This window comes from Bos javanicus, chromosome 5 (assembly GCF_032452875.1).
Source record: "Bos javanicus breed banteng chromosome 5, ARS-OSU_banteng_1.0, whole genome shotgun sequence".
Lineage (NCBI taxonomy): Eukaryota > Metazoa > Chordata > Mammalia > Artiodactyla > Bovidae > Bos > Bos javanicus.
Window position 1 is genome coordinate 73,436,185 of NC_083872.1, and position 72,089 is coordinate 73,508,273.

A 72,089-nucleotide genomic window follows, 5' to 3' on the forward strand; every position below is an offset into this window, starting at 1 on the left:
AAAGTGAATGTATATATATATATATATATATATGTCAACCCAATTTTCCAATTCATCCCACCCTCCTCCTTCCGCCACTTGATGTCCATACATTTGTTCTCTATGTTTGTGTCTCTACTTCTGCTTTGTAAATATGTTCATCTGTACTATTTTTTTCTAGATTTCTACGTAGGTATGTTAATATATGATACTTATTTTTCTCTTTCTGACTTACTTCACTGCATATGACAGTCTCTAGGTCCATCCACATCTCTGCAAGTGGTCAAAATCATAGAGTCAGAAAGTACCTTGTTTGGTGCCAGGAGCCAGGCAGTGTGGGGTGGGGTGGGAGTCGAGAGGGGAAATGGGGAATTAGCGTTTAGTGGGGACACAGTTTCAGTTTAGGGAGGTGAAAAATTCAGGAGATGGATGATGGTGAGAGTTGCACAACACTGTGAATGTACTTAGTGCCACAGAACTGTACAGTTAAATAAAGTTAAACTGTTATTGTTGTTCATTTGCTAAGTCATGTCTGACTTTGTGACCCCATGCACTACAGCATGCCAGACTTCCCTGTCCTTTACTATCTCCCAGAGTTTGCTCATGTCCATTGAGTCAGTGATGCTATCTAACCATCTCATCCTCCGCCACCCCCTTCTCCTTTTGCTTTCAATCTTTCCCAGCATCAGGGTCTTTTCCAGTGGGCTGGCTCTTGGCATCAGGTGGCCAAAGTATTGGAGCTTTGACTTCAGCATCAGTCATTCTAATGAACATTCAGGGTTGATTTCCTTTAGGATTGAGTGATTTGATTTCTTAGCATTCCGAGGAACTCTCAAGAGTCTTCTCCAGCACCACAGTTTGAAAGCACCAGTTCTTCGGCACTCAGCCTTCTTTATGGTCCGCCTCTCACATTGTGCATGACTTTTGGAAAAACCATGCTTTGACTATATGGACCTTTGACAACAAAGTGATGTCTCTGCTTTTTAATACACTGTCTAAGTTTTTCATAGCTTTTCTTCCAAAGAGCAAGCATCTTTTAAACATTAAAAAAGCTAAGGTCATGGCATCCAGTCCCATCACTTCATGGTAAATTTCAGAAGGGTAAAAAGTGGAAGCAGCAACAGATCTTATTTTCTTGGGCTCCAAAATCACTGTGGACAGTGACTGCACCATGAAAGCTTAAAGTGGTATGTTTTATACTGTGACTTTTATCACAATAAAAAACTTTATAAGGAATGAAAAGAAAATATATAGTTATAATATTTAAAATGTAAATGAAAAATAAAATGTATATTATTCTGGGTGATAATATACATATGGAGAGAAATAAAGAATGGTAGAAGGAGAAGGAGTGCTTGAAGATAAACTGTGGACATAGAAAACTGTGCAGACCAGAAGGAAGTGAGGGAGGAGCCATGGGATATCTGAGGGAAGAGCAACTAGGCAGTGGGAACAGCAAGCACAAAGGCTAAGAGGCCTGGTGGTGTTTAGCATCTCTGAGGAACAGCAGGGAGGTTAGGTGATTGAAGTCCAGAGAGTAGAAGAGAGGAGTAGTTTATGAGATCTGAAAGATAGTGGTATTGAATACAGAGTGACATAAATGGCCCTGCAAGGTCGCATAAGGCTTTGGAAACAAGTGCACAAGGCTGTCATACTTTATTTTAAGAAGAAAAGGAGTTGGAAGGTTTTAAGTGGAAGGGTGACATGGTTCAGTGTGTTTTTAAAGGATCTGTCTAGCTGCTGTGTTGAGAATAAACCGTAAGAGGACAAAGAAGAAACAGGGAATTATTGCAAGCTCGCTTCTGAAGATGAGGAGACTTGGATTACTATGGTCATAGTAGAGATGACCAAAGTGACTTGTGACCATCAGAATAGGCTGTATAATGCTGTGATAACAAAAGTTATCTGATATCTCAGTGGCATAGAACAACAAAGATTTATTTCTTGTTGAAGAATTTGTGCTTCGTGGAATGTCTGTGGTTCTGATTCATGTCATTTTCACTTCCAAACCCAGGATGGCAAGTTGGTTTCCATCTGGAACAGTGGCAGGTGTAAAAGAGACATTCACCAAATGAAGTCACAGAATTCCTCCTGAGTTCAGCAATGCAAAGATGAAAAATCCTTCTGCCCACAGGTAGGAGCATCACAAGGAAAGAAGTCAGGATAGTTGGAAAATAATTCCATCATCTACCACATGGTCTAATCCAGCTTCCACTCTGAAGACAGAGGCAACAGATATGCTATGGATTGGACCTGAGCTGCAGATGAAAAGAAATGAGTGAAGAATGTCCTCAAGGATTTGACCTGATCAAGTGGAGAGACAGTTAGTCTTTTCCAAGATGAATATGACTGTGGGAGGAGCAGGTTGGGGCCATGGTAAGTTTAATAAGTTACTCATTAAACATCCAAGTACAAATGTCAAGGATGCAGTTGGATACTGAGTCTGAAGTTCAAAAAAGTAGTTTAGATGATAAAGAAATTTTGGAGTCATATCCAGTGTAGAAAAATGGAAAATACAGGAAAACATTTTTTAAAAAAGGAAACATACAGAACATATTTATAATTGAAATGCAAGGAACTGCACATGTTTAATGTCTGTAGTCTGATAGGTTAGACATATGCAAACACCTGTGATACCATCACCACAGTCAAGGAAACAGACACACTCAACAGTTTGAGATGGAAATCCTACGGGATGTATAGGTGAGGCTTTTCCTACAACCTAGCAGTAGGAGGATTTTTCTCTTGGAGGTACAGACTGGCCCAATCAATCATAAAGTATTCATTTTGCTTCTCATTTTTCCACTGCTCCTTGTAAGTACAGTTTCCTTAAGAACCGCACAGGAAAGAGGTCACTGGGATGAGGTAGGATTTAGGTATTCCCAACTTTCTTGGCAATAATGATATCAGAACTTTGTCCCATTTGTAAGAGAAAGAATTCCTAATGTTACAACCACTTATCTGTTACTTGAATGTTATCTTCAACATCTTCAAAAAACACTGATGCAAGCTGTACATATACACCTCCTGTGACAAGGATCTCTTTATCTCACAAAGCCCCTCTTTCCATCTTTCCACACTTATGAATAAAATGTTCCTTAGTGTATCAAACCAAGTCTGACTTCCAGTAACCTCCATCTCATAGTCCTATTTCTACCCCTCGGGGCTAAAATGGAATGAATTTAACAAACGTATTCCTTTTTTTTTTTTTTTTTTTTTTAGTGTAACAGCTCTTCAACTGGCCTACAATTCCCTCTAGTTATGTCAAGGTCTGATAACCCACAAAAAGGAGATATTCCCAAGTGTCGGCTTCTTCTGTGTAATTGACTTTTCTGCTCAGTGCTCAGTTCAGGCAAGCCACTGTTGATCTGCTGCTCTTAAGTCCCCTCTGTGTACACAGCCAAATGGAGTGCAACAGCTAGGGTACAGGTAATGGCAATGGATGGATGTCAAGGGTCCTGATACATCTCCATTTCATTTGTTAATGAAATTGCCCATTCTTAGGGCCCTAAAGGAGACCTGACTTTGGTGCCCAATGATCCTAACAAATGTGGAATTTACATGCAAATGGCACCCTTGTTTTGGTGCCAGATGGTCAAGTGGCCTTTGGTATATCCAGGGCATCACTGGATACACACAATGACAGCATTTGTACATCAAAAGCATGAAGTCTTTATACTAATTTAAGAGTGAGAGAGAGTGGTAAACAAACGAAAGCAGGAGCTGTGAACCAGACAGACCTGGTTCAAAGCCAGCCTCTACCACTGACTATCTTGTGCCCTTGGATTTGCTAGGCTATCTCCCTGGACCTCATTTTCCTCTTATATTTGCAAGTCAGAGAAGTAATATACTCCCCACGGTGTCGTTGTCATTGAGATCAAACAAGCAAAGGGTCTAATATAGTGCTCAACACATAAAAGATGCCCCAGATATAAGTTATCTTCTTCCATTTTTTTCTGTTTACAATGTGTTTTTTTTAATATATTGTGTAATGGCAACAGGGAATTATTTGATCAAAATTTTAGCTTTCAGACAGGGCCATTGCATGTGTAAATACACTCTATTCTAGGAAGAAAAAACTATAGAGGAGATTGTATACCCTCATCCTTGAAACATTCTCTGTTCTACCCAGCTTTCATTACTCATGGTTCTGTCTCTCCATCTACAAAATGCTTAGACTGAACTAGACAATCTCTAAGGTCTTACACTCTATTCTTACACCGATCTGTTATTCACATAGCACTCTATAGCTGTTTTATTCTGTTTTTGAAAGAGAGTTGAGAGAAGCACTAACATTTCTTGGGAACCTCCTCCCTTCCAGAGACTCTGTTGGATACTCTGCTTAGCAACATTTTATATTCTCTACCACTCTATGAGGGAGTTATAATTACTCCTTTCTCACAGGTAGATGGAGAATGTCATCAGTTCAGTTGCTCAGTCGTGTCCAGCTCTTTGTGACCCCATGGACTGCCACACACCAGGCCTCCCTGTCCATCACCAACTCCCAGAGTTTACTTAAACTCATGTCCGTTGAGTCAGTGATGCCATCCAACCATCTCATCCTTTGTCATCTCCTCCTCCCACCTTCAATCTTTCCCAGCATCAGGGTCTTTTTAAATGAATCAATTTTTCACATCAGGTGGTCAAAGTATTGGAGTTTCAACTTCGATATCAGTCCTTCCAATAAATATTCAGGACTGATTTCCTTTAGGATGGACTGGTTGGATTTCCTTGCATCTGAAGGGACTCTCAAGAGTCTTCTCCAACACCACAGTTCAAAAGCATCAATTCTTTGGCGTTCAGCTTTCTTTATAGTCCTACTCTCACATCCATACATGACTACCTGAACAACCATAACTTTGGATTAAAGATTTACAGAGAAGCCCCAGCAAAATGGTAGGTGCTGGAGCGGTGGCTGGGGTGGTGCTGTAGTGACTTTGAGGAGATATCCACATCCAAGGGCAAAGGAGAAGCCCCAGCAAAATGATAGGATGGGGGAAATCGCATTTAGAATCAAACCTCATACCCGCCAGAGACGCTCAGAGGGCTCAAACATACCTTGTGCATGCCAGGACCCAGAGACCCCACAGAGACTGAGACAGAACTGTGTTTGGGTGTCTCCTGAGGAGGTACGGGTCAGCAGTGGACTGCCACAGGGGCAGGGGACCAGCAGACCTGGGTATGGCATAAGCCCCCTTGAAGGAGGTCACCATTAACCCACCATAGAGCCACCAGAACTTACTTACACAGGACTGGGGAAACAGATTCTGGAAGGGCACAAACAGAGCCTTGTGCTCACCAGGACCCAGGAGAAAGGAGCAGTGACCCCACAAGAGGCTGACCCACACTTGTCTGTGAGTGTCCAGGAGTCTCTGGCAGAGGGCTGGATCGGCAGTACTCTGCTGCAGGGTTGGTAACACAGTGTAGCAGTGTGTGCATAGGATGTACTGAAGGAGGAGGAGGTCATAGAGATTAATAAATTGGCAAAATCATTTATGATTAGTAAGTAGCAAGTTTCCTAATTTACATGAGGACTTGACTTCATGGAAGAGTATCTTGTCCCACAACTGAGAGATACAAGAGTCCTTACATAGCCCAGTACTTTCATTCCCAGGAGAGAAAATCATGGAACAGAGAAGAAGTACATAGTCCAAACTTCTAACTTTTACTCTATGCCTAAATTGCATCCTGAACCATTCTTTCTCAACGGAACTGAAAAGTTACCTACAATTTTTGTTTTACCTTCATGTCCACCCTGAAATGTATGTGAGCAGGTTAAAGCAGATTTAAAGACAGGTATGAGGAGCTGCAAGTCTAAGATGAAAAGTTGCATCACTCACTGTGTGAGCCAGGGAAGGTTGCTTGCACCTTATGAACCCCAGCATCTTCACCTGTCAAATAAAAGAGATGGACCAGGCTCTTAAACTGTGGTCCCCAGACCAGCAGCATCAGCATCACCTGGGAACTTATTAGAAATGCAAACCTCCGTCCCACCCCAGACCTGGTAAATTGGATGCTCTGGTGCTGCTGCTGCTAAGTCACTTCAGTCGTGTCTGACTCTGTGCTACCCCATAGACGGCAGCCCACCAGGCTCCCCGTCCCTGGGATACTCCAGGCAAGAACACAGGAGTGGGTTGCCATTTCCTTCTCCAATGCAGAAAAGTGAAAAGTGAAAGTGAAGTCGCTCAGTTGTGTCCGACTCTTCGCGACCCCACGGACTGTAGCCCACCAGGCTCCTCCGTCCATGGGATTTTCCAGGCAAGAGTACTAGAGCGGGGTGCCATTGCCTTCTCTGATGCTCTGGTGATGAAGCCCAATAAACTGTGTTTTCATAACCTCTCCCATCCCACCCCACAGGAGGTCCTGACCACAGCAAAGCTGGAGAACCACTGGACTGGCCGAGTGCTCAGGACTCTGCACCTGGAAGAAACTCTGGAAGGTGTGGATGACAGGCTGATGCCAGACCAAGAGAGTGGGTGAAGCTGAAAACTGGGAATAATCAAATCAGATCCTCAGGGCAGGAGGAATCATATCTTGTGTGTAGAGGATCCCACCTCCAAGTTTCACCTCAAGCACTCAACTGTTACTTTAACTTTATTCCTATTTCTTAACCTTGTTCACTCCCATTTTCTCATCTGCAAGGGATAAGGAGAAGTAAAGATAAGTTCCCTTGGAACTGAGTAATGGAATTTGTGGGAAGTAACCCCTGCATAGGTGATTACTTAACCTCTCTGGATCTACACCCTTGGGGTAAAATGTACTTTTCTTTTTTCTAGTAAGCTCTTCCTTTTTCCTGAATGCCAAGGAGGTTTTCTGAGCCAACTCCTGCAGGTCAGACCTAAGGAAACCTAGCACATTGGAGATGTCATGACCCATGGGGCAGATTCTGAGTCCATTTTCAGCCCAGAACTTCTGAGTTTGTTCTTCAAGGAAGTTCTATTTTTTCACAGTTGACTGGAACTCTTTTAGGGAGTGTGAGCAGTAGAGGCATTTTCTAAACAGCAGGAACCAGCATACACATTAAGCAAAATAAAAGTAGAAAGCATTTTAATATGGGAGGACATGGACCATGATCTCAGGCCAGGAAGATGGCCAAGTCTTGGTGGGAGCTGTTGGTACCAGAAGCCATATCACCACTCTGGCTTGGTGGGTCTGATTTCTCTGTTCTCCAGTCCACTTGGTGGATAATCACCAGCCAAGTTCTGGAGTTTTCTGGCTACATGATTCTGTACCCTCTGTCTCTCTGTTTACTTCTCTCTCTTCAGAAGTCGTCCTCTCCTATTTCCGGATCCCCAGGAAAGAGAATCTAGTTGGCTGACTTGAGTTAAATACCTCCCATTTCCTGGTCTAATCATCTGTGGTCAGAGACACAGTATCATTATACAACTTAACAGCTGAGAACCACCCCCTGGTGTGTGTGTGTGTGTGCGTGCGCTCAGTTGTGTCTGACTCTTTATGACTCCATGGACGGTGCCCCCCCACCCAACCCCTGCCAGGCTCATCTGTCCATGGGATTTCCCAAGCAAGAATACTGGAGTGGGTTGCCATTTCCTTCTCCAGGGGATCTTCCCAACCCAGGGATCAAACCTGCGTCCCTTGCATCTCTGCATTGGCAGGCAGATTCTTTACCGCTGGGCCACCTGGGAAGCCCACCGCCCCTGGATGTGAGAGCAAGTTAGGAGGCTCCTAGAAATGGGGCAGACCATCAGACATGGTCATTTTGTTTGACAAGATTAGAGAAAAATCTCAAATTCTCTTCACCAGGCTGTTGTATAGCTAAGTGGATCAGCTATATTTGTATATATCCCCCCCTCTTTTGGATTTCCTTCCCATTTAGACCACCAGAGAGCACTGAATAACCCAATAGACTTTCATTAGTTGTCTATTTTATACTTAGTATCAGTAATGTATATAACACAGTATTGTAAAGCAACTATATTCCAATAAAAATTAATAATAATTTAAAAATGAACCAGGGTGCTGATTGTTGGCTGGTGCTGAAGATGATCACCATCCTGTCATCTTATGTCTCAGGTGAATGGTTACAGTTTATAGTGCCAGATGCCTTTTTATATTTCAGCTAGAAATTTAAAAGAAGAAATGTCGACTAGACAGGCATAGGATTGGGGAAGGAAACTCTTGCTTCTACAAACACAACAAACTTCAGCTCAAACAATCTGATGTGGCATAATACAAATTACTATTTTCTTCGGTGTGTGTTATATTTAATAGCAGCTGATTGAATCTCCATGTTATTAAGGCAGTTCTGCTGTGATGACACAGTTTTAGTTTTACAAGAGGTAATTGACACAGAAAAAAATATTTTTACTTAAGGCAAAAAATTGGTGTAATGTTATGGAAAATATTCTATGATAAGAGTCATTTCTCATCCAGCCGTAACTTAACTATGATGAGCTTCAGACTCTTCAACTGTAAAATGAGGAAGTCAGACCCAGTGGTGTCCAAGGTCCTTCTCACCATCTAGGTTTTCTGTGATCTGTTGATAGAGATTCCGTGATAATGTATGTAACCTACGGATGCTGGATCAGTCATTGTCCAGGCAGCAAACAAAGAGCACATTCAAAGGGTTGCTGAGAAAGTTTAACAGAAAGGATTGTTTACAGAGTTTGGGGTGAAGTTGAGAAGACCAGTAAGGGCCAATGAAGCAGCCAGAGACTAGCAACCATAGGAAGGTGTTGCCTTAGGCTTAACATACTATAACCTCCACCTGAAGCTCCCAAGGAGGGAGCAGGGAACAAGGGCTTGTGTGTCTTGCTCCTCCTTTCTCAGACTCCAGCTGGTGCCTCCCATTGCCTAAACCCAGTGAGAAACCAGAATAAAAGTTAGCCCCAGAATACAGATGTCCAACCCAGAAGGACAAATAGATAGATACTAAAGGAAATGGGGCAAAGTGCAGTAGATATCTCTACTCATTGTGCTGTTAGCTCCAAATATATTTCAGCTCTAACACAGAATTAAACCTGCCTCTGGCTGTTACCCTCAGTGGGTGGATAGTGCAGGAGCACTCCTGGTTTCAGACTGGTTGTTCCTACAGGGAAGAGGACCAGGGCCTCTGCAGCACCCCCTCAGGAGGTATTGCAACCTGGGATGGTCCTCCTACGGTTTTCCAAGCATTTTCCACTATAAGCTACAGTGAACATAAGGGGATTCAGCCCATGCCACCACCTACTGCTGTCCTGAAAATGGCCTTCTTCCCAGCTCTGATCAACTCTCCTTTCCCCAAAATCCTGCAGCAGGTCATTAGTATCCATAACAAACCTTTCTTCAAGTGCTTATGCCCAATTTATCAGCAGGTACAGTTGTCTTCCTATTACAGTAATATCTTTTGGATTGTTTTCCTCCCCTAAAGTGTGCTTTTTCTCTACCTCCCTGGAAAAAGAAATATCTTAGGCTCTCAGTCAAACCAATCAAGCAGAAAATCACCTCAAATGGAAGTGAGCGCCTCTTCCTCCATCAAACAACTTTCCTTTGTTTCTGTCTTTAAATGCATGTGTAAAGGGTTAACCAGTTCCTCTTTTAAGCTCTCTTTCTGTTCCATCATTGCTACCCTGGTGGCCCTTTTGCTTGTTGGTTCTCAAAAGCTCGCTCCCAGGTCCTCTCCCAGTGTGCTCCCTGACCCCCCGCCCCCAGAGAACTACACTCCCCAGAATCCTTTGCACTTGAAGCGCCAACTGGTTTCAGGCAATGGGAAGCACTGGCAGAAGACTGGCAAGGAGACAACTTGGCTATTTCTTTTCCCCTTTCTCTGGACTTCTGGGAGCATCTCCAGCTTTTATCTCTTCTGGGATTCAGGTCCTCCTGCTGTTATGGGTTCTGTTCACTCCATCATTTCTCCTTGACATTAAAGCCCTAGAGGGGATTGCAGCAGAACCAGTTTACTGCTGGAACCTGAGTTGCCTGTAGTTGTGTGGGTTTTTTTTTTTTTTAACTGTTGGAACCCTGTAGGGTTTTTCAGCTCTTCTATCAGCTATATAATTAAATATCCTTTGCTTTATATCTGAAATATTTTCTGTGTTCCTCGGTAGGCCTGAATGATGCATCATCTCATACCAGCATGAAAGTGTGGAAAGTGTATTCACCTTAATCACAAAAGATGGACACAGATTCAAGTTGTGCTAGTTTTTTATCAGTGACTTCAGGCAAGGAATGCAATCAACAAGCATACTGATTTCTTAAGGGTCCTAGAAAGATTTTAGGTGAATTAACACATATGAAGGTATAAAAAAATGATCTGATACAAGGTAGGTACTCAGTAACCTAATGTCATATTCATCAATATCAACAGTAAATAAATTCATCTCCTTTGTGAGCCTCAGCTGTGAGTTTCATCAACTCTTTGTGGATAAGCTCTCCAGCCTTTGCTGTAATGGGAGAGTTAGAAGTGGAGTGAAGAAAACCAAAAGAAAGCAAAGAAGAAAAAAGTAACATTGATTAAACAGTTGTTCCATTCCAGGAATTGCACTAGGTCCCATAAAAATATCTCCTGATTTTATTTCCCCTAGAGGAGAGGATTTACAGAAGAGGAAAACTGGCCTCTTGAAGGTATGATAGCTTGACTTGTACAAAGTCATGTAACTAGTGCACTGAATAGAATCTAAAACATCCCACCCCTGGAATCTGAAGTTGCCATCATGGATGGAAGATCAGAAGAGTGGAGATCAATTCCTTGAAAAGAAAGAGGAGACCCTAAAGTCACATCATGTCTTCAGATGGCACACGTTTCCTTTTAATCTTGGAAAGTAAACCCCAGAGATGAGGATGGGAGTGTTAAAAACAAAGAAGAGAGAAAGTAGGAGACATGTGATGAGCCAGAGATCTGGAAGAGCTGGGGAGAGATAAGAAGGAAACGGTGGAGGTGGAGACAATAGTGACCTTGTTAGGATAAGGAGCTGCATCTCCCTAACAGAGCTCCTTCCCCAATTCTAAGAAAATGTTATCCCCAGAAACTGTTGGAGGCACAGATGGAAAGGGAAAAAAAAAATGGAGGTGGGGGAGGCAAGCAGAAGGGAGCTGTCTTTCCAAGGAACCATCTTAGCTTTGGAGGTCACCTTGCTCTTGACTTCTGTATGCCCTCCTTTTAGCAAGAACTGTAAGAAATGGACAATTACATGGCAGATTCAGTACCTCACTCTTCAAAGAAGAGACTTCTGTATCCAGCAAAGAAGACAGTCATGGGCCATTGACTTCTAAAGCTGCTACTTCCTCTCCAAAAGCCTTTAAAGGAAGACTCTCCCCACAGTCCACTCTTCTCAGAGGGGAACAAAAACAAAATCTGTCTTTGGGGAGTTTCAGATTCAGATGGACTTTGCTACACACCCATTCCACACCAGGCTTGGAGTCTTGGTGCTTTATCACCTAGTCTTCTCAATCAGCCCCTGAAATGGACTTTACTCTCTCCGTGTTTAATACAGGAGGGCACTGAGTGTTAGAAGAGAGAAATGACAGCCCAGGGTCAAACCGCAAATAACTGGAGTCTGAGTCTTCTCATTGCAGGTCCAGTATTACTTCCTGAAGTGGGGGGCAGGCGCACCAATAATGTATAAGATGACTGCAGATGTCACATGTTTAAACTTGTGGGTTTGTTTTAGTATTGACTAGAATATATTCGAAAAAAAGCTTGTATATAACTAGTATGTTGTGTGTGTGCTAAGTCACTTCAGTTGTGTCCGACTGTGCAACCCTATGGACTATAGTCCACCAGGCTCCTCTGTCCATGGTCTTCTCCAGGCAAGATTTCTGGAGTGTATTTCCATGCCCTCCTCCAGGGGATCTTCCCAACCCAGGGATCGAACCCATGGCTCTTACATTTCCTGCATTGGCAGGAAGTTTCTTTACCACTAGCACCACCTGGGAAGCTCATACAACCAGTACACTATGCCTCATATACTACCTGCACATAGTTACCATTGCCTTGGAAGAAGTTACATACATGTTAAACAGAGTCTATGAAAATATAGGGTTCACCAGTACAATAGTAACAAATATTTTTATAGTGCTTGCTGTGAAGTGACCGTAGTCTAAGCTAGATACAGACATAGGTTTGTCTGTATAATTAATTCTTACCAGTTGGATAGTACTATTTTTGGTAGTTTACAAATGAGGAAACTGAGGCACAGAGAGAGAGAGAGAAGCAGCCTGGCCTCTTGCTGCCTTTGTGGAAAAGTTATTCCAGTTCAACCTTTATGTGAGAAAGAATTAACCTTCATCTTGCTTGTATGCTTAGTTGCTTCAGTCATGTCCAACTCTTTGCAGCCCCAAGAACTGTAGCCTGCCAGGTTCCTCTGTCCATGGGATTTCCCAGGCAAGAATACTTTAGTGGGTTTCCACGCCCTCCTCCAGGGGGTCTTCTCAACCCAGAGATGAAACCCGTGTCTCTTTTGTCTCCTGCATTGGCAAGTGCGTTCTCTACCACTGGCGCCACCTGGGAAGCTCAAGTCAAATAAATTAAAAAAAACTTTTTTAAAAGAATATTTGTTGAGTGAGGATTAAACAATATTCAGTTCTCAGAACAACCCTTTGATAAAGGATTACCACTTACTTTTTAAAGAGGTGAAGAGGACAAATGATGTGCTCAAGATCATGCAATACTCAAGTGACACAGATTGGTTTGGAGGCCAGATCTTCCAGCCCTGTCTTGTGTTTGGTGTTCTCACCCAAGCAGTTTTTTTTTCCCTCCCCCCAAGCATCTGCTTTATATTTATTTATTTATTTTTAATATAAATTTATTTATTTTAATTGGAGGTTAATTACTTTACAATATTGTCTTGGTTTTGCCATACATCAACACTTTGGGGACATCTGTGTTTTCCTTAGGTCCCCCAGATTTTATCCCTGCTCCAGTTCTGTTATCCTTTGTGATGATCAAGATCTTCCTACTTTCTTTGCCAACTTTCTTTGTACACCCTTTCCCTGGTCAAAGACCGACCTCAAATCCTCAAATTTACTAACTTATGATAACTTGATAGCTCAGTTGGTAAAGAATCCGCCTGCAAGGTAGGAGATCCTGGTTTGATTCCTGGGTCGGGAAGATCCACTGGAGAAGGGATAGGCTACCCACTCCAGTATTCTTGGACTTCTCTTGTGGCTCAGCTGGTAAAGAATCTGCCTGCAATGCGGGAGACCTGGGTTCAATCCCTGGGTTGGGAAGATCCCCTGGAGAAGGGAAAGGCTACCCACTCCAGTATTCTGGCCTGGAGAATTCCATGGACTATACCCATGGGGTTTCAAAGAGTCAGACACGACTAAGCGACTTTCACTTTCACATGATAACTTTAGTACGTGAGGATTGAGGAAGATTTTACATCTTCATACAATTCCCTGCTTCAGCCACATTGGCCTCCTTGCTCTTCTCAACACCCCACCTGCACCCACCCCCCACCTTGGTGCTCCTGCTCTTCCTGTGTCAGGAACAATTTCCCCAGCTACTTCATCATTTGCTCCATTACCCAAAACCAGCCTCTGCTCAGAGATGAGCTCCCCAGAGAGGGCTTCCAGGACCACATGATATAAAAGAGTACCTTTCATCACTCTCCTTTTGCCTTATCTGCTCTGTTTTCCTTCTTAATACTTCTCCCCGCACCACATGTTATGTATCAGCTTATTCCTTTATGGCCTGTCACACCTCACTAGGATGTAAGCTTTCGGAGAGCTGGAACATGATTTTCTGTTTACTGTTGTTTCCCAGCACCTGGAACAAAGCTTGACACAGAGAATTTGCTCTAAAAATACTTATCAAAAGAGAGCTGGGCTCTGTTTTTTCTCTCAAAGCAAAACCGACCCTCACATACAACATATGTAAACTCAAACATACACACCACCACAATTCTCACATACCCTCTGATGTACATTTGCTCTTTATCACTCTTACACACCTGCAGGGTGTCCACAAAGTCCTCTGCATCTGACTCCCCCTAACACCAGGTGAAATCTAACATCATTTCTCGGTGTCTGTCAACATGAAAGAAGATGGTCAAAATGAAATTTGAAATCTGTATGGAAAATGCAAAGGAGCATGTGGAAAATTTTAACAAGTCTTCATAAGGACTTTAAGGCCATACAGTAGTTTCTGGTTTCTACCTGTATGCACTCAGATTCATATACACACTGTCATGCACCCATATGCACATTCACACACATTTGCCATCACTCAAATATATACATGGGGCCTTCGTGGTGGCTCAGTGGTAAAGAATCTGTCTGCCAATGTAGGAGATGCAAGCTCGATCCTGAGGTCACTAAGATTCTCTGGACAGGGAAACAGCCACCCACTCCAGTATTCTTGCCTGGGAAATCCCCTAGACAGAGGAGCCTGGCAGACTACAGTCCATGGTGTTGCAAAACAGTCAGATAGAATTTAGTGACTAAACAACAATGACAAGGTATATATACACAGACACGTATCTACTAACTTGACCATACACACTCAAAACTCACATGCTTGTGGATTCTCCCTCACAGAAACCTACATATCACACACACATACCAACCTTTCCCTTGTGTTCACACCATCATGCTGATATTTGCAACCCCTGGACAGTAGCCTACCAGGCTCCCTCATCCACGGGATTTTCCAGGCAAGAATTATGGAGTGGGCTTCCATTTCCTTCTCCAGGAGATCTTCCCAACCCAGGGATAGAACCCGAGTCTCCTGCATTGCAGACAGACGCTTTACCGTCTGAGCCACCAGTGAAGCCCTATACCCTAACACACTCATACCTAGGGTTCAGGATGGGGAACACGTGTATACCTGTGGCGGATTCATGTTGATATATGGCAAAACCAATACAATATTGTAAAGTTAAAAAATAAAATTAAATTTAAAAAAAAAGAGAGAGATACTCAGTTGCTGCCTCTCCATTGCCACACAGCGACACACAACAACGATTCACACTCTTGCCAACTTATTATCCACATGCATAATCACAAGAAACACCCAGTCTAACACTCAGACACTTCAGCCCATATTCACATCATGCTTACTACAATATGCAAGTCTGTTTGTGCATAGCACGCGCGCACGCGCACACACACACACACTCTTTAAGAACTAGTCTAAAATACCACATCCTGTTGTTATGGCAACAAAAACCCTCCAACTGCCTGAGAAAGTACAAGGACACACAGAAACAATCCCAGAAGCAAAAAAAGCATGTTCTCTGGAACATGGGCCATGTGATTATGAAAATGGCCCTCTGACTGGAGGTCCTTCTTTGCTACTTCCTAGAGAAAATTGATGATATCAGATGAGACCTTCCCACACTTCCTAGTGGGGTACTGAAAATGTAACTTCAATTCACATTTACATCTCCTTTCTCCCAGGCTCAGAGGCCATGGTCTCCTTTCTGTGTGGACACCCTTGACCTATGCTGTTGATCTCATGCCTTTCCATCTCAGCTCAGACCCTGTACCTCCAGACTGTCTCTAGGCTGCTTCCTTTCCGATGAGTAACATACTCAAATGCCTTCGGTAGTAAGAAAACGCTCCCTCAACCACTTTTTGCCCCTCCAGTTGCTTCCCTCTTTCAACTTGAGAGGCAAGCTCCTCCTTGACGCCTTTACTGAGCATTTCCACCCCTTTCTCCCTCGGTCCCCCTACTTGATCCTGGACAAGCTTCTATCCCTGCAGTTGTAATGGTGAGTACCATTAGTGTAGGTCTGTCTCCACGTTGGATACCATTAGTATAGGTCTGTCTCCTTGCCAGATTAAACGTGTTCAGGAATGTACCAGGATACCTTAAACTCCACCCATATTATATGTATCTACATTCAATCAGTTGTGTGTTAACAACTTATTCTGTGCTGTCATAGATGAAGTACTAAGTACACAAAGACACCAACGAGGGAGTAATAACCAACACTGATCTCTGAGATGTGGCCAAAGCAATGTGGCTGATTCTCAAACCTATGGACTGAATCCAGCAGAAACATGCTTTGGTCAACGCATACCAGCATTTATAAGAAAACTAGACAAGTTGCTAATTTATTACAAGCCCACTACTCCCATAATTTTATCTAATGCCTTCATATATTTTTGTTACCTGCTTGGTTCCTGAATGCTTTTAAGTTCATGACCTCTAATTTAGGCAAAGACAAGATTCAGGGCATATAAAAAACAGAAAACGGCCTTCCTCTGTTGTATAGTGGTTAAAAGAAGAGATATTTTGGAATCAAATGTCCTATGTTTGAATTGCTCACCAGCTACATGACATTAGATAATTTAATTTACCCTCCTGGGCCTTGGCTTTCTTCCATTGTCGACATAGGGATATTAAAAGTGCCCAAATCACTGTATTGATATGAAGCCTAAATAAATAAATGCATTTAAAGCACTGGACCAGAGCCCTCAATAAGTTTTAGCTATTATTCATTATTATTCATTGTGCAGAGGAAATCACAGGGTTAGTGAACTCAGAGTTTGAAAGAACATTGTTTGCTTGGGGAAAATTAATGAACTAAGTGGGGATGGAGTATAAAATGAATGAGTGGGGGTTGAGAAGAGACAGAGGTAAAACATCATTGTTTTGATAATACCTCACCAAAGGCAGAAAGCCAAATAGACACTGAATATATCTTAGTAGGGTGGGTGGATGATTGAATGAATGAATGAATGAATGTCCCCAGGGCTCTCATTGCCTGAGGAGTCTGGCTATCATGTTCTGGATAAGAATGAAAGAGATTCATTCATGGTTCAGGTTTTTAGTTTCTCCTGTGTGCCAAACATTGTACAAGGTGCTTGTAAGATATCACTGAATGAAACAAAGATCTCTGCCCTCCTGGATCTTACATTCCAGCAAGGTCAGATAGGAAATAAATGGTACGCATAACAATTAAGTGAATTATGCAGTATATTGAAATGCAATGAGTCCTGCACACCCTGGCTTCTGTGAGTATTAGACAGGGTGGCAAGTATAGTGATAGGGATCCTGTTAGGATGCTATGGGTTGGTCCAAGAAAGGGTCATGATGGTAACTGTACGGCAGGGAAAGAAGGACCAAGTTAGCCAAGGGGTTGAAGTTGAGGAGGCAGGTAGTTTCATTAAATAGTGTGGTTGGTGTAGGTTGCATTGAAAAAGGATATTTGAGCAAAGATGTGAAGTAGATAAAGAGTTAGTTCAGTGGGTAAATGTGGGAAGAACATCCTAGGCAGAGAGAATAGATAATGCAAAGGGTCTGTGGCAAAAGCACATTGGGTATGTTTGAAAAGCAATAAGGAGCCTGAGGGGCTGGAGTGGAACCAGGGAAGGGAGAATACCAGGAGAACAAAGAAGTAAGAAGAACTGGATCATGGAAAGCCTAAAGGGTCATCGTAAGGACCTTGTCTGTCACTGTGAAGAAATGAGTAACCATTGTAAGGTATTGGGCCAGGGAGTGGCATGGTCTAACTTCTTTTTTAAAAGGAGCCTTCAACTGCTGCACAGATTGTGTGTGGCAGGAGCAGAGTCTTACTAAGAGGCAGGGATTTCCCAGGTGGTGCTAGTGGTAAAGAACCGGCCTGCCAATGCTGGAGACATAAGAGACTGGAGAAGGGCATGACAACCCACTCTAGTATTCTTGCTTGGAGGATCCCTTGGACAGAAGAGCCTGGCAGGCTATAGTCCATAGGGTCGAAAAGAGTCAGACACAATCAGCGACTCGGTGCATGCGCATGCACGCACACACACACACACACACACACGAACCCACTAAGAGGCAAGTGAGAGACGAAGACGATATGGCTTCCTCAAGGCTTGGGAGCTTGGGAAGAAAATAGAGTTGAAGTGACCACTAATTTGTGACAGTGAATGGGTCCAACTGATGTGGCAAATTCAGCCATCTCTGCAGTCTACACGGTCCTGATCCTTGGCTTTGCCTCCTTCTTCTTTACTACGATTTCAACTCTAGAACCTCTCATCAGTTTACCAAAGATAATGATGACATCTGCCACAATGGCAACAACATTAATCTGATATCACCTGATATTTGTGTAGCATCTAGAATTAGATAATCATAGTTCAAAATGCTTTACTTATATTGACTACTTAAAAGTATAATTTGGGTTCTATTTCTACACAACATACAGAAGTGGACAAGGAAGCACAGACAAGCTAGTGAGTTACTTACTGTCAAGAGTTTGCGTGCTGCAACTAAAGATCCTGCCTGCCATAGCGAAGATCAAAGATCTCATGTCCTATAACTAAGACCTGGCACAGCCAAATATAACAAATACATAAATAAAAATAACAAATAAATGACTGAGCCAAATTTGATTCTGGGCTGTACAAGTCCAAGACTCATACCCTTTGCCAATATTCTGTGCTATTGCTCAAGTCATTGAAATAGAAATTCAAGGACTTTTGCCTGCTATTCCTTCTTTGAAAAGTGAAAATGTCAGTCATTTCAGTCGTGACTCTTTGCGACCCCACTGACTGTAGCCTGCCAGACTCCTCTGTCAATGGAACTCTCCAGGCAAGAACATTGGAGTGGATAGCTATTCCCTTCTCCAGGGGATCTTCCTGACCGAGATCGGACTTGGGTCTCCTGCACTGCAGACAGATTCTTTACTGTCTGCAGTAAAGAGAAAGGAAGCCCATTCTTTATTCTATAAATATATTTTTAAAAATTCCTTGGTGTTACCAGTTCCTGTAGAGTGAATTGGGCATAGGGGTAGGCTATTATGGGTTTGGGAATGATTTTTGAAGATCCCACTAAGACAAATTCATTAGTGTCTACCTTTAGATTTTTGTACCCTCAGTTTTTAATTGTGAAGTATTTTATGTTTTTTTCCAAAATTATTTAAGCAATCTTGATATTTTCTTTCTCTTAAGAGATCACCTCAATTTTTAGGGTATGGAAGTCAGATTGAGTTGTTACTATTCTTCTGATTGTTATTATAAAATAAACAAAATAATTTTGAGGTGAATTTGGGGGAGAATGAATACATGTAGATGTATGGCTGAGTCCCTTTGCTGTCCACCTGAAACTAGGTGATGCTCAGTTCACTTCAGTCACTCAGTCACGTCCAACTCTTTGCAACCCCATGGACTGCAGCGTGCCAGGCTTCCCTGTCCATCACCACTCCCAGAGCCTACTCAAACTCATGTCCATTGCATTGGTGATGCCACCCAACCATCTCATCCTCTGCCGTCCCCTTTTCCTCCACCTTCAATCTTTCCCAGCATCAGGGTCCTTTCCAATGAGTCAGTTCTTCACATCAGGTGGGTAAAGTATTGGAGTTTCAGCTGCAGCATCATTCCTTCCAATGAATATTCAGGACTAGTTTCCTTTAGGATTGACTGGCTGGGTCTCCTTGCAGTCCAAGGGACTCTCAAGAGTTTTCTCCAGCACCACAGTTTGAAAGCATCAACTCTTCGGCTCTCAGCTTTCTTTTTAGTCCAACTCTCACATCCATACATGACAACTGGAAAAACCATAGCTTTGACTAGACGGACCTTTGTCGGTAAAGTAATGTCTCTGCTTTTTAATACGCTGTCTAGGTTGGTGACACTAGTGGTAAAGAATCTGCCTGCCAAGAGGGTTGGATCCTTGGGTGGCGAAGAGCCCCTGGAAAGGAAATGGCACCCCACTCAAGTATTCTTGCCCGGGAAATTCCATGGACAGAGGAGCCTAGAGGGCTACAGTCCAAGAGGTAGCAAAGAGTCGGACACAACTGAGAACACACACACACACACCTATAAAATAAAAAGTTTAAAAAAATAAATAATTTTGCTTTGTACTTCTATTAACTAGAATGTCTTAATATCTTCTTGGATTTCTGTAGAAAAAAGTTCTAAATTTCAAACCAAAACACCTCAGAGAATCCTAAGGACATTACCACTTACTTACTAATTTCTTGTAATAATTGTAGTCTTTAACTTTTTAATATAATTATTAAAGACAGGAAACATGCTTAGAGTACCTCTAATTGGTTAAGTTAATAACACAGATTTAATCTTATAAATTCCAGTTTTTAATCTACTCCTAATTTATTTATTCAAGCATAACATGTCTATACAGTTCCATAATCTGGATAGTTTCAGTAAAGTTGGATTTTCTGAATTTAGAGTTGATATTCATCATGTCTGAAGTATTTATGAAGAAACAGTAAGTTGAAAGGGTTGGTGACAGTGGTGATGAAGTGTATGTGTGTATGTGTCTGTGTGTGTATCAGGATTTTCCGTCCTACTGACGTTGGCGGTGGTGGTGGTGGTGCTGGTTTAGTGGCTAAGTCTTATCTAACTCTTGTGACTCCATGGACTGTGGCCTGCCAGTTTCCTCTGCCCACGGGATTTCCCAGGCAAGAATACTGGAGTGGGTTGCCGTTTCCTTCTCCAGGAGATCTTCCCAACCCAGGGATCGAAACCAGTTTTCCTGCATTGCAGGCAGTCTCCCACATTGCCAGCAGATTCTTTGCTGATTGAACCACGAGGGAAGTCCTACTACTGACATCTGGGGTTGGATAATTCTTTGTCAAGGATCAAAGACTGTCCTATACACTGTGGGATGTTTAGCGGTATCCCTGGCCAGTACTCTCTGAATGCCAGTACCACCCCTCTCAGTTGTGACAACCAAATACTATGTTTTGTGACCTCATTTTTCTGACTGTTGTATCCAGAGATGGAATTTACACTAGGCAGTCAATCATTATTTATTTATTAGACGAATAAATTAATGACTTAATGGCAGACCTTGGTTCTGACACTGCCTATCAGTCTGTACCTTTTGCTTATGCTCTTTGAAATCCATTTTTGTCATTATAATTATAAGTACTTCCTCATGTGGAGAATTCCCTGGACTGTATAGTCCATGGGTCGCAAAGAGTCAGACATGACTGAGTGACTTTCACTTTCACTTTATGTTAAGAATAAATTTATGTTAACTGTCTTATACATAGTAGGAGCTCCATATACGTAAGTAGTTGGAGGCCAACTCAATCTTTATCCCCTTTCCAAGTCAACATTTTATTGATCCTGGTCTAACTCAAAGACTGGGAGACAACCTCAAATTCTCCCTAATTGCACTTGAAGGATGAGATTCCAATAACAAATGAAAGATGATTTTGTCATAATGGGGTTTCATTTTCATATAGCTAGATTTGAGAGCAATTTTAAAGGAAAAAGATATCGTGTGTCCCGAATGGTTAATGATCCTCAGCAAGCAATCTGTCCAGCATGAGAAAGATTTCTTCTGCAGTTTGACAGCTGATCTATAATCAGGTTCTGCTTGGCTGCTAACCTGAGTTCTTCCCCAGAGCACCCTGTGGGGCTCAGTGAATGCCCTATGGAAGAAAAAAGCCCAAACCTTTTATTACATACATTTCTGATTTCCCAGAAGCTTCTCAACAAAGGAGGACTTGCAGGTGCCTGCCAGATGTTGCTTTACAGGAGAGGAATGCCTTCTCCCAGTGTTTTGAGGTTTATGCTTGGTAAAATTATAGAGCTGCTGCATTCTTCCCCTTCTTAGCTTTTATCCATTCAATAAATATTAATTTAGCAACTGCTATCTCAGGGATGGAGGTTGCAGAGATAAGCAATAGAGTTTCTGCCACGAAAATCCCAACTCAATAAGGGATATAGAACAAATTGGGGCTTCCCTGGTGGCTCAGCGGTCAAGAATCTGCCTGCAAGGAAGGAGACTTGGGTTCCATCCCTAAGTAGGGAAGATCCTCTGGAGAGCATGGCAAGCCACTCCATTATTCTTGTCTGGAGAATCCCATGGACTGAAGAGTCTGGCAGGCTACAGTCCATGGGGTTGCAAAGAGTCAAACACAACTGAAGCGACTGAGCACGCACACATGCGTAGAACAAATTGGCAGACTATTGTGATAAAGATTGGTTGCTGCTCTGAAAGGAAGTGCACCAGTGATGTAGGAACCTGGAGGATGAGTGCCAAATACACTCTGTGCTGAGGTCAAGGAGGGCTTCAGGCAGAAGGAACTGCATATGGGAAGGGGTGAAATAGCCTAGCATGCAGAGAAAATGGCAAATTATTTAGGAGAGCAGTTTTATGTGCCAATCAGAGTATTAGTTGATGAAGACAAAGAGGTAGACAGGACCCAGATCATGAAACCCTTAGCTGTCATAAATAGGAGATTAAGCTTATTTTAAGACTATAGGGACCACAGAAAGTTTTAAGAAGAATGAATTCCAGTCCAAAAAGACAGGACAAGGGACCAAGCCTACCAATTTGATCTAGTAATCAGTGCAGTGACAGCCAGCCTGCTGGGTGACAGACATACTTCTACCCAGAATCCCCACTTGCAAGGTTACCGTGCAGCCAGGTGTGGTCACGTGACAGGGCTCTAGCCAAAGAGCTACAAACCCACGTCATGGACTGGGCTCTAGAAAAGCATTTAAAAGGGACACAGTTTAGATCCTTTGTCTTTTTTCCTCTTCTTTGGCCATATCTGTCGAATATGAAGTCCTAAGTTACAATACCCATCTCAAAACCCTGAAACAAAAAGCAGATGCTGAGAGACGAGAGAACCCAGAGACACCATCTGGGCATCCTTGAATTGTTGACCCTAAACCTCTGGCCTGCTTGATCATCTTCAGGATGGACAACCATGTTTTCTCTGGCTCTGGTTTTGGAAGGCTCTTTCTCCACCCCCTCAACTCTCCTACCTTCCCTTTCTTTCTTCCTCCCATTTATATTTTCTTTTGCAAACCTCAGATTTTTTAATTTAAATTTTTTCAAAACCTCAAAAATTCCCTCTCCTGATACTGTTTCTCACAATTGTTTTAAAATTAAGACTTCTGTTAATTAAAAGACAATATTTTACAAAGTAAAAAGGCAAGGCATAGATAAACAGATGATAGAAAAAGAGAGATCCAAGTAAAAACTTTTATCCTAAATATATAAAGGACTTTTACACAGTACTAAGGAAAAGATAAATAGCATAATTTTTTATAATGGACCAGATATTTTAAAAGTACCTTACAAAATAGACTGTGGCAATGTTTATTGAAGTGAAGTGAAGTGAAGTCGCTCAGTCGTGTTCGACTCTTTGCGACCCCATGGACTGTAGCCCACCAGTTTCCTCGGTCCATGGGATTTTCCAGGCATGAATACTGGAATGGGTTGCCATTTCCTTCTCCAGGGGATCTTCCCGACCCAGGTATCGAACCTGGGTCTCCCGCATTGTAGGCAGATGCTTTACCATCTGAGCTACCAGGGAAGCATGAAAAGAGGCATAATCTCATTAGTAAAGGTTTTCCTCATTTATTCTTTTTTAGAATTTGAATTCATTTATAAGTGAACAAAGGCATATATTCTTCTTTCCTTTCTATGCAATTTTTAATAGCATTTATTTTATGTAAAACAACTCAGAAGTATTCATTATCATAACAAGTTTTTATTCTTTAATTTATTCTTCTACATAATAAATTTGAAGGATAACATACCACAGAAAAGTGTACATATCATAAATTAATTGAATTTGTACATTGTGATAACACCCTTGTGACTATACCCAGATTTTAAAAAGTATCACCCATCCCCAAGAAGCCTGCATGCATCACAAACTCTCACAACTTGCCCCCTCAATCAAGGCAACTGTAGTTTCACTTATATATACACAGATTAGCTTTGCCCTTTTTTATTTTATTTATATAAAATTGTTCAGCATATACTCTATCATCACCTATCTATCTATCCTTACTCTATGCCTTGCCTTTTTACTTTTTAAAAGATATTGTTTAATTAACAGAAGTTTTAATTTTAGCTTGATCAAATTAACCAATGTTTTCCTTTAACATGGCTAGTTTCTTTGTATCTACTTTAACAAAACTAAGCCTGTCTCAGTGTCATAAATGTATCTCCTAGGTTATCTTCTGGAATCTGTATTGTTTTATCTATCACATTTAGATTAACTATTCATATGCTATTGATTTTAAAGTATTCAAATTTTATTCAATAAGTTATAGTTCATACTATCATTTTTTTTCTTTAGGAAAATTGCTTTACAATATTGTGTTGGTTTCTGCCATACAACAATACAAATCAGCCAGAATTATTCACATATGTATATATATATATCCCTCCCTGCATCCCCCCATCCCACCCCTCTAGGTCATCACAGCACACCAGGCTGGACTCCCTGTGTTCTATAGCAGCTTCCCTCTGGCTATCTACTTTACACATGATAATGTATATACGTCAATGCTACTTTCTCAATTCATCCCACCCTCTCCTTTACCTGCTGTGTCCACAAGAGATGGCCAATAAACACATGAAAAGATGTTCAACATTGCTTATTATTCGAGAGATGCAAATCAAAACTATAATGAGGTATCACCTCACACCAGTCAGAATGGCCATCATTTAAAAATCTACAACAAATGCTGGAGAGGATGTGAAAAAGGGAACCCTCCTACACTCTTAGTGGGAATGTAAACTGATACAGCCATTATGGCAAACAGTACAGAGATTCCTTAAAAAATCAGGAATAAATCTGCCATATGACCTAGCAATCCCATTGCTATACATATACCCTGAGAAAACCACAAATGTAAAAGACACATGTGCTCCATTGTTCATATTATCGTTTTTAAAAGTTTTTATTTAAACAGCTTTGATCCAGTAGACTTTGAATGTATTTAAAGTGTAAATTTTAATAAGTTTTGACCTATGTGTACACCAATGAATCTATCACAAAAATCAAGAAAACAAGCATATAAATCATCTCCAGAGGTTTATTAATGGCCTCTGCCATCACTCCCTCTTTGACCTCTCTGCCTCTCACCCTACCCCCAGGCAGCCACTAATCTTTTTTATGCCTTATTCATTAGTATCCATTATCTAGAGGTTTGATATAAATAAAATCAACTGCATATACCCCATTTTGTTTGGTTTTGTTTTTAACTCTCCTAAGTATTTTAAATTTTATTGGTGTTGTTGCATGTATAAATAGCTCTCAGTCCTTGTTATTAAGTATAATAGTAGTCATTTGAAAAGATAAACAGCAATTTGTTTACCCATTTACCTGTTGATGGACTTTTGGGTTATTTCCAACTTGAGATCATTACAAAAGAAAGCTGCTATTAACATTAGTGTGTAAGTCTTCACGTAAGCATACACTTTCATTTACATTGGGTAAATGCCCAGTAATGGAATGTCCCATTACAATGGAAAGTGTATATAAAGATTTTGAGAAACTGTTAAACTTTTTTCCAAAGTGGTTATGTCATTTTCATTGACACCAGTAGTGTTATGAAATTTAAAAAAAAAATAATGTGGACCATTTCTTGAAAGTCTTCATTGAATTTATTACAGTATTGCTACTGTTTTATATTTTGATATTCTGGCCATGAGGCATGTGGAATCTTAGCTCCCCAACCAGGGATTGAACCTGTATTCCTAGCATTGGAAGGTGAAGTTTTAACTACTGGACCACCAGGGAAGTCCGCCTTGTGCAAGATATTTTGAGTTGCTCCATATCCTTCCCATGTGAGAGTTGGACTGTGAAGAAGGCTGAGCGCCGAAGAATTGATGCTTTTGAACTGTGATGCTGGAGAAGACTCTTGAGAGTCCCTTGGACTGCAAGGAGATCCAACCAGTCCATTCTGAAGGAGATCAGCCCTGGGATTTCTTTGGAAGGAATGATGCTAAAGCTGAAACTCCAGTACTTTGGCCACCTCATGCGAAGAGTTGACTCATTGGAAAAGACTCTGATGCTGGGAAGGATTGGGGGCAGGAGGAGAAGGGGACGACAGAGGATGAGATGGCTGGATGGCATCACTGACTCGATGGACGTGAGTCTGAGTGAACTCCGGGGGTTGGTGATGGACAGGGAGGCCTGGCGTGCTGCGATTCATGGGGTCACAAAGAGTCGAACACGACTGAGTGACTGATCTGATCTGATCTGATATCCTTCCCATTACTTGGTACCATCAGTCTTCTTAATTATAGACATTCTGATACATATGTAGTGGCATCTTAAATGTGTATCTTGATTTGCATTCCTTTATGATCACTGATTTGTTCTGATTTGTTGTTGTTTAGTTGTTAAGCCATGTCTAACTCTTTGTGACCCCATGGACTGAAGCACACCAGGCTTTCCTGTCCTTCAGTATCTCCCGGAGTTTGCTCAAACTCATGTTCATTGAGTGGGTGATGCCATCCAATCCTCGAATCCTCTGTCATCCCCTTTTCCTGCCCTCAATCTTTCCCAGCATCAGGGTCTTTTCTAATGAGTCAGCTCGCTACATCAGGTGGCCAAAGTATTGGAGCTTCAGTTTCAGCATCAGTCCTTCCAAAAAATATTCAGGGTTGATTTCCTTTTGGATTGACTATCTATCTCCTTGCTGTCTAAGGGACTCTCAAGAGTCTTCTCCAGCGCCATAATTCAAAAGCATCAATTCTTTGGCACTCAGCTTTCTTTATGGTAGAACTCTCACATGACCACACTATTTTATGTGCTTATTTGCTAGTAGAATGTCTACTAAACCATTTGCTCTTTTATTGAGCTATCTTATCATTATTAATGTATATTGATTTCTTTATATGTTACAAATACAAGTCTCTGATCAGACATGTAATTTGTTAACATTTGTTATTACTTCCAGTCAGTCATTTGTTTTTCCTTTGTTCTAATAGACTTCCCTGGTGACTCAGTTGGTAAAGAATCTGCCTGCAATGCAGGAGACCCACTCGATCCCTGAGTGGGGAAGATCCCCTGGAGACGGAAATGACAACCCACTCCAATATTCTTGCCTGAAAAATCCTATGGACAGAGTTCTAACACTTATCTTTTAAAAAGCAGAACTTCTTAATTTTAAAAATTCCAAAAATTTGGTTGAATTAATAAAAATTTAAACAAAAAAAAACCTTCTGAATTTCAAAAATTCAGTTGATCAATATTTCACTTTTTGGGTCACGATTTCCATCTGTATCAAAGAAATCTTTTCCTTACCCAAGATCATGAATATTTTTTCCAATGTTTTCTTCCAGAAATGTTATCATTTTAGGTTTTACATTTATTTCTGTATAACCTCTCACAGTTCTGGATTTCAAAAGTCTAAAATGAATCTTAAAGAACTAAAATCAAGTTGTCAGTATGCCTGGCTCCTCCTGGAGGCTCCAAAGTGGTCTGTGGTCTTTGCCATTTCCAACTTCTGATGGCTGCTGGCATTTCTTGGCTCTTGGCTCCATCACTCCACTCTTTCCTACTGCTATCTCTCAGCATCACTTTCTGCTTTGTCTCTGACCCGTCTATGTCCCTCTTAAAAGGATCACTGAAAGTAAAGCAGGGCCATCCAAATAATTCAAGATAAGCTCCCCATCTCAAGATACTTAACTTAATCGCATCTACAAAGACTCTTTTTTGCCTGATAAATTAACATTCACAGGTTCTGAGGATTAGAACATGGAAATATCAGGGGGACAACTATGCAGTCTCCTGTATCATGTAACACATGTGCAGATTGGAGACTAGGCCACTGTTTATTGTAGAGGCATTATTCTGCCTACCACTCTCCTTTGCCTATTACTTTCCCTTCGGAACATATTAACAGACAGATATTGGAAGTTCTGTATCTATTCTTCATACCTCCTAACTCTTGTCTCATATTTTTCATCTTTTCATCTTATTACACTATATTCTTGGGCTAATTACTTGGTTCAGTCTTTTAGCTCATTAATTGAATCTTCAGCTATTCACATTCTGTCATTTACCTATTAATATATTTTTTCTAATTATCCTATTTTTAAGTTCCAGAATTATGGTTCTATTTCACAGCAGATGGTTTTATAATCTCCCTGAGGATATTAACTGTATTTATTCTGAAGTGCTTTCTCTATATCCTCAGTTGTATTTGGGGTTTCTTGAGGGGGCGGAAGGAAGACAGTTTTTCTGAGTATTCAATCTGATGCCTCTTTCAAGGCGCATGTTTTTTCCAATACTTGATGATTCCTGGCTGCTCCTATCAGTAGGTTAAGGCTAGACTGATCAATAGTGGAAGCTAGTATACCCTTTTCTTGATCAACTAGGTATCTCTGCTTACCTGTCAATGAATCTAAATTCTGGACATTGCAAAAACATTTTATGAGTGCTGACAAATGAGGGGAAGGTGCTTATATAAAGTTTTTATGCTTTATCATCTAGGTGTCAGTTCTTATTTCTCTGGACACAGAATGTGTTAAATCTCTCAGGCTAAATCTACACTTCCAACTACTTTGTTGAAGACCTTAAAGGCAGCTAACATTTTCAAAGTGTGATGTTTTATCTGTACATATGTACACTCTTACAGATTTACCTGAGACTCTATGTTTATTTCTTCAGTGCCAACACTTCTGCTAAGAGCCCTTCAGAGAAAAGTTATTCACTTTGTTTTTATACCACTTTTCAAGGCTTTTTCCCAAGGGCAAAAGCCCTTGCAGCCAGATGTTCAAAACGGAGGAGGGAGAGAAGTTCAATGTGAGCAGCTGTTTTGAATTTAGTCCTTTAATTAACTTATCTGATGATTTCCTCATGTTCCCTCTAGACCTTTGTATATGTTCACTCTGAGCTCGGCATTTCTCAGGAGAGTCTATGGGAGAATGAGCTTTAACATCAGTGATTACTTCTCCCCAGAGTTGACTTTTTCTGTCTTTGATTCTCCTTTAGACCAACCCAGTATGCTTTATTTTTTTTTTTGTCTCTTTCAGGTTTTATGTTTGGTGTTCCAATTTATAATCACAACTAAAATTCCTGGGTCATCAAGTATGTTCATTTTCATCTATAGTAGGTATTGCCATATTGTTCACCAAAGTCTTTGAAACAGTTTCCAACCTCACCACAGTATGTAAGAGCTCCCATTTATCCACATCCTCAAATGCGTATTATTGTCATAATTTCTGTGTGTGTGTATGTTCAGTCATTGAGTCATGTCCCACTCTTTGCAACCCCATGGACTATAGCCCACCAGACTCCTCTGTCCATGGAATTTTCCAGGCAAGAATACTGGAGTGGGTTGCTATTTCCTACTCCAGGGGATCTTCCTGACCCAGGGATCAAAGCCGCATTGCCTGAGTCTCCTGAACTGGCAGGCAGATTCTTTACCACTAGTGCTGCCCCTGAAGCCCCAGCATACTTTCTAAATTTTGCTTAAATGGTAGGTATGAAATTATATCTCATAGTTTTAATTTTCATTTCTCTAAGTGTTGGTGAAATAGAGTATCTTTCATATTTTATTAGGTTTTGCTATTTCTTCCATGAATTAACATTTTATTGGTTAACTTTACCTTTTTATTGAGAAGGAGTTTCTTAAATGCTCATTAGTAATTCTTTTGTTGTTGTTGTTATTCAAAAATTTTATTTTTTTAATATATATTTATTTTACTTGGAGGCTAATTACTTTACAATATTGTATTGGTTTTGCCATACATTGACATGAATCCACCATGGGTGTACATGTGTTCCCCATCCTGAAGCCCCCTCCCACCTCCCTCCTCATCCCATCCCTCTAGGTCATCCCAGTGAACCAGCCCTGAGCACCCTGTATCATGCATTGAACCTGGACTGGTGATTTGTTTCACATATGATGATATACATGTTTCAATGCCATTCTCCCAAACCATCCCACCCTCAGCCTCTCCCACAGAGTCCAAAAGACTGTTCTATACATCTGTGTCTCTTTTGCTATCTCGCATACAGGGTTATCGTTACCATCTTTCTAAATTCCATATATATGCATTAGTATACTATATTGGTGCTTTTCTTTCTGGCTTACTTCACTCTATATAATAGGTTCCAGTTTCATCCATCTCATTAGAACTGATTCAAATGTATTCTTTTTAATGGCTGAGTAATACTCCGCTGTGTATATGTACCACAGCTTTCTTATCCATTTGTCTGCTGATGGACATCTAGGTTGCTTCCATGTCCTGGCTATTCTAAATAGTGCTGCAATGAACATTGGGGTACACGTGTCTCTTTCAATTATGGCTTCCTCAGTGTGTATGCCCAGCAGGAGGCAAGAATATACAATGGAGAAAAGACAATCTCTTTAACAAGTGATACTGAGAAAACTGGCCAACCACTTGTAAAAGAATAAAACTAGAACACTGTCTAACACCATACACAAAAATAAACTCAAAATGGATTAAAGATCTAAACGTAAGACCAGAAACTATAAAACTCCTAGAGGAGAACATAGGCAAAACACTCTCTGACATACATCACAGCAGGATCCTCTATGGCCCATCTCCCAGAATATTGGAAATAAAAGCAAAAATAAACAAATGGGACCTAATTAAAATTAAAAGCTTCTGCACAACAAAAGAAACTATAAGTAAAGTGAAAAGATAGCCTTCAGAATGGGAGAAAATAATAGCAAATGAAGCAACTGACAAAGAATTAATCTCAAAAATACACAAGCAACTCCTGAAGCTCAATTCCAGAAAAATAAACAACCCAATCAAAAAATGGGCCAAAGAACTAAACAGACATTTCTCCAAAGAAGACATACAGATGGCTAACAAACACATGAAAAGATGCTCAACATTACTCATTATCAGAGAAATGCAAATCATTAGTAATTCTTATTGATCATAGTGAATTGCAGATATCTTTTAGTAATTTGTAGCCTGTCTTTATATTGCTTATTTACATGAATTTTGATAAAAGCTACTGACTTTAATGTTGTATAAGGTAACTTTTCCTTATGCTCTATGTTTTTGTGTTTTTAAAATAAAACTTTGCTGGCATAAGTTTATATAGATAGCCTCTCAATTTGTTTTTAAAGATTAAAAAGTTTGCTTGTTAGGAACTTCCCTCGTGGTTCAGTAGTTAAGACTCCATGATTTCATTGCAGGAGAAATGGGTTCAATCCCTGGTTGGAGAATTAAGCACAGTGTGGACAAAAATCTAAAAAACGAAAGATTTCTTATTATACTTAGGTATTGAGTTCACCAGGAATATATTTTTATTTATGAATGAGTTAAGAATCCGTTTTCCCTCTGTACCTAATCAAATAGCACCACATCTTTTATTCAATAAACTGTCCTTTCTCCACTGGTGTGCAATGCCTATTTTAATTTGTTAAGTTTCTCTTTAAATAATTTTGTTTCCAGATTCTTTACCCTGGTCCATGGTTTGATCTGTCTATTCCTTTTAAAATGCCATATTTAAAATATATTATGTATTTCTAGAATTTTTGATATTTGATAGGACATGTCCCTTCAGCAGGTTTTTCTTGCTCAGAAAGGAACTGGCTATTTTTGGCTCATCAATTTTCCAAATAAATTTTATTTTATTTTTTTTAATTTTATTTTATTTTTAAACTTTACAATATTGTATTAGTTTTGCCAAATATCGAAATGAATCCGCCACAGGTATACCCGCATTCCCCATCCTGAACCCTCCTCCCTCCTCCCTCCCCTACCCTACCTCTGGGTCGTCCCAGTGCACCAGCCCCAAGCATCCAGTACCGTGCATCGAACCTGGACTGGCAACTCGTTTCATACATGATATTATACATGTTTCAATGCTATTCTCCCAAATCTCCCCACCCTCTCCCTCTCCCACAGAGTCCATAAGACTGATCTATACATCGGTGTCTCTTTTCTGTCTTGCACACAGGGTTATTGTTACCATCTTTCTAAATTCCATATATATGCGTTAGTATACTGTATTGGTGTTTTTCTTTCTGGCTTACTTCACTCTGTATAATAGGTTCCAGTTTCATCCATCTCATTAGAACTGATTCAAATGTATTCTTTTTAATGGCTGAGTAATACTCCACTGTGTATATGTACCACAGCTTTCTTATCCATTCATCTGCTGATGGGCATCTAGGTTGCTTCCATGTCCTGGCTATTATAAACAGTGCTGCGATGAACACTGGGGTACATGTGTCTCTTTCCCTTCTGGTTTCCTCAGTGTGTATGCCCAGCAGTGGGATTGCTGGATCATAAGACAGTTCTATTTCCAGTTTTTTAAGGAATCTCCACACTGTTCTCCATAGTGGCTGTACTAGTTTGCATTCCCACCAACAGTGTAAGAGGGTTCCCTTTTCTCCACACCCTCTGCAGCATTTATTGCTTGTAGACTTTTGGATCGCACCCATTCTGACTGGCGTGAAATGGTACCTCATAGTGGTTTTGATTTGCATTTCTCTGATAATGAGTGATGTTGAGCATCTTTTCATGTGTTTGTTAGCCATCTGTATGTCTTCTTTGGAGAAATGTCTATTTAGTTCTTTGGCCCTAAATTTTTAGAATGAACTTGTTAAATAAAGAACCTGGTTTGGATTCTAACTGGAATTATTTGAACATTTACACATATTTGGACATAAGAGACAGCTTTGTGATCTTAATTTTATCAATGTACACAGGCTGTTTTCCCACTTTTGTATGTAATTGATACAATGTTTTGTACCAGTGTTATATCATAATATTCACCAATAAATGCCGGAGCCAGCGTGAGGAGCTCCGCCCGTGGCAAAGGTCATGAGGAAGGAGGCTCGACATACGCAAAGGTGGGATCGAGCCCCAGGAGTCTCCCTGGAAATTCTCGAGCATCTACCCCCAAAACCAGAGTCTGCCTACTTTACTACTTTGTGCTCTCACCTACACCTCTGACTTTATGGGGGGCTGTCCCCCACCACCTCTTTCGGAGAAGGAGTTAACTTAGAGATCCAGGTAATAATAATTCCTGGGCGTGACAGGAGTGTTCCAAACTTACAAACTCCTCTGAAGGTTCTCTAGCCTGCCTGACAGGCTTGTCCGGTCACATGTGAGAGGCACGAGATGCTTTAAACCTTCTAAAAACAGGTTCTTTAGAGAAGTTAGAAAACTCTTAGTATAGTATAGTGGGCTGATTAGAAATTGTATTGGTGAAGGGTTTTTCATTTGTTGAGCCAATGTTTGCTTCTAAGTCTACACATCCCCTGCCCTTATACACATTAATGAATATATAGAAGAAATAAGTATTAACCTTTGATATTTTAGGCTAAGCAAATTCTTTCTTTAATTAAAACCCACTACACCCTCACCCTATAGGAATGTAACTTTATCTGGTACCTTCGGAAGGTGGCGTCTGTTTTAAGAATAATCACCCTTGGAGAAATAAGTGTTGACTGACCACTGTCACAAGAAGAGGGTCATAAATTGTCAGCAGGCCCCCTGGCCAGAAGATGATGTAACACCCCTAAGACCTCTGTATACATTTGTATGAAGCACCTGACTTTAATAAAAGTCAGGACTGCTGACCCCGCGTGACTTTTGTATAACATCTCAGTGTATAAAAACAGACCCTGGAAAAATTAAATATGGGATCAGTTCCTAGAAAGACTGGTCTCCCCATGTCGTTCTTTTTCTCACCTTCTGGCTGAACCCCCATCTGGAACATGGAGGCTCGTCAAGCCTACGAATTATGCCTGGGCTTCTAAGATCTGACCGGGGAGGCTTTAGTGTCTCCTCTCCTTCGGGAGAACGGGAGGACGCCTGCGGCCTACGTAGGTGACGTAAATTCCTTGCCTTCGAATTTTACTAGCTTTCCACGTAAACCAAGTTATTCAGCCTCTTTTCTCCACTGAATTTTCCTACTGAGCTATCCTCATTCTATTACTCTTTATATCTCTAATTAATATTTAATTAAAGCCAGTGTATTTGCCGAAGCCGTCTCTCCTTCGAATTTCCCTGGATCCACCGGGGCTGGACCCTGGCAAATAAAGATCTTACACATTTTCTTTAGATTTTTTCCTCTGTGTATCTAATCATTTTTCTGCCTTATCTAATTAACTATTTGTTGCTGGTGTATCAGTACAGATCAAATCAGTCACTCAGTCGTGTCCAACTCTTTGGGACCCCATGAATCGCAGCACGCCAGGCCTCCCTGTCCATCACCAACTCCCAGAGTTCACTCAGACTCATGTCCATCAAGTCGATGATGCCATCCAGCCATCTCATCCTCTGTAGTCCCCTTCTCCTCCTGCCCCCAATCCCTCCCAGCATCAGAGTCTCTTGCAATGAGTCAACTCTTCGCATGAGGTGGCCAAAGTACTGGAGTTTCAGCTTTAGCATCATTCCTTCCAAAGAAATCCCAGGGCTGATCTCCTTCAGAATGGACTGGTTGGATCTCCTTGCAGTCCAAGGGACTCTCAAGAGTCTTCTCCAACACCACAGTTCAAAAGCATCAATTCTTTGGCGCTCAGCCTTCTTCACAGTCCAACTCTCACATCCATACATGTGAAAAACCATAACCTTGACTAGACGGACCTTTGTTGGCAAAGTAATGTCTCTGCTTTTCTATATGCTATCTAGGTTGGTCATAACTTTTCTTCCAAAGAGTAAGCGTCTTTTAATTTCATGGCTGCAATCACCATCTACAGTGATTTTGGAGCCCCCCAAAATAAAGTCTGATGCTGTTTCCACTGTTTCCCCATCTATTTCCCATGAAGTGATGGGACCAGATGCCATGATCTTCATTTTCTGAATGTTGAGCTTTAGGACAACTTTTTCACTCTCCTCTTTCACTTTCATCAAGAGGCTTTTGAGTTCCTCTTCACTTTCTGCCATACGGGTGGTGTCATCTGCATATCTGAGGTTATTGATATTTCTCCCGGCAATCTTGATTCCAGCTTGTGCTTCTTCCAGCCCATCATTTCTCATAATGTACTCTGCATATAAGTTAAATAAGCAGAGTGACAACATACAGCCTTGACGTACTCCTTTTTCTATTTGGAACCAGTCTGTTATTCCATGTCCAGTTCTAACTGTTGCTTCCTGACCTGCATACAGATTTCTCAAGAGGCAGGTCAGGTGGTCTGGTATTCCCATCTCTTTCAGAACTTTCCACAGTTTATTGTGATCCACACAGTCAAAGGCTTTGGCATAGTCAATAAAGCAGAAATAGATGTTTTTCTGGAACTTTCTTGCTTTTTCAATGATCCAGCAGATGTTGGCAATTTGGTCTGTGGTTCCTCTGCCTTTTCTAAAAGAAGGCAAATACGTTTTGTATGATTATTTTATGTCCAGACAACTTGGCAATGCTCTTATTAATTTTAATAATTTGAAGATAGATTCTATTAGATTTTCTAGATACATAATCATAATATCTAAGAATTAAGAAGCTTTTCAATCCTAATATTTTTTGTTTCTTATCTAGTTCTGCTAACAGGACTTCAGTTGCATAGCCATACAAGATGAGCTCTGTAGGACTCTGGGGAATACCGTTTATGCAGTAATGCCCTTTGGGAAAGGCAGCAATACTATGGGCTGGCAAGATCCCCAAAAGAAGCACTAGCGGACAGCCCTGTTATATTTCTGATTTAACAGGGCAAGATAGTCTACTGTTTTGCCCACTAATTATGACACTTTCTGAGGGTTTTACAGAGATGTTCTTGATGAAATTAAGTTCTCTTTCCATTTAATTGCTAAGAAATTTTGTCCCTGTGAATATTCATCTTTATCAGCTGTGTTTTCTTTCCCTATTGAGAAAACCATGTGATTTTTCTCTATAATCTCTAAACGCGGTGAATTTCAATAATAGATTATCTAATATTAAGTTCGTGTATTCTGGGGTAAATCCAACTTTATCATGATTATGAGTCTGTGGAAACAGAAAGAGAATGTCGGGGGGTGGTGAGAAAAACTCACACAATGTTTGATTAACCAAGATATTTAGAGAATGTTTGGCCTCTAAGTTCATAAGTATGAGAGATTTGTCATTTTATTTTCACAAAATCATTGTCTGGTATTGGTATAAAAGTCATATTAGTCTTTTACAGTAAAACTATAGTATTGTCTTTGATTTCTGTCTCTTTGATTTCTTATGAGATTTTCCATAATATTGGAGCTCTGTTTCTTGATTTTTTTTAGTAGAACTCACCTGTAAATCTGTTCGTGATGATTTTTTTTAGATTCATATTCAGTTTCCTTAATGATGTCAGTCTGTTTTGATTTTTGCCTTTTTTATTTGTTTTACTGAGCTAGGCTTTCTTTGTGTTTAAGAAATCGCCCATGTAATAAAATTTTAATCGTCGATTTTACAACAGCATTCTTTCACTTATATTTGAATCTTTGCTCACCGTCTTTCTTTTCTACTCCATTCTCATATTAGTTACTTAGACCTTAACTCTTTTTGGTATGACAAATCATGCTAGGTTATCTGTTTTACTAGTTTATATATTTCATTGGTTTAAAAAAAATATTAGCAATCATTTCCAATCCATTTAAAGTTTGTTTTCTATTTATTGTTATATGCTGTCATCCTGGTTATTTCCCTACTTGATTTTTGGTTTAGTCCTCTTTATTTTACTCTAAATTCTTTTTTTTTTTTTTAAAACTTAACAATATTGTATTAGTTTTGCCAAATATCGAAATGAATCCGCCACAGGTATACCTGTGTTCCCCATCCTGAACCCTCCTCCCTCCGCCCTCCCCATACCCTCCCTATGGGTCGTCCCAGTGCACCAGCCCCAAGCATCCAGTATCGTGCATCAAACCTGGACTGGCAACTCGTTTCATACATGATATTATACATGTTTCAATTCCATTCTCCCAAATCTCCCCACCCTCTCCCTCTCCCTCTCCCACAGAGTCCATAAGACTGATCTATACATCAGTGTCTCTTTTGCTGTCTCGTACACAGGGTTATTGTTACCATCTTTCTAAATTCCATATATATGCGTTAGTATACTGTATTGGTGTTTTTCTTTCTGGCTTACTTCACTCTGTATAATAGGTTCCAGTTTCATCCATCTCATTAGAACTGATTCAAATGTATTCTTTTTAATGGCTGAGTAATACTCCACTGTGTATATGTACCACAGCTTTCTTATCCATTCATCTGCTGATGGGCATCTAGGTTGCTTCCATGTCCTGGCTATTATAAACAGTGCTGCAATGAACATTGGGGTACACGTGTCTCTTTCCCTTCTGGTTTCCTCAGTGTGTATGCCCAGCAGTGGGATTGCTGGATCATAAGACAGTTCTATTTCCAGTTTTTTAAGGAATCTCCACACTGTTCTCCATAGTGGCTGTACTAGTTTGCATTCCCACCAACAGTGTAAGAGGGTTTCCTTTTCTCCACACCCTCTGCAGCATTTATTGCTTGTAGACTTTTGGATCGCACCCATTCTGATTGGCGTGAAATGGTACCTCATAGTGGTTTTGATTTGCATTTCTCTGATAATGAGTGATGTTGAGCATCTTTTCATGTGTTTGTTAGCCATCTGTATGTCTTCTTTGGAGAAATGTCTATTTAGTTCTTTGGCCCATTTTTTAATTGGGTCATTTATTTTTCTGAATAAACTCAAAATGGATTAAAGATCTCAACGTAAGACCAGAAACTATAAAACTCCTAGAGGAGAACATAGGCAAAACACTCTCTGACATACATCACAGCAGGATCCTCTATGACCCACCTCCCAGAATATTGGAAATAAAAGCAAAAATAGACAAATGGGACCTAATTAAACTTAAAAGCTTCTGCACAACAAAGGAAACTATTAGCAAGGTGAAAAGGCAGGCTTCAGAATGGGAGAAAATAATAGCAAATGAAGCAACTGACAAACAACTAATCTCAAAAATTTACTCTAAATTCTTAAGTGAATTTTTGTTTCATCAATTTTCAGATTTAGCACAATATTTAAAAGAATATTAGTTTTATTCTAATTGTGCCTTCAGTTGTATCCCATAAAGTGTGATATGTCTTATTTACATTGTTCTAATGCTTGCTCTTTCCTGAAATACTTAATTTAAAAATTTTTTTTAATTTAAGTTACACTGCATTAAAAAATGTGATGCCTGGGATAATTATTTTTGGAAATTTATTGAGCCTAGCCTTATGATCTGCTAGTTACTCATTTTCATCAATGTTGAGTATATCCTCAAGAAAAATGTATATTCTTTGAGTTGTGGTCAGGGTTCCCAGTACTCTTAGAATAAGCTTGTCAATTATGTTGCTCAAATTATTTTTCAATTGTGTTCTATTCTTTTATATATTCCATTTTTTCTCATTGCTTTTTCTTTAAATACAAACAATGGTGTGTTATGATATCTTCTTGTAGTTCACTATAATTCTATTTTTTCAATTTAGTTTTGAATTGTTTATTTTTCTTTTGTAAATTATGTATGTATCCCAGGTGGCGCTAGTGATAAAGAACCCTCCTGCCAATGTAGGAGACATAAAAAAGACGATCCCTTGGGTTTGAGCCCTAGATTGGGAAGATCCCATGGAGGAGGGCACAGCAATCTCCTCCAGTATTGTTGCTTGGAGAATCCCATGTACAAAGGAGCCTGGTGGGCTACAGTACATAGAGTTGCAAAGAGTAGGAACCAACTGACTCAACTTAGCACAGTTTCACAGCAGCACAGCACATATGTAAATATGCAGTGTATATGTAGCTATGTAATATGCATACAATTTCAGAATCATCCAATTTTCCCAGTTCATTTTTTAACATCATAGAGTGATCCTTTTTATTACCACAAAACTGTTTGAAGTTATTTTTTTAATTCTTATATTACTCCAATGTTTCAGGTTTCTTTTTTCCAGAATTTACCTGATATATCTTTGTTCTAACTATTTTACTTTCAAGCTTTGTTTGTACTTATCTTCTAAAGATACATGTCTGGCAAAACACACACCACTGAGTATATTAGTTTGTTAAGGCTGCCATAACTGTACTGTAAAAAGTATCATAAGCTGGATGACTTACACATAGACATTTATAGCCTCACAGTTCTGGAGGCTAGAAGTCTGAGATGAGGTGTCAGCAGCTTTTGTTCTTTCTGAGGTTTGTGAGGAAGAGACTGTTCCATGCCTCTTGCCTAACTTCTGGCTAATTGCTGACAAGCTTTGGCAGTCCTTGGCTTACAGAAGCATCACCCCGATTCAGCTCTGCCTTAGTCTTCACATGTGTCCTCCACGTGTTTATGTCTTTGAGTCCACTTTTACTCTTTGCTAAGAATACTTATTTAACTTATATGCAGAGTACATCATGAGAAATGATGGGCTGGAAGAAGCACAAGCTGGAATCAAGATTGCCGGGAGAAATATCAATAACCTCAGATATGCAGATGACACCACCCGTATGGCAGAAAGTGAAGAGGAACTCAAAAGCCTCTTGATGAAAGTGAAAGAAGAGAGTGAAAAAGTTGTCTTAAAGCTCAACATTCAGAAAATGAAGATCATGGCATCTGGTCCCATCACTTCATGGGAAATAGATGGGGAAACAGTGGAAACAGCATCAGACTTTATTTTGGGGGGCTCCAAAATCACTGCAGATGGTGATTGCAGCCATGAAATTAAAAGATGCTTACTCCTTGGAAGGAAAGTTATGATCAACCTAGATAGTATATTCAAAAGCAGAGGCATTACTTTGCCAACAAAGGTCTGTCTAGTCAGGGTTATGGTTTTTCCAGTAGTCATGTATGGATGTGAGAGTTGGACTCTGAAGAAAGCTGAGCACCAAAAAATTGATGCTTTTGAACTGTGGTGTTGGAGAAGACTCTTGAGAGTCCCTTGGACTGCAAGGAGATCCAACCAGTCCATTCTGAAGGAGATCAGCCCTGGGATTTCTTTGGAAGGAGTGATGCTAAAGCTGAAACTCCGGTACTTTGGCCACCTCATGCAAAGAGTTGACTCATTGGAAAAGACTCTGATGCTGGGAAGGATTGGGGGCAGGAGGAGAAGGGTACTACAGAGGATGAGATGGCTGGATGGACGTGAGTCTGAGTGAACTCCGGGAGTTGGTGATGGACAGGGAGGCCTGGCATGCTGCGATTCATGGGGTCGCAAAGAGTCGGACACGACTGAGCGACTGAACTGAACTGAACTGAAGAATACCAGTCATAATTGGGTGTGGGATCCACCTTACTTCTCTGTGACCTTGTCTTAACTATTTACATGACCCTATTTCCAAATAAGATCACATTTTGAGTTGTGAAGGATGGGAGCTTTAACATATGAATGTGAGAGGAGACACAATTTCATCCATCACATTAAGTTATAAAAAAATCCTATGTATTTATTGTGGACTTCCCTGCTGGCTCAGTGGTAAAGAGTCTGCCTGCCAATGTAGGAGATGACAAGTTTGATTCCTGAGTTGGGAAGATCCCTTGGAGAAGGAAACAGCAACCCACTCCAGTATTCTTTTCACACTGTTCATGGAGTTGATGCTTTTGAACTATGGTGCTGGAGAAGACTCTTGAGAGTCCCTTGGACTGCAAGCAGATCAAATCACTCAATCCCAAAGGAAATCAACCCTGAATATTCTTTGGAAATACTGCTGCTGAAGCTGAAGTTCCAATACTTTGACCACCTGATGAGAAGAGCCCATCTCATTGGAAAAGACCCTGATGCTGGGAAAGATTGAAAGCGGGAGGAGAAGGGGACGACAGAGGATGAGATGGCTGGATGGCATCACTGACTAGATGGACGTGAGTTTGAGTGAACTCCGGGAGTTGGTGATGGACAGGGAGGCCTGGCGTGCTACAGTTCATGGGGTCGCAAAGAGTCAGACGTGACTGAGATTGTTGGATGGCATCACTGACGCAGTAGACATGAGTTTGGGCAAACTCAAGGAGATAGTGAAGGACAGGAAAGCCTGACATGCTGCAGTTCATAGGGTCTCAAAGAGTCGGACACAACTTACTGACTGAACAACAACGAATGTATTTATTTATTTATTTACATGTGTATATAATATACATACATATATGTGTGATGGTCTTATATACAATAATGTAAATACTTTGCATATAAATACAGTATATAAAGTATATAAATATTGTATATTCATATATATCTGAAAATAAATTGTTGCTTTCTATTTATCTATTTTATAGTTATTTTTCTCTTTTCCTGACTTGTTTTTGGTTGGCCAAATAGTGTTTTCCTCATTTTTTGTAAGTTACACACTGTTTTCTATTCTTTTTGTGCTAATCATTAAAATTTAAGTGTACAATCTCCTACAGGATTATACAAGAAATTTAGAGAATTTTGCTACAATATACTCATATCAATTTTTTTATTATCCATATATTTTAATTTCCAATTTGCCTTTAATACACCTCCAAGTTAGCTATTATTATCACTGTTTCATATAGATAGTACTTTTCAAATTCTCTATCACATTTCTCTGTTAAATTACTCACTACTCCATCTTATATCTAAGTCCTTCCTCTGGACATGAGTTTCTTCTTCCCAACGTACATCTTTTATACATTCATTAGTAAGGAACTTTTGTAATAAACTCACATTTTTCCCCTGAAAAATAAGAAGCTATTTATTTGATACTGAAAGCTATATTTCTCTGCCTTTCCTGCTTTCTTGCTTCAACAAATTTACTCTATTTTTGTGTTCTTCAGTATTATAGTAATGTGTTCAAATGTGTATTTAAAAAAAAATTATCCTGAATAATTTCCATTGTGTTCTAAATCTGAAACATGCTGCCAAGTCGCTTCAGTCGTGTCCGACTCTGTGCGACCCCATGGACTGCAGCCTACCAGGCTTCTCCATCCATGGGATTCTCCAGGCAAGAACACTGGAGTGGGTTGCCATTTCCTTCTCCAATGCATGAAAGTGGAAAGTGAAAGTGAAGTCACTCAGTCGTGTCTAACTCAGCAACCCCATGGACTGCAGCCTACCAGGCCCCTCCATCCATGCGATTTTCTGGGCAACAGTACTGGAGTGGGGTGCCATTGCCTTCTCCAAATCTGAAACATAATTCCTTATCAATTATGGAAAAGTTTTGCCCATTATATCCTCAACAATTGCCCCACATTCCATTCAATTTCTTCCCTAGAAATCTGATTCAGTATGTACTGCTAATTTCTCTATTTACTCTTTATACCTGACATGTTCTCTCTCTTTTACTATTTGTGCCACATTCTGAAAATCTTCTAATATTTATTCCACTTCAAAATTTTTCTATTATCTTTTTCAAAACTAAAGTATATCTTATTTTTAAGATTTATTTGGTTTTTTTTTTTTTTTTGCCAGTCTTACTTTGTAGTTTTTATTGTGCACTGCTCATTTCATATATTTTCAATTCCGCTTTTAATTCTCTACTTATTTGTCTGAATCAAATAATTCTATTAGCTGAGCTGATTGCATGTCTAATTCTGGTATTTATTCTTTCTGCTGAATCTTGCTTTCTGATTTGATTTTCTCATGCTTTCTTTCTTGAACCTGGCTATGTTCTTCAGTGCATCTCCAGCTTTCAAAATCCTGTGAAGCTTAAATTGAAGGCATTTCTCTGCTAAGAGATTTTCATTTGTTATTGAGAGGTACTCTGATGTGCTTGGGCTGTCTCAGAACCTCATTTCTTCATAATGGACAGCCTAGGGTTATAAATATACAGGAAAGACGTTTTCCCTCCCCAAGCTCATGTGGTTACAGGTGATTTCCTTGCGGTCTCCTTTGTTCCAGGATATATTTTTTTCTGATCCACTATTTTACCCACAGTGTAACCTCTTGAGGGTTCCAGGTTTATGCAGAGTTTCATTTGCAACTTCTACTTTTAAAAAGTCAAAGGCCTTGTTTTCTTCTGTGACAGCTACTAAAGCTCAAGCTTCTTGCTTAATAAGCATGGCAAATGCTCTCACAGTTGATCTACATGAGTGTAACTTACAATTTGAATTACATCTCCCTCTGTTTCAGGTCCCTGGGGATTTCTCCTTCTTTCTCAGAAGCTCAGCTATGCATTTAAAAGAATGCTTGCAACATTTTATCTATCATTTCCAAGTATTTTTTCCTCATTCAGGAGCTTTCCAAAAACCTTCTCAGATAGCCAGAAATAGAGATGTTCTGATTGCTTTCTGTATTTTAAATATACATCAGAATTATGGTTCGCTTATGATGTTCTCTTATGTTTTCCAGTGCTGTTAAGTATTTACTATCTTTTACAATATTTTTTCCATCATTCAAAGAGATTTTTATGCAAAAGGTATTAAAAAAAAGTGAATTCAGTCTACCATCTTGATCCAATTTTTATAATGGGTCTTGAAGATTAAGAGGGTATTTGCCAGATAGAAACAGAGACCAAGGCAATGCAGTTATGAAAACACAGAGAGACAAGATGAATCTAAAAGTTAGATAGGTTTAGAGGATATTACTAATAAAAAGAGCCTTGTGACTTCCTTGGCGGTCCAAAGGTTGAGGCTTCACCTCCAGATGCAGGAGGTATGGGTTTAATCCTGATCAGAAAGCTACCATCTCACATGCCTTGGGGCCAAAAGACCAAAGACAAAGCAGAGGCAATATTGTAACAAAATTCAATAAAAATTTTAAAAAGATTTTTTAAATGTGTTACCTGGTATTATAGGAGTCTAGAATCTGCCATATAATTCAGCAAAACCACCTACTATTTATTTATTACTTACTAGGTAGTAGGCACTGTACCAGAGATTTTACATAGGGTACTCTTATGATTTTCATTTTATAAATAAAATGGGCACAATGGGATTTAGTTTCCAACAGTTACACAGATCCCAGGGGGGTGGATCCTGACTGCAGAGCTCAAGAATTAAATTAGTTTCTTCAGTGTTCCACAATAAACAAAAGTCAGTTGTTAAACCATTTTAAGGCAACAGTGAAATCCTAAGGCTGGTTACTTAGGAAGATTACTGAGTGGCCCATCCAGCAAGATGAGTGAAGGAAGGACACACTTCAGCACTCTTGGCAACTTATCAGCTTAGAGAAGAAACTTGAAAAACAGAGAGAAGGACAAAGGAGAACCTTGCAGGTCATCTTAAAGACATTGTACCCCCTATTGAGACAGGAGGCCGCCTGAGAATTTTAGCAGAGAAGTGAGATTCTTGGGAATTTTTAATAAAGTATTGTCATGACCATATGGAGAAAGGGTTAAGAGAGCGTTAATGCAAAGAATTATGCATTACCGCATAGTCCATTACCTTTACTTATAAGGATAGAATCTTTGGGTCTCCTTGGTTGATACCAGAGGTGAGAAATACAAGGCAATTCAAAGAGACCAGTATTTTGGAAGACCAGCTGTGCCAAGTGGTCCACGGTGGCCACGTTGTCTTTCTGAAGAGAAAAAGAGGTGAGGTCAGATCTTGGTGATGGGGGAGAAATGGAAGAAATAAACCAAGCAGGGAGCACTAGTGATAGGAATATAAATCACAATCCTTCTGGTTAACACTTAAATCCCCAACCTCAGAAATTCTCCAGAGAACTGGGAAAGAGAAAGGGGCTTTGCCACGTGGAAATCGTCCATGCAAATAAGAAATGATCGACAACAGCATATTCATATTACACATATGCTCTCTCATTTGATGCCTCAAACAATTCTGAGGGACAAACATTATTACCTCCAATGTACAGACAGGAAAATGAGGCTCGGAGATGTTATATAACTTTCCGAAGTCAGTCTCTAGTGACTGGCAAAGATGGAATTCAGACATAGACTTTTATGGCCCTAATAGGTGTGTCTCTCAAGGACACCATGCTGGGAAGAAAACTTCATCTGAATCTAGGTGAGAATTATTCTGCAGAGGATTGGAACTCAGAGGGGAGCCCAAGAAAATGGCAGTAGCAGCTCAGACACACACATCCTGGAGGTGGCTTTCACTCTGTCTCACTTTCTTTAATGTTTTCAGGTATGTCGCTCCTGGGATAGCTCTCACCGGTGCTGGAGACACGTCTTCCTCCCAGAATTCAAGTGTAGTTCTAATTCTTAAAGCCTCCTTTTCCCTCTCATGGGTCAGAAGCCAGAGCTCCCAGGGGGGCCCCAGTCCATTCTCATCAAGGCAGTTCTGCACACCCCAGGGGCCCATGTTATTCTAAACCCTCACCTGCCCTGCTGCTTCCTAATGGTGGAAGCTGCTGATGCCATGCTGGGTGGGATGCACTTAGGGGGCTTCCCAGGGCTCTGCTAAGCAGTTCTGCTTTTGTAGCTGGCACTGCAGAGGCAGGGGTATGGAAATCACTTCCTTTCCATTTTCACTCCTTTCCATCACCACGGGCAATGTGTGTGTGTGTGTGTGTGTGTGTGTGAGAGAGAGAGAGAGAGACAGAGAGAGAGAGAGAACTGACTTCTCTACTTCTCCAGATAAAAGTATCTAACTATCTTCTCTTTTATTTCTCTTTGTTCTAAAACCCAAGAGTTTGCCATCTTGTGGATAGAGGAATCAGAGAGACATAAGAATCCTGTGGGTTCAAAGACTCAGACTAGAGGATATTCAAGCAAGGAATGGGAAAAGGGTCTAAAAGAGAGATAAACAGGACAAATTCCATCAGCCGAGGCTATAATTAAAGCCAGAGAGATGTCAAGTCACATACAAAGTTGATCAATTCCTGCCAACTTGATAGGCTCCATTTACAATTCTGAGACTCCGTTGTGTATGTTGGGTATGGGATATTTTCTTTTACCATTTCTATTTAATACATATACAGAACTAGAGAGGTAGTAATCATTGTTAGCCGCCTTTCATGGGTAAGGAAAGTGACATTCCCAAAGATTAAAGGGTGTGTCCAAATTCATTCAGCTCTCAGTGTCAGAGGCAGGATTCTAACCCAAGTCTTTCTAAGAATCCAGGACTCTTTCCACCACACAACCCTGGCTCCTTTTCCAACAGTGACTGGGAATTGGAATCCAAAAGAGAAAAATGAGATCTGATGGAAGGAAAAGGGAACAGAAAAATGACCCTGTTCTCTTACCTCTGCACCCACACTGACACTAGACCTGGCGCTAAGATTCTCATGAGCCCTCTCTACTTGCGCTTCTGTTCATGCTCCCCATGCTCTGAACTTGCTCCTGGAGACCCTATTCTGCTCTCTTTCTGGACCCTCTCCAGTTTGCAAGACTCTTGGAATTCAGTTCTATTCATTAAGATGGGCTTCTCTGGGGGTTCAAATGGTAAAGAATCTACCGGCAATGCAGAAGACCGGGGTTTGATCCTGGATCAGGATCCTGATCTGGGTCAGGAAGATCCCGTGGTAAAGGAAATGGCTACCCGTGTCAGTCTTCTTGCCTGGAAAAATCACATGGACAGAGGAGCCTTGCAGCAGGCTACAGCCCATGGGGACACACGAAATCAGCATGAAGTGGTCCAATGTGCTGGCTGCTGCGACACCAGGGAACCTAGATATGGCCGCAGATTAGAAGGAAAAAATGTAAGTGATGGGATCAGATCCAGAGTTCAGTGTTCACTTCAGATTTGGCTGCCAGGCACATAATGGGATGTATTCACTTATTCAACAAGTATTTGTGAATACATACTAAGTACCTGGCATTGTTCTTTCTGCTAGGGATATAGCTAACGAAATAATAAAGTAGCTCTTTCATACAGAGTTTAAACTCTAGTGTGGGAAGTTATACAATAAACAAATAAACAGCCATAGTATATCCAGTGGCAATAAAATAAAGGGTGGAAAATAAAGCAGATGAGAGCGAGAAAAAAAAAAAGTAATCACACCAGAGAAATAGCAGGGTGTCAGAATAATTTAGGGCCCGAGGCCACTTATAGGGTTTGGGGGTTTAAAGAGTAATATGGGAAGCCATTTGAGGGTTTTAAGCTGAGAAGTGAAATATTCTGACATGTTTTACAAGGACCTCTCTGGTAGCCATATAGAGAATAGATGATGCAGACAAAGCCTGAAGTGAGAGGAAGGATTAGGAGGTGTAAGCGAATTCCAGAAGAGAGGTGATAGTGACTGTGACCTAGGTCTTATCAGTAAGAGTCTGGGAAAATGTTTGGATTATGGATATACTTTGAAATTAAAGCTAACTGAATTTCCAGACAGACTGGAGATGGGATGAAGTGTAAGGAATGACTCTAACAATTTTGGCCCAAGAAGTCAGAATGACAGAGTTCCCAGTTATTCAGGTGTTGAAGACTGGAGCAAAGATCAGGAGTTCAGTTTTGGACATGTTAACCTTAAAACGGTCATTAAATAAATAAGCAGAAAGGCTGAACAGGCTTCGGTGTATGAGTCTGGAGAGGAGAGAGTAGGAGGGTCAGAGTAGAATTACAGCTGGGAATATGTGCCACTGGTAAGCATTAGCTAGAGCAGGGAAATGAACTGAGATTATCCAGTAAATAATTGCTGCTAAAGAGGAGATCAAGGTCCAGTTCCTGCAGCATCAATCTGGCATTTAATCGCCAGGAAGTCCAGAGAAATCAGCAAAGGATATTCAGAATAACTGGTGAGGAACCAGAAGTGTATAGGAACCAAGTTCGAAAACAAACGTCCTTCCAAAAGAAAGATGCTTATACCATTGCATCGAACCGACCTGTTCTGACATCCTGAGGACTGGAACCTAACCTGGTGGGAGGACAATGCTCTTGGTGTGGGGATTAGAGTCTCCAGGGTTGATGTAAGTACCTGTCTCCATGTGGCTTTCAGAAAACAAGTAGCATGGGGGTGGAAGAACAAGAGCAAAGCCCAAGAGGGATTTGAAGTGATAGTGGACTGTGAACCTGTGTGAGACATCCTTTCAAGAACACCTAGGGACTCCCCTGGTGGTCCAGTGGTTAAGATGCCCCACTTCCACTGTAGGGGACTCAGATTCGATCCCTGGACAAGGAACTAAGATCCCATATGACACATGGCATGGCCAAAAAAATAAAAAAGAACACCTAAAATAATTAGGAGCAAGCTTGAAGGGACCCATTTACAGTAATCAAGCCACTGGGAGCTTTATTTGAGAGTAAAATAGAAGTGTGATGAAACTCTGAAATTATAAATGAAGAGAGATTTGATTACCATAAATGCTAAATTTTTGCATATTTTTAAAAAATGAAAGAATGTCAAAAGAAAACAATGTGCAAAAAAGTTTTGCAAACCTATAAAACAAAATGATTATTTTTTTAACCACACCAAGAGTTCTACACAGGAAAAAGACCAGTCATCAGTTGGAAAAAGACCAGCAACCAGTTTGAAAAATGAGCAAAAGATAGCAAAGTACAGCTGTAGAAAAAGAAATATAAATGACCAATCAATGACAAGAGGGTTGCTAAATCTCATTTGTAATTTAAAAATGCAAATTTAACTGTGAGATATCATTTGTCACCTTTCAAGTGTACAAATATTAGAGGATTGATAATATTCACTGTTACCAAGGGTACAGAGAAGCAGAGACTTTCACATATTGATGGTGGAAGTACATACTGATGCATTTTAATGGAGTAATTTGTCAATATCAATTAAAATTTTAAATAAATTTTTAGTTTCAGAATTGTTTTGAGTTTACAGGAAAATTAAGAAGATAGTATAAAATTCACTAATGCCCCATAGCCACTTACCCTTTTTAGTAGCATCTTATGTTCAAGTTCAGCTGCTCAGTAGTATCCGAGTCTTTGCGACTCCACGGACTGCAGCACACCAGGCTTTCCTGTCCATCACCAACTCCCTGTCCATCACCAACTCCTGAAGCTTGCTCAAACTCATGTCCATTGAGTCGGTGATGCCATCCAACCATCTCATCCTCTGTCATCCATTCTCCTTCTGCCTTGAATCTTTCCCAGCATCAGGGTCTTTTCGAATGAATCAGCATCTTATGTTACTAAACTATATTTGTCACAACTAATGAATAAATATTAATCCATTTTCATTAACTAAATTCATTACTTCAGATTTCCTTAGTTTGTACCTAATATGCCTTTTCTGTCCCAGAATTCATTCAGAACACCACCTTATATTTATATTTGCATAATATTTATGTAATGGCTCCCTTTTCGTACTATTGAAGTCATTTAAAAAGCAGAGACATTATTTTGCCAACAAAGGTCCATCTAGTCAAAGCTATGGTTTTTCCAGTAGTCATGTATGGATGTGAGAGTTGGACTATAAAGAAAGCTGAGTGCCGAAGAATTGATGCTTTTGAACTGTGGTGTTGGAGAAGACTCTTGAGAGTCCCTTGAACTGCAAGGAGATCCAACCAGTCCATCATAAAGGAGATCAGTCCTGAATATTCATTGGAAGGACTGATGTTGAAGCTGAAGCTCCAATACTTTGGCCATCTGATGCAAAGAGCTGACTCATTTGAAAAGACCCTGATGCTGGAAATGATTGAAGGCAGGAGGAGAAGGAGACGACAAAGGATGAGATGGTTGGATGGGATCACCAACTCAATGGACATGAGTTTGAGTAAACTCTGGGACTTGGTGATGGACAGGGAGGCCAGCATGCTGCAGTCCATGGGGTTGCAAAGAGTTGGACATGACTGAGCAACTGAACTGAAACTGACCTGTGTCTCCCTAGGCTCCTCTTAGCTATGAAATTTCTCCTATTTTTTCCTTGTTTTTGATGACCTTGGCAGTATTTTGCAAACTCTCTTTCCATTGGCTTTCTGATGTTTTTTTCACATTTTGACTGGGATGATGAGTTCTTGGGAGAAAGACCAAAGAGGTAAAATGCCATTCTCATGACATACTAGCATCATGAATTCTCACTTCAAGATGTTCACTTTGATCATGCAGTAAAGGCATCATTTGTCAGGTTTCTCCCCTGTACTCTTCTTTCCCTCTTGGCATACTGTGCTCTTTGCAAGGAAGTAACCATGTAGGGTCCACACTTAAGGAGTGAAGAGAGACGCTCCAAACCCTTGAGAGTGGGTTATCTGGTACATTATTTGCAGTTCCTCTGTGTGGGAGATGAGTCTCCTCTCCTTCACTTACCTATTCAATAACTTATTACATCAGTGTGCATTCATACATTTTTATTTTATACTTCAAATGGAATACCATCTTATTTTGTTGCTCAAATTGTTCTCACTTTTCCTTTGGCAGCTCTTTCAAAGGCTCTCATGTCCCTTTGACATTCCCCTTCATTATACTTTTTTTGGAAAAAAAAAAAACTTTCTTATTTTCTGGAACCACAAGAAGCTTCAGATTCATCTCATAAATTCACTGCCCCAGTCTTAGGAACAGCTGCTTCTCCAAGAGCACAGATTTCTTTTATTAGAAAATGGTATTAAAAACCAAGATCTGGGTACAAGGTAGTCTCATTGCTACTGCGGTGACTTTGTTTCCAGATGCTCTCAGCCAACAGAATGAGAAAATAGATGTGTATCTACTAATTACTTCATATGTAATATTTATAAATAGTTCTGTATTTAGACAACTGTATCTATATCAAACAAAATAGTAATTGATAATTGTCCAATTCTAATCTATTACTGCATGGACTATTAATCCAGCAATGTGCTCCTTGGTATTTACCCAAAAGAGTTGAAAACTTATATCTTAACAGAAACCTGAGCATGAACATTTACAGCAGTTTTATTCATAACTGTCAAAACTTGAAAGCAACCAAAATTTCCTTCAGTAAGCAAATGGATAAACAAATTATGGCACATCCATACAATGAGGTGTTACTCAGCACTAAAAAAAAATGAAAGATCATGCCCTGAAAAGACCATGGAAGGACCTTAAATGCATATTACTAAGTGAAAGAAGCCAATCTGAAAAGGCTTCATGCTGTGTTATTCCAAGTGTATCAGTTCAGTTCAGTTCATTTCAGTCACTCAGTCGTGTCCGACTGTCTGCGACCCCATGAATCACAGCATGCCAGCCCTCCCTGTCCATCACCAACTCCCAGAGTTCACTCAGACTCATGTCCATCGAGTCAGTGATGCCGTCCAGCCATCTCATCCTCTGTCGTCCCCTTCTCTTCCTGCCCCCAATCCCTCCCAGCATCAGAGTCTTTTTAATGAGTCAACGCTTAGCATAAGGTGGCCAAAGTACATGTAAAACTCGAAAGTATGGAAAACTTAAAAGATCAATGGTGGCCAGAAGTTGGGAGAAAGGGAGAAATAGGGGATCACAGAGGATTTTTAGACCACACAGAGTAATTCATATGATACATCATTGGTGGATATTTGCTACATGTTTGTCAAAACACATAGAATGTACATCAAGTGTGAAACCTAATGTAAACTATAGACTTTGGGTGATAGTAATGGGTTCCTTGATTGTAATAAATATACAATATATCAAGTAGGTTCCTCGATTGTAATGAGTATATCATCGTGGTATGGGATGTTACTAATGGAGGAGGCAGTGCAGGTTAGGAATAGGATTCTATGAGGATTCTTTAATGTTGACTCAATTTTGCTTTGAAACTAAAACTGTCCTAAAAATATGAAGTGTGTTATAAATACACAGACATTAAATATAAATAAAATAAATAGTATATGCATCAGTCAGTTCAGTTCAGTCGCTCACTCATGTCCGACTCTTTGCAACGCCATGAATTGCAGCACGCTAGGCCTCACTGTCCATCACCAACTCCCGGAATCCATCCAAACCCATGTCCATTGAGTCTGTGATGCCATCCAACCATCTCATCCTCTGCCATCCCCTTCTCCTCCTGCCCTCAATCTTTCCAAGCATCAGGGTCTTTTCCAATGAGTCAGCTCTTCTCATCAGGTGGCCAAAGTATTGGACCTTCAGCTTCAACATCAGTCCTTCCAGTGAACACCCAGGACTGATCTCCTTTATGATGGACTGGTTGGATCTCCTTGCAGCCCAAGGGACTCTCAAGAGTCTTCTCCAACACCACAGTTCAAAAGCATCAATTCTTCAGTGCTCAGCTTTCTTTATAGTCCGACTCTCACATCCATATATGACCACTGGAAAAACAATAGCCTTCACTAGATGGACTTTTGTTGGCAAAGTAATGTCTCTGCTGTTTAATATGCTGTCTAGGTTGGTCATAACTTTCCTTCCAAGAAGTGAGTGTCTTTTAATTTCTTTGCTGCAATCACCATCAGCAGTGATTTTGGAGCCCCAAAAAATAGTCAGCCACTGTTTCCACTTTTTCCCCATCTACCCGCCATGAAGTGATGGGACTGGATGCCATGATCTTAGTTTTCTGAATGTTGAGCTTTAAACCAACTTTTTCACTTTCTTCTTTCATTTATATCAAGAGGCTCTTGAGTTCTTCACTTTCTGCCATAAGGGTGGTGTCATCTGCATATCTGAGATTATTGATATTTCTCCCAGCAGTCTTGATTCCAGCTTGTGCTTCCTCCAGCCCAGTGTTTCTCATGATGTACTCTGCATATAAGTTAAATAAGCAGGGTGACAATATACAGCCTGGACATACTCCTTTTCCTATTTGGAACCAATCTGTTGTTCAGTTCTAACTGTTGCTTCCTAACCTGCATACAGGTTTCTCAAGAGACAGGTCAGGTGGTCTGGTATGCCCATTTCTTTCAGAATTTTCCACAGTTTATTGTGATCTGCACAGTCAAAGGCTTTGGCATAGTCAATAAAGCAGAAATAAATGTTTTTCTGGAACTCTCTTGCTTTTTCAATGATCCATCAGATGTTGGATCCATATTATGCATATTATATATATATATATGCATATTATATCGGAGAAGGCAATGGCAACCCACTCCAGTACTCTTGTCTGGAAAATCCCATGGACAGAGGAGCCTGGTAGGCTGCAGTCCATGGGGTTGCTAGGAGTCGGACATGACTGAGGGACTTCACTTTCACTCTTCACTTTTCACTCTCATGCATTGAAGAAGGAAATGGCAACCCATTCCAGTATTCTTGCCTGGAGAATCCCAGGGATGGGGGAGCCTGGTGGGCTATCGTCTATAGAGTCACACAAAGTTGGACACGACTGTAGTGACTTAGCAGCAGCAGCATGCATATTATATATGGATTTTATGTATGTATGGGGCTTCCCAGGTGGTGCTGATGGTAAAGAAGCTGCCTGCCAAGGCAGGAGACATAAGAGATGCAGGTTTGATCCCTGGGTTGGGACGATCCCCTGGAGGAGGGCATCGCAACCCACTCCAGTATTCTTGCCTGGAGAATCCCATGGATAGAGGAGCCTGGCCTGGCGGGCTGCAGGCCACAAGTCAGTCACAGAGTCAGTCACGACTGGAGTGACTTAGCAGGAAAGCATGCATGCAGGATAATACATATAGACACACACACACACACACACACATATATAGCAATGCAGTACTTCCCATTTTGTTTACAGAAAATGTAATGAATCTTAGGGAGTATAAAATATGCTAGTCAGATTTGAACGAAAGTATTTGCATAGTTGAAAAATCACTATTATGATTTAATCAGTCCAGCCAATGACACAGTTCTTCTATTTGAACCCTGTACTATTTGGTTTTACAATTTTCAGTTAGAGGGACTTCCCTGGTGGTCCAGTGGTTAAGAATCCTCCTTCCAGTGCAGGAGACTTGAGTTCGATTTCTGGTCAGGGAACTAAAATCCCACATCCCATGGGGCAACTAAACCTGAGTGCCACAACTAGAGGATCTGTGCGCCGCACTTAAGATCCTATATGATGCAACAAAGATCCTGCCGGCCACAACTAAGACCTGACACAGCCAAATAAATAAATATTTAAAACATTTTTTCCAGTTATGATGACCATTAAAATCAAGTATCAGACTGAATTTTGAGCCAGATCTTCAAACTGTTGTATCATGTTATAATAAACTACAATTTCCAAAAGTAATAGATTATATTTAGTCACATTGTCTTCACTAAAATATTTTTAATGTTGAGATGTTTTAGTGAAAGAAATGAGATTTTTTGTTATCATATCAAATGAAATTATTGTAAATAAATTCATTTTTAACTTAGCTGTCTTTCTTTCTATTGTTTTGTGTAAAATAGATATATTTGGATAAAATATGACATATGTGTGATTGATGGGGAGCACGTGTATACCTGTGGCGGATTCATTTCGATATTTGGCAAAACTAATACAATTATGTAAAGTTTAAAAATAAAATAAAATTTAAAAAAATAAAATAAAATACATGATATATGTTTAGGAACTTTATACCCATTTTGGAGGTCTATTATCAACAAAGTTTATAAGTTTCTGGTTCAGGGAGTCAGACACACTAGTAAGTAAATGTTTGCTTTTGTTGTTGTTGTTGTTTTGTTTTTGCCAACTTTAATGGCAAAGACGTAGAGCAGGGGAATCTTAAAAACTGCAAAGGGACACTTTTTGTTTTTACTTCAGGGAATATTAGTAGCATTATCATGTAGTATTTATTTGTTTCACATTTTTATGTACAAAATATTTATAGGCCTCCAGAAAAACACATTTGCCTGACAGAAAATGCCCACATTTTGGAACTGAGGTCCTTTTCCTGTAAATGGTTCCCTATATGTTGCAACACAGTATTTAAAGCAAAATTAAGATCTATCTAGAGGAGAAAAATTCCTTTAGGCGTGCCTTCTTGGCTGGTCCATTACCCAGTCTTCTTTGGCACAGACTTTAAATTTATTCCTGTTTCCTACCTTCTGTTTCTTTCATTTCTCAAGAACTAAGAAAAATCTTTGGCATCCTCTCATGCATCTGTGCGAGGGGCTGCTGATAAGGTAGTAGCCAGCCAACATCTTATTCCTGGAGAAGAGAGAACAATAAACTTGAAAATGCTATCCACCATGTGGAAGAGCAATGAGTCATCTCTTCCTTACACATTGAGGAGGTCTTACGGTATGAAAATCACAATTATTAGCTCAGCAAGAGACCTTAGAAATCATTTAATCCAACCCTCTTATTTTAAGATAAGGACATTGAGTTTTAGCATTGGAAAATCCCATGGGCTGAGGAGCCTGGTAGGCTGCAGTCCATGGGGTCACACACAGTCGGACACGACTGAGCGACTTCACTTTCACTTTTCACGTTCATGCATTGGAGAAGGAAATGACAACCCACTCCGGTGTTCTTGCCTGGAGAGTCCCAGGGACTGGGGAGCCTGGTGTGCTGCCGTCTATGGGATTGCACAGAGTCTACATGACTGAAGCAACTTAACAGCAGCAGTAGCAGCATGGGTGACAGCCTCTAAATTATCAGAATTTCTTGAGTCCTGGAAATGTCTTTTCTATTCCTATAAGTACCTCTGATCACACTTGCTCACCTGATAGTTTATGCTAATAAAGTCACTCCTGGTAGGCCCTTACATAGTTTATGCTAATGAGATGCCTGAAGATAGGGGTCCATCATATGAGAAAGACCAACTATGTGATTAGAGAGTTGAGGCTTTGTATTATATGATATCACCCTCACCTCTAGGATAGAGCAATTGGAAACTGAATTCAAGTACATGCCCATGAACCAATCAATCATTTGTTGTTATTCAGTCTCTCAGTCATGTCTGACTCTTTGTGACACCATGAACTGCAGCATACCAGTCCTTCACCATCACCTTCCCTGCCCTTTACCATCTCCTGGGGTTTGCTCAAACTTGTGTCCATTGAGTCAATGATGCCATCCAACCAGCTTGACCTCTGTCGCCCCCTTCTCTTCTTGCCCTCAATCTTCCCTAGCATCAGGATCTTTTCCAGTGAATCATCTCTTTGTATCAGGTGGCCCAAGTATTGAAGCTTCAGCTTCAGCATCAGTGACCAATCATACTCATGTAATTAAATCCCTCTAAGCTCCAGTGAGCTCCCCTCATTGTAATAGTCCACAGTGCACTGGAGGGTACTCATCCTTACCCAACAGAAGCTGGGGCCCTACCAGACCTCACCTTATGCTTCTCTCTGTATCCTTTGCCTATGACAACAATGCCATTATAAGTCTAGATTTTTCCTGAGTTCTGCAAGTCATTCTAGTGAGTTATCACACCAGAAGAAGTAGGAAGAGCTCTTGAGTTGTGCCAGTAAGTCAGAAACAAGGGGACCTGGGAATCTAAGGGTCCTGTGACTGATGTCTAAATTAAAGGCAGGCTGTGAACTTCGTCCTAACTCCAGGTAGGTAGTTTCAGAAGTCATTGCACTCATGTTCCTAAGCTGCTAAAGTTTAGGGGGTAAGAACAGAGGTGAGCCTGGAAAACTAAGGTTAAGATAATCAGAAGTAAGTCCTGCTTCAGAGAACTATAGTCAATATCTTATAAAACTTATAGTGGAAAATAATTTCAAAAATAATATATGTGTGTATGTATAACTGAATCATTGTAAAGTCAACTAGACTTCAATAAAAAAAAATATATATATATATATGTATATATACTAAGGAAAAAAAAGAAGTAAGTCCTGCTTTACTTTCTTCACAGAAACACCTATTTTCCCCAAACTGTGTCACTTAATACATTTCCTAAGGCTCTGGGCCCATAATCAATTCTTTGCAACATTCTAGAAATATTCTCATCAGTTGACACAACACAGCAGAGCTTTTTTTTCTGCTGGGCCAAGACTGGTTCTTTGGAGAGCAAGATAAAAATTTTTGTCATTTCCCTCATGTAGGCAAAAAAATGCAGGCAAGAATAAAAACCACTTCACTTCTTGTCTTGGGTAATTGCTGGTTTGTATTTTGCCAAGTAAATAAAGGCATTGCTTGGATGTTGGAATGAGTTGGCAGCCAAGATGGCTGCCTCCCCTTCCCTCTTCAGGAAATTGGGCTTCCCCTGCTGTTTTCTCTCTTCGGAACAGCAGGAAATTTTTAGAAGTCTTTTCTTGAGTCTGCTTGGTGCCCAAGCATGAACTGTGAAAGAGAGAATGAAATGGCCAAAGAGAAGTTTAGCTTTGATGTTGAAGGACAGGAAAATACAAGGATGTTTTTTACATAAGGAAGCCAGAGGGTACTATTTTCTTTGTTTTTATTGTTCGCTTGTTTGGTTTTTCAGAGGACATCTTGTGGCCACAAGATCTAGAAAATGAACTAAGAAAACAGGGTGAAGCTGCTTCAGACCTCTAGAAGGAAAGGAGTCTCTGACTGAGACCTGCTTAGCTGGACTCAGTAAGAATTCCCTGGCAGGTCAATCCTTTCAAAAACAGCAAGACCTTGAGAGTTCAAGGCCCTTGAACCAGTGGAGCATGGAGGTAATTCTCCTGCCCTTATCTTATGGCAGGTGTACCTGGAGAAGACTCTTGAGAGGATAGCAAGGAGGTAAACCAGTCAATCTTAAAGAAAATCAACCCTGAATATTCACTGAGAGGACTGATGCTGAAGCTGAAGTTCCAATATTTTGGCCATGTAATGTGAAGAGACAATTCACTAGAAAAGACCCTGATTCTGGGAAAGATTGAGGGCAGGAGGAGAAAGGGGTGAGGATGAGATACTTGGATGGCATTGCTGACTCAATGGGCATGAGTTTGTGCAAACTCAGGGAAATACTGAAGGACAGGGAGGTCTGGCATGCCGCAGTTCATGGGGTTGCAAAGAATTGGACCCAACTTAGTGACTGAACAACAGCAACAACCTACAGAGAACAATGGACCAGTTGGGAACCAAAAAGATTTGTTCTTACAGAAAAGAATGGACAGATAGGGGGATTTCCTTCTCATTCACAATTTATGTAACTCTCTACTCCCTCTACAAAAGATAATATATTTGATAATTAGAAATGTAGGAATTTAATTAATTTCTAAAAATATTCATGGAGCAGGTGTTATGTAGACCTGACACTGAACTGAGAATGTGGAATAGAGGGGAGAATAAGACACTTCCCAGAAGGTCATAGGTGGGCAGATGAATAATTACGAATAATCTCATGTGATAAGAGCTAGCCTAGAGAGATGTGCCAGTTTTGGGCGAGCAGAAAGGAGTAAATGGTGTTAGAATGGAGACAGTGGAGAAGGGAACATCTGACCTGGAAATAATCTGACAGTATGGAAAGGGCAAGAATTTTAAAGTCCATCTAATGAGGTGCACATTGGAGGAGACAAAGAGAACCTTGTGTGCACAAGAATCCAGGGTAAAAGAGCAGTGATCCCACAAGAGACTGACCCAGACTTGCCCGTGAGTGTCCAGGAGTCTGCGGCAGAGATCTGGGTCAGCAGTGGCCTGCTGCAGGGTTGGGGACACTGAGTGTATCAGTGCCTCCATGGGACCTTTTGAAGGAGGTCACCATTATCCCCAGGCAATCATAATCAACAATAGTCTGAAATGCGATACTTGGATGAAATCTCAAAAACAACAGGATGATCTCTGTTCATTTCCAAAGCAAACCATTCAATTTCACAGTAATCCAAGCCTATGCCCCAGCCAGTAATGCTGAAGAAGCTGAAGTTGAACTGTTCTATGAAGATCTATAAGACCTTCTAGAACTAACAGCCAAAAAAGGTGTCCTTTTCATGATAGGGGACTGGAATGAAAAAGTAGGAAGTCAAGAAACACCTGGAGTAACAGGCAAATTTGGCCTTGAAGTACAGAATGAAGCAGGGCAAAGGCTAATAGAGTTTTGTCAAGAGAATGCACTAGTCATAGCAAACACCCTCTTCTAACAACACAAGAGAAGATTCTACACATGGACATCGCCAGATGGTCAAAACCGAAATCAGATTGATTATATTCTTTGCAGCCAGAGATGAAGAAGCTCTATACAGTCAGCAAAAACAAGACTGGGAGCTGACTGTGGCACAGATCATGAACTCCTTATTGCCAAATTCAGACTTTAAAGAAAGTAGGGAAAACCACTAGATCATTCAGGTATGACCTAAATCAAATCCCTTACATTACACAGTGGAAGTGAGAAATAGATTCAAGGGATTAGATCTGATAGACTAGCATGCCTAAAGAACTATGGATGGAGGTTCATGACATTGTACAGGAGGCAGGAATCAAGACCATCCCCCAAAAAAAGAAATGCAAAAGGGCAAAATGGTTGTCTGAGGAGGCCTTACAAATAGCTGTGAAAGGAAGAGAAGTGAAAAGCAAAGAAGAAAAGGAAAGATATACCCATTTGAATGCAGAGTTCCAAAGAATAGCAATGAGAGATAAGAAAGCCTTCCTCAGTGGTCAATGCAAAGAAATAGAGGAAAACAACAGAATGGGAAAGAGGAGAGATCTCTTCAAGAAAATTAGAGATACCAAGGGAATATTTCATGCAAAGATGGGCACAATAAAGGACAGAAATGAACCTAACAGAAGAAGAAGATATTAAGAAGAGGCAAGAATACACAGAATAACTATACAAAAAAGATCTTCATGACCCAGATAGTCACAATGGTGTGAGCATTCACCTAGAGCCAGACATTCTGGAATGCAAAGTCAAGTGGGCCTCAGGAAGCATCACTACGAACAAAGGTAGTGGAGGTGATGGAATTCCAGTTGAGTTATTTCAAATCCTGAAAGATGATGCTGTGAAAGTGCTGCACTCAATATGCCAGCAAATTTGGGAAACATAGCAGTGACCACAGGACCAGAAAAGGTCAGTTTCACTCCAATCCTACAAAAAGGCAATGCAAAAGAATGCTCAAACTACCACATATTAGTAATTAGATGAATAATGCTCAAAATTCTCCAAGCCAGGTTTCAACAGTACGTGAATCATGAACTTCGAGATGTTGAAGCTGGATTTAGAAAAGGCAGAGGAACCAGAGATCGACATCCACTGGATCATCGAAAAAGCAAGAGTTCCAAAAAAAAAATCTACTACTGCTTTCTTGATTATGCCAAAGCCTTTGACTGTGTGGATCACAACAAGCTGTGGAAAATTCTTAGAGATTGGAATACCAGATCACCTTACCTGCCTCTTGAGAAATCTGTATGCAGGTAAGGAAGAAATAGTTAGAATTGGACATGGAACAACAGACTGGTTCTAAATCAGGAAAGGAGTACCTAAAGGCTGTATATTGTCACCCTGCTTATTTAACTTATATTCAAAGTACATCATGAGAAATGCTGGGCTGGATGAAGCACAAGCTGGAATCAAGATCGCTGGGAGAAATATCAATAACCTCAGATATGCAGATGATACCACCCTTATGGCAGAAAGCAAAGAAGAACTAAAGAGCCTCTTGATGAAAGTGAAAGAGGAGAGTGAAAATGTTGGCTTAAAACTTAACATTCCGAAAACTAAGATCATGGCATCTGGTCCCATCACTTCATGGCAAACAGATAGGGAAACAATGGAAACAGTGGCAGACTTTATTTGGGGGGCTCCAAAAGCACTGCCTATGGTGACTGCAGCCATGAAATTAAAAGATGCTTGCTCCTTGGAATAAAAGGACAACCTAGACAGCATATTCAAAAGCAGAGATATTACTTTGCCAACAAAGGTCTGTCTAGTCAAACTATGGTTTTTCCAGTAGTCATGTATGGATGTAAGAGTTGGACTATAAAGAAAGCTGAGCACTGAAGAATTGATGCTTTTGAACTGTGGTGCTGGAGAAGACTCTTGAGAGTCCCTTGGACTGCAAGAAGATCCAACCAGTCCTTCCTAAAGGCAGTCATTCCTGAATAATCATTGGAAGGACTGATGATGAAGCTGAAATTCCAATACTTTGGCTACCTGATGTGAAGAACTGACTCATTTGAAGAGACACTAATATTGGGAAAGTTTGAAGGCAGGAGAATGGGACAATAGAGGATGAGATGGTTGGGTGGCATTATCTGACTCAGTGGACATGAGTTTGAGTAAACTCTGGGAGTTGGTGATGGACAGGGAGGCCTGGCATGCTGCAGTCCATGGGGTCACAAAGAGTTGGACATGACTGAGCAACTGAACTGAACTGAATCAGAGGTGCAAATCCTCTGATCCAGCTCTGTGACCTTGGGAAAGTCACTTAACCTTTCTGAGTTCATATTTATTCACTATGATATAAAGACTATATCCACCTTATGGAGTTATTGTGAGGATTAGATGGGATCTCTCACATTGGTCATCTAGTGCAGTGCTTGGCCCTTGGTAAATCCCCAGCAAATGGAGGCTCAGTGCTGGGAATGAAGGTCAAATTGGATTTTTCCATTTCAGTGAAGCAGTTTCAGGGACGCCAGTGACTCAGATCTCTCAATTGGACAACTAGGCAGCAACTGAGGACAAGCACAATTAGTTTGGGAGAAAGAATCTGGAAAATGAGTATGGTTTGGAATAGGCTGCAGCTGACAGGTTTATGGCACATTAGAGAGGAAGGAAAATCAGGGAGGGAGGCAGAGGAAGGAGGCAGGAGTTGCAGTCTGCACCAGGGGAATTCAACCCACTAGGATAGCTCGGAACCTCTCCTGCCTCCGTCTTTGCAATTCTTATGAGTCAAGCAGAGGACCTCATCTCTCCAGTGACTCAGACTTTATTTTGCCTCATTTCTCTGAACCCTTTGAGGACAGCTACAGACAGACGTGAGCCCTTAATTTGACTCATTAATTCAATTACTCATTTATTTTATTCTGTAAATATATTGAGGCCTACTATATGACAAGAGGGAATGTAGAATCTAGATAAATCGCATTGAATGAAATAGTTGAGTTCCTTTCTCAATAGGATTCAATATACTTATGTGCATTTAAATGCTGGCGTCTCCATGCCCCTCCCTTTTCACTGACAGCTTCATTTCAATAGAGGAGGATATTTCTCCCTTTGCCATAAACTCTGGATGACTTTATGGCAAAAAGGGAAAAAAAAATAAAAGAAAACCACCTCATAATGACTCAGTAATTATATAGTCAGTCTTGAATTATTGACTGTGTACTGTGTACCAAGCATCCTTATAAATAAAAGATGCCTAAGAGGTGTTAAGAACTTATAAACAACAAACACTGCCTCAGTGTTTGTTTTTGTTGTTCAGTTGCTAAGTCGTGTCTGACTCTTTGCGACCCCGTGAACTTCATGCAGTATGTCAGGTTTACCTGTCCTTTGCTCAAACTCATTTCCAGTGAGTCAGTGATGCCATCCAACCATCTCATCCTCTTGCTGTCCCCTTCTCCTCTTGCCCTCAATCTTTCCCAGAATCAGTCTTTTCCAATGAGTTGGCTCTTCACATTAGGTGGCCGAAGTACTGGAGCTTCAGCTTCAACACCAGTCCTTCTGATGAATATTCAGGTTTGATGTCCTTTAGCATTGACTGGTTTGATCTCCTTGCAGTCCAAGGGACTCTCTTAAGAGTCTTTCCAGTGCCACAATTTGAAAGCATCAGTTCCTCAGTGCTCAGCCTTCTTTACTATCCAACTCTCACATCCATACATGATTACTGGAAAAACCATAGCTTTGACTATATAGACCTTTGTCGGCAAAGCCATGTCACTGCTTTTAATTACACTGTTTGCCATACATTTTCTTCCAAGGAGCAGGTGTCTTTTAATTTCACCCCAAAATCCCTATGTTGAAGCCCTAACCATCACTGTAGCTGTATTCAGAGATGGTGCTCTAAGGAAGTAATCAAAATTAAATGAGGATATAAGGTGGGTTCTTTAGGATTAGTGTCCTTATAGAAAGACACATCTGGGAGTTCATTCACTCTACTCCATCTTCTGCTGTTGCACAAGCACTAAGAAAAGGAACAGTAGCTATCTGCAAGCTAGGAAGAGAGAAGAGAACACTCACCAGAAACAGAATTTACCAGTACCTTTTTCCTGGACTTTCCAGCCCCTGGAACTGTGAGAAAATAAACATCTGTGGTTTAAACCAGCCAGTCTACGGTATTTTGTTATGGCAGTGAAACAGAAGGGAAGGGGGCAGGGCATAACCTTTAAAAGAATGACATAGTCAAGGACAGGACATAAGCCAACTAGAACCAAATGGGTCCAACATGATGGATAAGTCAACTTCCACTAGACCTTGAGCCTCAGTATACATTCATTGTGTCACATCAGCAAGCTAAACGACACATCCACAGGTGGATGACAGTTCCCAGGCAGATCATCAGAGATCAAACGTAGGTGGTGGCCCATTTCCTGGACATCTCCACCACTTCCCTGATATACTTGGAATAACCCTTACACTCATTAACCTATGAAATTAACTCAGCCCATAAAAACTAACCCTGCCATATTTTGAGGCTGCTCTCACCTTCTGAGACGGTCTACACTTTGCCTGTGGAGTGTGTTTCTCCCTAAATAAATCCATTTCTTACCTATCACTCTGTCTCTCACTGAATTCTTTCTGTGATGAGACATCAAGAACCTGAGCTTCATTAAATGCTGAGACCAGGTGTTTGATCTCAATTGGAAGATGGGTTTTGGCTAGGTTCGAGTTCTGGCCATGTGTGTTCAAGTCCTAATTTGAGGAACACAGTTTCAGCAGCTCTAGCTGACTAAGAATGGTGGATCAATGTTTTGCTTAAGACCCACCAGTGAATATATGGAAGGATCGGTCTATTAGTTACCTATGGCTATGTATTCACACCCCTGTGAAACTCAGCAAACACTAATCATTTATGACTTACAATGTATCTGCCGATTTTCCAGGGGTTGGCCAATCTGGTCTAGTCTCTGCTCTGGATAAGTTTCTTCCATGTGTCTCTAATCCTCCTCCTAGGATCAGCAGACTAGCCTGGGAAGGTCCTTCTCAGGGCTATGGCATAGGGAAACAAGAACAATTTAGGTGAAGCAGTAATCACAGTCAAAATCCAGTGATTTTTTCCTTTAAATTTCATTCATAACCTTTTATGTCCATTCTCTATGCCTCAGGCTACCACTGTATCCCATGACCATAGTCTACCCACACTTCCAAACCTGGGATCCTGAACTTTTCTTTCCTTCTCCCTTCTTCATTAAAACCAGCTCTCCAGGGGCTTAGCTGTAAGAAAAAGAGCTGATCACTAAATTCTGATAACTTGTGTTTGCTAGAGCAAATATGATAGATACTAAGTATTTAATCTATATGTGGCTCTGTGCCTGGAGCTAGGGTGTTGGTCTTAGAGATGAATCATAGCATCAGTTCTCAAGGAAGTTGGACTCCAGTGGGAGAAATAGCACATGCATATAATTCATTGTTTTCATCCTTGTGCAAAAACTTTCTGAATATAACACCAACCAGTGCCCTTATGGAGCAGGCATTTGGACCCCTCTCTTTGGTTGGTGATGAGATTTCACTATCCTACAACTTAGAGTGGAGGAAAAAGGAGCCTGCATCTTTGAGGGATAAGAAATCTGGAAGGGATTTGAAATGGAAAGTCTCAGATGGATAAACAATGATAATAATAATAATAACACACATCTCTGGGTTTTACTCATACCCAGCCCTCTGCTGAGAAGTCACTCTCCTTTTCCTCCCTGCCTAGCTAAGCTGCAACAATCCACCAAGTTCTGGCTCAGGTTACAGTCTGTCCATGACAAAGTTCTTAATAACTGCATTCTGCACACACCACTCCTGATTTCTGCCTTCCCATATAAGGGAAGGGAAATTGACTATATGGAAGCCAGGAGCCAAGTTTGTACTCACTTGTGTTTATTTTTTTGCTAATTTGTTTTATGTATAAATGTTTTATCTTCATGACAGGAGAACACATTCCTTAAGGAAAAAGCAATATGCCCTCTCTTTATTCTGTCCCCTAATGATGGTTAATATATGTAGGCAATGCTTGGAAAATAAATGCTCATTTGGTAAAGAGTGCCCTGGCTTATGCTAAGCTATGCAGGGAGAGAGATGAACAGAAAGTTATCTCCACCCTCAAAAGCTGCCAATTTCCTGGGAAACACAGGCATTTAAAGATATGTGGCAGAGTCCTGCCAGAGAATGAATTTCTACCACCCCACCCCCGCTTCACCCAGGAAAGTGTCAAAAAAGAACATAAAATAGCTGAGGTCTATGAGCTTCCCTGGTATCCAGTCAGTTGGTAAAGAATCCGCCTGCAATGCAGGAGACCCCAGTTCAATCCCTGGGTCGGGAAGATCCCCTGGAGAACAGATAGGCTACTCACTCCAGTATTCTTGGGCTTCCTTGGTGGCTCAGACAGTAAAGAATCCACCTGTAATGTGGGAGACCTGGGTCTGATCCCTGGGTTGGGAAAATCCTCTGGAGAAAGACATGACAACCCACCGGTATTCCTGCCTGGAGAATCTCCAAGAACAGAGGAGCCTGGCGGCCTGCAGTCCGTGGGGTTGCAAAGAGTCAGATACCACTGAGTACTAAGCACAGCATGAGCTAAAGAAGGACTTCCTAGGTGGCATTATTGGTAAAGAACCCACCCACCAATGCAGGGGGCATAAGAGACATGGGGTCAATCCCCGGGTCAGGAAGATCCCCTGAAGGTGGACATGGCAACTCACTCCAGTATTCTTGCCTGGAGAATCCCATGGACAGAGGAGTGTGGTGGTCTATAGTCCGTGGGGTCGCAAAGAGTTGAACATGACTGAAGCAACTTAGCATCCACATGAGCTAAAGAGGAGAGATGATCTGAGTTAAAAATCTGATGGGAGGAAAGCAGACACGCACCCTAAGATCACTACAGGTGGTCTCCCTTATCTTAGACCGAGTGTACAGAGGCTGTCTTCAGAAGTGGTATCTGATACTTTGTGTGTTTTGGTCCAAAAATAAAGCCAACCTGAGCCTGGGCAGAGGACCAAGGGGAAAGAGGAACTCTAGGGACTTCCATGGACTCAACACTCCACTCTGACTTGGAGCCAACCCAAGGCTGACTTCTTTCGTAGAATGTGCTCACTCTAGTGAATTTCCTAGAATGTGCTCACAACAGTCTTTGTTTCCAAGTGCATGGCAGTATCCAGAAAGGATGGCCCAGCTTCCACCTCTGTGTCCCCAACCTGCCATTTTCTCAGCTCCCATTCCCTATACCAGATAAAGATGCATGCCCTGTGCATCTCAGACACGGATCACCTAAGCTGACCTCCATTACTGCCAGTGCCCTTCTCCATGCGGCAATGGGGAGGGGCCAGCCTGGACTTGCTCTGAGATGCTCTATCATGAAGTATGGACCCCTTGTCAGCACCAGGGATGAGCCCGCTGAAGGACATTACCAACAGGAGCAGGGGAAAGTTTGAGCCTCTGTAGGCTGAAGACAGACCACGAAGCATTAGGTATGCCTGTCCGAACCACCAGCAGCACATGAAGTTTGGGATGGACACTTGGTTATAGAATAGTAGAGAGAATTTTTAAACCAAGTTCATTGAGTGAGGATTTAGGTACAATAAAACAATGCACCCATTAAAGTGAGCAGTATGAAATATTTTGACATATGTATGCACTTTCCTTCATCCCAAATTATTCCCTCCTGTGCCTTCCCAGTCAACCTCCCTTGCTTTCCAGCCCAGATAACCACCGAACTGATTTTTATCCTGAATGATTAGTTTTGCCTATTCCAGAACTTCACATAATGGAATCAGACAATGTATACTCTGTGTCCAGCTTCTTTGGTTCAGCATAATTGTTTCCAATATTAAAAATATCAAACATAGTGAATCTCTATACACCAGTCACCTAGATTCCACCATTAACATTTTACTTCTTTTCCTTTATTTATTGCATGTTTATATATTTGTATATTTCTCTATTCATCCATCAATCTACCTTATTGCTGGTGCATTTCAAAGTAAATTATAGACATCAATCAAATTCTTCCTAAATATTTCAGAATATATTACTAATTTGAATATAATATTTGTTTACATATGTATTTTAAGGTAAAATTGTTATAAAATAAAATACAAATGTTAAGCATGCATTCCCTAAGTTTGGACAAATACAAATCCCTATAAAACATAGCCTAGAAGCATCAGTCTGGAGTTCCTGAATGCCTTTTCTCAGGCAACACCCCATCTTTCCTCTGTCAAGACAACTTCTGTTTTGATTTTTTCCAGCACAGGTTAGTTTTGTCTGTTGCAGAACTTTACATATATGGAATCACACCAGATGCATTTTTTGTGAGGTTGCTCTTACTTAGCAAAATGCCCTTGAATGTTACCATGTTGTTGTATTTATCAGCAGTTTATTCCTTCTAATCGCTCAATAGTATCTCATTGTTTCAATATACTGCAATGTATAGCTTTTAGACGTAATTCTATAATTTGTTTAAGCTATTTTTGTGAAGTAGGAGTTACATTTATTCTTCTCTCTATGAATTTTGGAACAATGTGTAGGATTATTATCATGTCATCTTCAAGGGTTTGATAGAATCCACTATTAAAGGCATCCAGGCCTGGAGTTTTCTTTGTGCGGAAGGCTAATTACCAATTCAATTTCTTTGATATAGGGTTTTGAATTTTTTATTTCCTTTTTAGTCAGTTTTGTATATTTCAATGAATTTGTCCATTTCATCTAGGTTATAAAATGTATTGAAATACAACTGTTCATAATATTTTTACTATCAATTTAGTGTCTGAATGTCATTCCTTCCATATTCTGAGTGGTCCCATGACAGGGTAAAGCGAGCTTCAGTTTTTCCATCTGTATAATGGGAAGAATTGCCTTGACCATCCAGCTGGGTGGCAGTGAGGCTTTGTAACTTTGTAATTGTCACAGTTGGGTAAAGCTGGAAGGGTTTACTACTGTGGGCTTCTCATATGCTATAGGGTGGAGCACTGGGGTAGGGGTCATTTACTTTCTAATTCCTCGACCAGTGCATTTCATTCTGATGAGCAGCCTAGGGCCAGAAACCTTTCCCTACACCTGGAAATGAAAGCCTGGTGTGACACCCTCAGAGTAGAGGACATTGTGACCATCCATGCACTAATGTGACTCCCACACATTGATAGATCGGGGCATGAGGACTAGTGGACAGCCTGGTCATCTCCCAGGACTCCCATCCCAGCTCAGCTTTGTGATTCTTTAATCTTGACAGCACATAAATTTAATAGGGACACACTTGAGGATTCATGAATTGATTCATTCCATCAATAGATGTATATTGAGTTCCTGCTGCATGCCAGGCAGTGTTATAGGTCCTGGAGATAAAATGGCTAGCAAAATTAGCAAAAAAAAAAAAAAAAAAACAACCCTTGCATTTACTGGGTTTATATTCTGATGACATTCAGGACTCCTGACTCAGTGGCCAGTAAATGACTCAAGCATTACTTCTTCATGATCCTTCCTTTTCTCCCTGCTAGAGCTGTCCATTTCACTTTGCATCACCTTCCCATCCAGATTTCAGTGAACATCTGTAACCCTTGTTCATAAGCCTGTTTCCACAAGGTTAGTAACAATATCCCCTGTACCTGATACAGTGTCTGCTATGTAGTGAGTGCTTAAGGACACAGGAATCAGAAAGCTAAATTTGAATTCCAGCTATACTGTTGATTAAGCTGTAAAGCATTGGGCAGGTTACTTACCTCCCCCATGCTTCAATGTCATCATTTGTAAAATCATGCACATTGAAGTCCAAAGTGTTCAACAGCCATTAGCTTCTATAGTATTAATGATAAATCTTCATTGAATACCATCTTCAGGCAAATATACTAATTTCCTAAAGACACAGCCATTTAGTGATCCTGACTTGCTGGCCCCGAATCCCATCTAAACTCATGCTGAAATGAAGCTGGAGGAGAAAAGAAATTATTGGACAATGCACACTAACATGTGGGGGGGCAGAGATAATTCAGTCTTCTGTAAATGGAAATTAATCATCCAGGCTTTACTCAGCAGGCAGGCAGCAAGAATGCCAGCTTGTCCCCCTTCCCTGCCACTGGCGGGATTGTTCAGGAAATGAAGAAAGGAGATGAGATTGTTGGAGGAGGCGGCCCTGTGGACCACCTCCTCCACATCAGATATGCACATTATCAGCTTTCTCTGTTGCTGCTTACTTAGCCACCCAGGGCGACAGGCACCCAGTACAACAGCCTCATGCTTCCAGCATTGTTATTCCTTAGATTAATCTGGCTTCAATATGTTCCAACAATACACACTTTATCTAAATGCTAAAAAAAAAAAAAACACCTTATCCACTACAATTGGAATAGAGTCTAAGGCATTAGATATATATGCTAAAATGTGGCTGCGGATTTAAAGACACATCAGTATGTCCCTTAGTACCTTGGAGAACATTTTCCTGAGTGAATGATGGTCCATTTCCTGAGCCTCCTTATCAAAATGATTAATAGGATACTGCAGGGCTTCTTCATATACGAGGGAAGATTTTTGCTTTCAGTCCCATGCACTTTGCGATGTGCCTTTGGCCCTGATGCTAATAATTGCACGACATGGTAGGGTTCATATCATTCACTGCCTATTTTTCACAGAAGGCAAAGATAGAGACACAGAGACTTTATCTGATTTGACTGAAGTCATGGTTATAGTGACATAGCTACAGCTAGTAGTAGACCCACAATTTTTCTATAGCAATATGGTAGACACCTGTTACCTACCCATCATCCATTCTCCCTTTCCTCTCACTAATAGAGTAATCACTGCTATTATAACGGGGTAAACTCAAGGCTTTACTGAGAGCAGCAGCCTCACATGTCTGGTTCAGCTCAGTACTGTGTCCTCACACCTAGCACAGTCCCTGAAGTAGAGTAAGCCCCAAGTAAATATTTGTTGCTTTTTACAGCATTGGACCTTTCTTCTATCACCAGTCACATCCACAACTGGGTATTGTTTTCGCTTCGACTCCATCCCTTCATTCTTTCTGGAGTTATTTCTCCACTGATCTCCAGTAGCATATTGGGCACTCACCAACCTGGGGAGTTCCTCTTTCAGTATCCTATCATTTTACCTTTTCATACTGTTCATGGGGTTCTCAAGGCAAGAATACTGAAGTGGTTTGCCATTCCCTTCTCCAGTGGATGTGGTGGCCCCACACGGCATGGCTTAGTTTCATTGAGTTAGACAAGGCTGTGGTCCATATGATTGGCTAGTTTTCTGTGATTATGGTTTCAGTGTCTGCCCGCTGATGCCCTCTGGCAACACCTACCATCTTACTTGGGTTTCTCTTACTTTGTACGTGGGGAATCTCTTCACGGCTGCTCCAGCAAAGTGTAGCCGCTGCTCCTCACCTTGGCCGAGGGGTATCTCTTCACGGCCACCCCTCCTGACCTTGAATGTGGAGTAGCTCCCCTCGCCCTCCTGCATCTGCGCAGCGGCCACTCCTCGGGCATGGGGTAGCTCCTTTCAGTCACCGCCCCTGACCTCAGACGTGGGGTAGCTCATCTGGGCCGCTCCTGTGCCATCGCAGTGAAACCTATATGCAGGTCAGGAAGCAACAGTTAGAACTGGACACGGAACAACAGACTGGTTCCAAATAGGAAAAGGAGTACGTCAAGGCTGTATATTGTCACCCTGCTTATTTAACTTATATGCAGAGTACATCATGAGAAACACTGGGCTGGAAGAAGCACAAGCTGGAATCAAGATTGCCGGGAGAAATATCAATAACCTCAGATGTGCAGATGACACCACTCTTATGGCAGAAAGTGAAGAGGAACTAAAAAGCTTCTTGTTGAAAGTGAAAGAGGAGAGTGAAAAAGTTGGCTTAAAACTCAACATTCAGAAAACGAAGATCATGGCACCTGGTCCCATTATTTCATGGCAAATAAATGGGGAAACAGTGGAAACAGTGTCAGGCTTTATTTTGGGGGGCTCCAAAATCACTGCAGATGGTGGTTTCAGCCATGAAATTAAAAGGCACTTACTCCTTGGAAGGAAAGACCAACCTAGATAGCATATTGAAAAGCAGAGACATTACTTTGCCAACAAAGGTCCATCTAGTCAAGGCTATGGTTTTTCCGGTGGTCATGTATGGATGTGAGAGTTGGACTGTGAATAAAGCTGAGCACTGAAGAATTGATGCTTTTGAATTGTGGTGTTGGAGAAGACTCTTGAGAGTCCCTTGGACTACAAGGAGATCCAACCAGTCCATTCTGAAGGAGGTCAGCCCTGGGATTTCTTTGGAAGGAATGATGCTAAAGCTGAAACTCCAATTCTTTGGCCACCTCATGCAAAGAGTTGACTCATTGGAAAAGACCCTGATGCTGGGAGGGATTGGGGGCAGGAGGAGAAGGGGACGACAGAGGAAGAGATGGCTGGGTGGCATCACCGACTCAATGGACATGAGTTTGAGTGAATTCCAGGAGTTGATGATGGACAGGGGGGCCTGGAGTGCTGTGATCCATGGGGTTGCAAAGAGTCGGACATGACTGAGTGACTGAACTGAACTGAAATATTTGTTGGAAGAGTAAACTAAGTTAATGACTCAGAATTGGAAGCTGAATGGCTTAAGCTCCATGCCCCTGCCGTTCCTATGCTTCCAGAATGCCAGTTCTCCCTGTGATGCTTCTCTGAAGATAAGTCACAAAACCTGCATTGTCTGGATGATGCCTCAAAACTATGTACCAGCCAGCAGCACCCAGTAATTGGAGCAAATGTGAGAGCATCAAGGCAGATTCATTGCCTTTCACTTGGGCTTTGACTGAGACAAAGAACCTTTGAGAAATTGTGTCCCTCACATGTCCCAGAGTGGGATGTCCTGACTTATCTGCCTCCCATAATTAGCAAAGGACACTGAAAACCTGGGAATGAATCTGGCTAGCTGTCTGCCCTAAATCTATTTGCAGTTGCTCTTCCAAAGGAGTAGCATTCTCTGTGCCTCTTCTCATAAAGACTCTGTCCCCTCCTCATGAGTTTTCCAATTTGTAATCCTAGGATGGGCACGCAATATCATTCAGTTACAGCCAATTCTTGCTTTCAGAATAAATCAGCAGCTGGAAACGGACCATAAAAATAAAAAATTTTTTTTTTCAGGAATGGGGACGGGCAGAAAGAGAGCAGATTCTTAGGAGAAACTAAGTAAGAAAAACATACATTTGATCTCAGAAGCTCTGTTCTGAACTCTCACTCCACTCCACTGTTCGGAGCTTGTGGTTTGAGCATGCGTGCATCCTAAGTTGCTTCAGTCGCGTCCAATTCTGTGTGACACTATGGGTTGCAACCTGACAGTCCCCTCTGTCCGCAGGATTCTTCAGGCAAGAATACTGGAGTGGGTTGCCATGCCCTCCTCCAGGGGTTCTTCTTGACCTAGGGATGGAATCCGGGTCTCTTATGTCTCCTGCATTGACAAACAGGTTCTTTACCACTAGCGCCACCTGGTCTGAGCATGTCACTTAAACTCTCAGAGCCTCATAGGTGCCATCTGCATAATGGGGATGTGATACTCTTCTCACAGAGATCTTGTGAGATAAAGGAGATAGTGCTTATGAAAATGCCTTGTAAACTGTTAGGTTCAGAGTAAATAAAGGGGCTTATTATCTTTAGAGAGCTAGAGATTTGGAAATACTGTATGCCCTGTGCCTTCTTCCCACCAATTAACCATTTCTATTCGTGTATCTGATGAAATTGGCTTAAGATGAATGTCACTGTATTCTGATATCTGAACGGTTGTATGGGAGATAAAGATTAAATTGGTTCTGTTAACTCCAGAAATCAGACCCATGGCCAATGAGAAGAAACTAGAAATGATGGTTTCTATTTAGAAAAAAAAAAAAAAAAAAAAAGGATAACTTCAAGAACAGCAAATGGTTGGCAGTCTTAACATCTGGAAGTACTGCCCTGGGAGGTGACAGTCCCCCTCCCTGGGAGCTCAGGCCGTGGGTCAGTACGGTGAGGATGTCATAGCATTTATG